The sequence below is a fragment of the Pogona vitticeps genome, chromosome 3, assembly GCF_051106095.1.
Source record: "Pogona vitticeps strain Pit_001003342236 chromosome 3, PviZW2.1, whole genome shotgun sequence".
Lineage (NCBI taxonomy): Eukaryota > Metazoa > Chordata > Lepidosauria > Squamata > Agamidae > Pogona > Pogona vitticeps.
Genome location: NC_135785.1, coordinates 113332245 through 113403228, shown reverse-complemented (window position 1 = coordinate 113403228; position 70984 = coordinate 113332245). Strand labels below are relative to the sequence as shown.

General features: G+C 45.8%; 1 protein-coding gene and 5 long non-coding RNA genes across 7 annotated transcripts; 3 read left to right on the top strand and 3 right to left on the bottom strand.

Moving 5' to 3' along the window:
- Positions 1-16353: 16353 nt before the first annotated feature.
- On the top strand, positions 16354-23671 carry LOC110080345 (uncharacterized). The gene is made up of 3 exons (XR_002300768.3): positions 16354-17020; positions 23071-23206; positions 23510-23671. It is a non-coding gene; the product is annotated as an uncharacterized LOC110080345 (long non-coding RNA).
- Positions 23672-28624: 4953 nt separating this feature from the next.
- Positions 28625-36599, bottom strand: LOC110080327 (uncharacterized). Its single transcript, XR_002300764.3, has 2 exons — positions 36147-36599; positions 28625-28675 (listed from the first exon to the last, which is right to left on the bottom strand). It is a non-coding gene; the product is annotated as an uncharacterized LOC110080327 (long non-coding RNA).
- An 8303-nt stretch (positions 36600-44902) lies between these two features.
- LOC144588365 (uncharacterized) lies at positions 44903-47790 on the bottom strand. Its single transcript, XR_013543885.1, has 3 exons — positions 47614-47790; positions 46345-46439; positions 44903-45651 (listed from the first exon to the last, which is right to left on the bottom strand). It is a non-coding gene; the product is annotated as an uncharacterized LOC144588365 (long non-coding RNA).
- LOC140705862 (uncharacterized) lies at positions 47790-52029 on the top strand. 2 transcript variants are annotated; one of them, XR_012085440.2, is made up of 2 exons: positions 47790-49282; positions 51501-52029. It is a non-coding gene; the product is annotated as an uncharacterized LOC140705862 (long non-coding RNA). The 2 variants fall into 2 exon arrangements; XR_012085442.2 differs by lacking the exon at positions 47790-49282 and adding an exon at positions 49317-49397.
- Positions 52030-58618: 6589 nt separating this feature from the next.
- Positions 58619-63974, bottom strand: ZNF503 (zinc finger protein 503). The gene is made up of 2 exons (XM_072995003.2): positions 62350-63974; positions 58619-61119 (listed from the first exon to the last, which is right to left on the bottom strand). The coding sequence occupies exons 1-2, from the start codon at positions 62704-62706 to the stop codon at positions 59479-59481; spliced, it is 1998 nt and encodes a 665-aa protein (XP_072851104.2). The 5' UTR covers positions 62707-63974; the 3' UTR covers positions 58619-59478.
- LOC144588364 (uncharacterized) lies at positions 63615-67786 on the top strand. The gene is made up of 2 exons (XR_013543884.1): positions 63615-63756; positions 63970-67786. It is a non-coding gene; the product is annotated as an uncharacterized LOC144588364 (long non-coding RNA).
- The last annotated feature ends 3198 nt before the right edge of the window (positions 67787-70984 follow it).

The following is a 70984-nucleotide window of genomic DNA, read 5'->3' as shown; positions in this document are numbered from 1 at the left end:
AGAAAGAAAAAGGTGGACTGAATGTTTGTTACAAGTTGCTTCCAATTTATGGAAAGTCTATGAATTGACTTCCAAAATGTTCCCTCAAAGGACTTGGTTTCCTTTATTGACTCCATGCTGCACTAAGCCATCTTCTTTTCACTTTTCCTAACATTTTTATCCTTTCCAGTGAGTCCTGTCTTCTCACAATATGCCCCAAAGACAACAGCCTCAGTTTAGTAATTTTGGCTTCAAATGAGAGTTCAGGTTTTAGCCTCTATTTATTTTGTCTTTCTAGCAGTCTGTGGTATCCACAAAGCTCTCCTCCAACACCACATTTTGACATCCATTTTATTCCTGTCAGCTTTCTTCACTGTCTGCTTGTCACATCTGCACAGAGTATCTAGGAATAAAATAGTCTGAATTATCTGAATGATCAGAGTTGAACTAAAACCACCATTTTAAGCACCTCTGAGAAACTACTGAAGAACTTTTCCTGTCACTGGAGAATTTTGGTGAAAATGCCTGCGAAATTCTCCTCCTATAAACGAGAATGAGGTGGAGAACTTCAGAAGGTAATATGCTGTTTTGAAAGGGTCACTTCCATCATCTCTAACATATGTTGGAAGCCAGTTTCTATAATCAGCAGAATTAAGTGGTTTGTTACTGGATTATACCACCGTAGGCTACATGAGGAGAAGTTGTAGAGTGGAATGCTTAGAACCTACAAGAAAAATCATTCCCTGTGCACAGAAAGCTACCACATCAAGAAGAAAAATTTCTCCTGTCCATTTTTCTGTGTGCAGTGGTTGTTTATGTGCGAAAGAAGCTTAAACATGTAGTTTCAGTTCCCACTGGGAAGTGGCAAAGCCCATGAATAATTTTAACATGATAGGGCTGATTGTGTAAACTGGCTCTAATTTAAATAAACAGGCCCTGAAACCCATTTATCTCATTCTCTCTTTCTCTCCTCCCTCCCCTATCTTGTCCAATACATTCAGAGAGATATTCTGCCAATTCTTATTTCATTTGTTTCTTAACCCTGGTGTTCTTTTCCTCTCCTCCATTATCAAACAGCTTCCAGAGAGAATGACAGGGACACAAAATATTACGTCTTAATATTCACATAATAATCTAAATAAAATGTGCTGAGTCTCAAGGTACAGTACTTTGCCCACTTTAATGGCATACTTCATTTTATGTACGTGAAACAAATTTACAGTAAATGAAAAAGGTTTTATGTAGCATCAATTAAGAGAAAGTACACTCGTTAGAGCATTAGCATTTACTATAAGTGAAAGATACCTTGGACATAAAAATTTAGCCAGAAGTGGGTTTTTTTTTAACTTTTTTCTCTTTTGGATAACTTAACTGCTTGAGATGACACCACTAGCTGAATACAACAGTATGGCAAAGCCTTCTTTTCCCATGAGTTCAGAGAGTATATCCTCCTCTATGCTTCAACTTGATGGAGCCCTCTTTACGGCTCCTTCCAACTTTGCAAAGTTATGATTCTTTGATACATGCCTTAAATAGTGTCCAATCAGAAATCTCTAAAGAAGGGTTAATGGGGAAAGATATGTTTCTTGCAAGAGTGTAAAAACTAACAAATGCCAGAGAAATTAGGGCTGCTACTCAGAAATTAATTACCACCCCAACAAGTATGTTGATCAACAAGTACAACAGAAGAACATTGAGCAAAAGAAAGCAAAAGCTATTCCAGTACAGTCATTATTGCTGTGACTGCCTCGGTTTAATCTTTATTAGACCAGTAAAATATCATAAACAGATGAGTTTTCAAGTCCTGTGTGTGTGTGTCTTCAAGCTGGGCATTGCAAAGCTTTCAGGAAGTGTTGGAAGAGGGGCAGAAAAGTCCCAACATTGCCCAGAACAGAGAGAAAGGCTTTAGGAACTATAAAGTAAAACCCAAGATAGAGGCAGGAAACTTGTAGAACCAACCTGAGGTAATGAGCTTCACTTCAGGGGGTGAAGCTTGAGATGAGGATATTCATATTTATATACAAATACAAATATCCCCAACACAGCTGGATCTAATGAGTGTCCTCCATAGGTCCAGCGGCGTAATGGATTTTCATACTGTATTAGTATATGAATAGGAATATCCCCATTTCTAGTTGAAGTTCATCATCTGACTTGGCTCATTTTTTCACTTTTCTCTTTCTCTTCCTCTCCAGCAAGATCTGCAATGGCCAGCCTGAAAAAGAGTCTTGGAGGTCCCCAAAGCTTGCCTGATTTTAATGTTTTCATGGTCTAATAAAAATAAGAAACTACAAGAGGGGGACTAGATGAGGCACTGAGGCATTTACCTTATGTGCCTTGATAGGGAGGAGTTGGAACTGGCTATGCTTAACCCCGGATTCTCGACAAATAATTTCCTATAAATATTGTCTTAGGACAGGGAGACAGCAAAACTCAAGGTTTGGACTGGAAACAAAAGAAGCACTGTAATGTTGTGATAGAAATCTGTGGTGTGGCTCTATTTGGAAGACGCCGTTTAGTTTAGACTAATCTGTTTTAGACCAGTTTTTACAAAGCTGGGGAAAGTGCATTCGAATGAGACCAAACTGGCACACACGTGGAGGGCCAATTCCCTTTTTATGGATACATTGTCTCCTTCTTTATGAGATAAACGAAAGCCTTAACTTTAAACCAGGGAGTGGAAACCTGCAGAGGTCTGGGACAAAGCTGCATCCCTTCCATAGGCACCGACTCTACCTTTACGCTCTGCCCTAAGACAGGCCTGAATACTCCCTGGCTGGTATTCTGCTGCCTAACTGTGAAGTGTAAGGGGAATCACATTGGCATCTCACCAGCTGCAGCAAATGTCCTTGCATACAACCAGTTGTGCAATCGATCTGTCAATCAGTGCATGAAGGAACATGTTTTGCTGGGGAGGGGGGTACTGTTAACATAATTGCCCTTCCAATCCACACTTTGGCAATACTGTCTACTTTCTCTGATCAATAATCAGAGATGGTGGGGATTCCCTTCCTGGGTTTGCTCTTCTACCCTGTTCCCAGACAGGGGAATAGCCAAAAATACACTCTCCAGAAAAAAGACATACTGAATCTGTAGTGACTCCTGTCATAGCTAGAGATGGGGACGAATATAAAAATGGATCAGTTTTTCTGACAAATATAGCTGATTCATCATATTTTCGTCAATCCGTATTTGTAAAATTTTAAATCAGGATGAATATGGCTTGATGAATATTTCCTCGGTTTTATTCATTAACCCGTTCATATTTGTCTATATTCATTACCCTTTTTGGGGGCCTCTCTCAGCTTGCTGGCGCCAATTCAAAGCCAATCAGGACAAAGATCCTGGATTGGCATGTCTGGCAGCCAATAGCACTGCTGAAAGGTGTATCTACTTTTACCGACGCTTCATATAAGTTTTCCCGTCAGGCCGTTCCCCACTTCTGTTTGTGCTCTCCAGATTGAGAATAGTTCCTGCTCGCTGGCTTGCTGGTTTAGCTTTTGCGGCAGCAAAGCAAAGGCTTATATTTTTCTTTTTCATCATGATTCATCAATCATCATCAACTTTAGTGGGAATTTGGGGAGGGATTTAAGGTAGCGTAGGCTACTTCTGCAGAAGGGCTTAATTTTATTTCAAATTCAAATCAATCAAATCTTCTTCCCCCTGGAGGCTTGTGTGCGTGTGTGTGTGCGTGTGCGTGTGCGTGTGCGTGTGTGTGTGTGTGTGTGTGTGTGTGTGTGTGTGTGTGTGCGTGCGTGTGCATGCACGTGTGTGTGTGTGTATGTGTCTGGTCTGGTCTGGTGGGGGGGAACTGTCATCATGTGACTGTGGAATCTTTTTTCCTTTATATTCAGTTTTCAAAAATTTATTTTAGGAGAATCCTTTTTTCCTTTCCCCAAATTGGTTGTTTGTGCATGTGTGTGTCTACGTGGGAGTATTATTCAGTTTTCAAAAGTTCATTTTAGGGAGGCTTGTGTCTGTCAGGGAATTTGGTGAGTAGCTGGATCCATCATTCCTTTTTCTTCTGTGTGTGTGTGTGTGTGTGTGTGTGTGTGTGTGTGTGTGTGTGTGTGTGTGTGTGTGTTTCTTCAGGGGCAATCCAAGGGGAAGAAGGCTGTGAAGCTACACAGGCTAGGTAGCAGCACCGTCATCATGACCACCACGTGCACAACCACGTCTATGATAACCAGTGCTGCCACTGTCCCTCCTCCAGTGGCTTTGCAGGCAGGCATGGAACCAAAGCTTCCAGAGGTGCCAAAAGAATTGCTGCTCCTCTTCCTAGAGGAATCTGAGAAGTTACTGGTTTCTGATGATCTCCAGTCCAATTTGAAACCAGTAACGGCAGGGCAGGCTTCACAGCCGCCGCCACCACCCCTGTCCTCAGAGCCATCTGTTCCCTCCTCCCAGACCAGCAGCACCCCGGGACACAGAGTTCTTCCCAGGCCAGCAGTCAGGGGCATGCAGTGGGTCCTCGTTTGGACAAACATGGCAGAGGGGCCATGAAGGATCATTTCACGATGCTCAGTGATGACCCACGACTGACACGCTGCAATACCTGCCTTGGGGTGATCCGGAGGGGGTTAGACCCCAGGCATCTGTCTTCCACCACCCTCCACCAACATCTGGAGAGCCACCACCCAAGGCTCCTGTCCAGGGAAGGTACCTCGTCCACGCCATCTGGGAAAAAGAGCAGCTGCAGGGGAGGCAGAAGGGAGGCAGGAGGAGGTGCCTCCTTTCAAAAGGGCAACCACAGGGTTTTCTGTGGCCGGGAGCAGGCCACGTTCCACAAAGTGGCACCCGTTGGGTTTGCCATGACCCTCAGCCGGCAGTCAAGGGGCAAGGCCCAGCAGGCAGCCACTCGTCTCGTCACCGAGTTATTCACCCTGTTCAGACTTCCACTGTCCATCGTGGAATCCCAAACCTTCCATCAGTTACTGCATTTTTTTTTGCCCCCTGGTACAACCTCCCCTCACAGAGAACTCTCAGTTCTAGAGTGCTGCCCTCGCTCAATGACTCTGTGAGGGAGGTGGTCCGTGACCATTTTTCACGGCTACAGGGGCACAAGATGCACTGCACAGTGGACCTGTGGAGCAGAGGTCAGCATGGCTACGTCTTGCTCACAGCTCACTGGTGGCAGCCAGAGGACTTGAGTAGTGGCAGGGCATCGGCCACAGGGGGAGGCCCTTGCCCTGCCCCCAGGCTACAGGTCCATTCTGCTGCAGGCGTGGCACATGGAAGCTTAGGTGACAGGGAGGAACATCATCAATGAGTTCCTGTCTGTGCTGCAGGAGTGGGCACCAGAGGGGGAGGTGACCCATGGCCACATGATCACAGATGCTGGGCGGAACATGTTGGCGGCATTGAACGCGGTGGGCTTTGAGGGTATGATATGCATGGCGCACAAATTACACCTTGTGGTGTGCGATGCCCTCGGCCTGGACAGCTACATCAAGCCCAAGTGGGATGCAGGCACCCAGGAGACACGGGCACTCCTGGAGCAATGCCACCAACTGGTGGGCCACTTCTCCCACAGCCTGAAAGCTGCCCACTGGCTGTGTGAGAGGCAGGAGGAGTTGGGTCAGGAGACCCATGTTTTCCTGACAGGCCTGCCCACCAGGTGGAACTCCACCTACATCATGGTGTCTCGCCTGGTGGAGCAGAAGGCCGTTTTGGGGGACATCATGTCCTTCATGCCCATTCTGCCCAGGGGGAGAGAGGTGGTCATCAGTGCCACAGATTGGCTGGCCCTCTCCCAGATGGTGGAGGTGCTCAAGACCTTCCTGGAAACCACAGACATCTTGTGTGGTTATATGGCAAGCCTGGGGCAGGTCATCCCCCTCATGCCCTTTATCAGTCCCTGGAGACTGCTGTGGTTCTTAACCTTTGGTTACTCAGGTGTTTTTGGACTGCAACTCCCAGAAGCCTTCACCACCAGCTATGCTGGCTGGGGTTTCTGGCAGTTGCAGTTCAAAAACACCTGAGTAACCAAGGTTAAGAACCACTGTTCTAAACAAGCATCTTTGTCGCCCCATCGCCCGGCTTCAGATTGCAGAGCTGATCTGTTTCCGACAGCCCCGTGGCCCTGTGGATTAACCACTGTTAGTAGCACCGACCCTGTTCTGACCTGTTGGTGCTTCTGCTGCTGTTGGAAGTTGCAAGCAACCTCAGTTGCCTCCTGAGGCAAAAACCTTTCCTTTGCAGGCAAATCTGATGTTGCTGAAGAAGACCAGAGTCTGCTCTGCTGCCTTTTGCCTCAGTGCCTTTATGGGGCAAGACATGGTATTTTGCTACTGCCAACTACCTCAATCCCCGATGTGGCCAAAAAAGCCTGCTTTCCTGCTGCCAACTTCCTCAGTGCCTGACGGAGCCAGAAGGCCTGCTGTGCTGCCAAATACCTCCTTGCCTCCAGTCCTCCTGAGGGCAAACTCTACTTCACTGGAAAATGTAATGTTGTGCTGAGTTGAAGACAAACTCAGTGCCTCATGCATGCCTCTGCCAAAGGGACCTCTCATTCTGCTGGGGCTAAATATAACTCCCTCAATGCCATGGGCTTCTGTGTTGTGTGGTAAACTCTCCTGGGGGAACCAATTTGTGGGTGAATAACTCGGATTTCTGATATCAAATCTTCACCAAAGTTGGCAGGCATGTTGGGGAAAGATAGAGACTCCTGAATCACAATGGAGGGTTCTATAAGTACCTAGGGGGAGCTTTCCTGGGGGGTCCTCTTTATGACTATATAACTTGGGGTTCCATGCACCAATGTTCACCAACCTTTCAGACATTGTAGAGCAGCGTCTGCGGAGGCTTCCCTGCAAATGTGGTGTCTCTAGGTCATTGGGGGCCAGTGATATAGCCATTTAAAGTGCAGACAAATCAACAGATCGATCCATCAATTCGTTGAAGAATATTCGTATGTTCTTATTTGTTGATCTGTTAACCTTGACAAATAAAGGATCAAAACAAACCACCTTTTTTTATTTATCTCTAGTCATAGCACATGATGCCAAGCTGGACTGAAGAGCAAAATGTACCTAATCCAGTTTTTTTTATGTTCTGTTTTTAATGGATAAACTGCATTTTTGGACAGTAGAGGACCATCCCCTTTACCCCACCAGTTGTCTGCCCGTCCTTTCTCCACCTCCTCTGATTACCATCCCCCTTGCTCCTTCCTTGACTGCTTTTGTGTCTTACATGTATTTTCCCTCTTTGCCTCCGTGCCCACATGAAAAGGATTGGTTCCTTTTTCAGTCTGTATTTTAAATTGCACATCCAAACATGTGCATAAAAGTCTTTTTAAACTAATGAAGGGGGGCATTTGGGTCCATAGGGGTCTACATGCAGCCCACAGCTGCATGTTACCCACCTCTGACCTAGGGTAATACTGCATACCACTACCCCTCACATCAAAGGGTCAACATACCTACCAATTAACCCTCCCTCTCAAAGTTATCTAATTACTGTGTGCTATGAAACCAATTCTAAATTACAGAGACTCTCCCTGGGTTTTCTAGCTGTAAAGGACTCCAGTGTGGCTTGTTATTTCCACTTTCTGGTGGCACTCTGGGACAATGCAGGTTGCTGGAGGCTGGCTCTTGGTGATTTTGACTGGCCTCACTCCCAGGAAGAACAGCAGGGATTCCAGCTCACAACTTATCGCTCAACAGGCCAGTTACTCCAACCCACTGAGCTATATTGGTTTGTGGAGTGGTATTCTGACAAAACATAAAGCCTGATTCACATGAGCCTGTGTCTATGCAGAAGTCTATCTGGGAACATGTTTGTATTAATACATTTACTGTGGCTGCCATAAAAGGATAATGCCTTGGGGTGGGGTGGGGTGGGAGGCAGAGAAAGACTACATTTCAGGAGAGAAGAATGTGTTGTTAAAGAATTAGTACATTTGTGAGGCAATTTGGATAATGTTTGTACTAAGCTGATAAATGTTGTCTCTATAAATCACTTGGATCTGTCTTTCCTTGTGTCATCTAAGACTGCTCCAGATCAGCAAAGGCTGTAGACAGTTTCAGCACCCACTTAGTCAATGACTGGCAACACAATGTGGCGGTGCAGTCATTTGTGCGGTTGTCATTCAGAAGCCCATGTAATTGTGCTTGCCAATGTAAAACTGTAATGTTATAAACAGGAGAGCCTGGATAGGTCTCTGCCTTCCTCCTCCTCCTCCTCCTCCTCCTCCTCCTCCTCCTCCTGAAACCATTATTATACAGTCCACATTCTGATCATATTTTTTTTTCATTGTGGAAAATCAGAGTGATACACAGGAGCTAAAATTCAAAGATACAGTGGTGCCTCGTATAACGGTTTGCGATGTTTTCCCCATAGGCACCATTTTCCCCCAGCTGAGCGGTGGGAGCCTCCGAAGGAGCGCTCCCGCAGCTCAGCTGGGGGAAAATGCCTGCGGTGGCCTTGGAAGGACCCTTCCGAAGGGTCCTTCTGAGGCCACTGCCAGGATTCCCCTTCCCCGCGGCCGGCTTCCCCGGCCATGGTCGGACTCTCAGGAGTCCGACCATGCCTGGGGGAGCCTGACACGGGTCGGATCCAAGCCGCGTGGGGAGGGTGGTGGGATCCAGATGCCTTTCAGGCATCCCAGGCTTGGATCCCACCCGCCACCGGTTACCCAAGCCATGGGTAACCGGCGGCGGGTGGGATCCAATCCCGGGATGCCTGAAAGGCATCCGGATCCCACCACCCTCCCCCCGTGGCTTGAGGAGGATGGGAGGCATGGCGGGAGTCTTCAGCAGCCACCGCGGCTCGGATCCGAGCCGTGGCAGCTGCCGAAGAGTCGGCCATGCCTCCCACCCCCCCCGCGGCTTGGATCCGAGCCATGGGGGGAGGGTAGTGGGATCCGGATGCCTTTCAGGCATCCCAGGCTTGGATCCCACCCGCCGCCAGTTACGCAAGCCATGGGTAACCGGCGGCGGATGGGATCCAAGCCCGGGATGCGTGAAAGGCATCTGGATCCCACCACCCTCCCCCCGTGGCTTGAGAAGGATGGAAGGCATGGCGGGAGTCTTCGGCATCCGCCGCGGCTCGGATCCGAGCCGTGGCGGCTGCCAAAGAGTCGGCCATGCCTCCCACCACCCCCCGCGGCTTGGATCCGAGCCGCGGGGGGAGGGTGGTGGGATCCAGATGCCTTTCAGGCATCCCAGGCTTGGATCCCACCCGCCACCGGTTACCCAAGCCATGGGTAACGGCGGCGGGTGGGATCCAAGCCCGGGATGCCTGAAAGGCATCCGGATCACCCCTCCCTCCCACCCTCCCCTCGCGGCTTGGATCCAACCCGCAGCAGCAACTCCCAGCCATGTCCGATCTCCCCCCCCCCACCATCGGGAGCAGCGGGAGAAGCCGCCCAGTGTGTGTGTGGGAGATCGGATCAGCTTCTGCCTTTCTTCTCCACAGCCCGGCTGCTCCCAAAGGGCTGCCCCGACTGTACTTTCAGCAGTGGAGGAGGTGCCTGGTGGAGGAGAAGGCAGGAGCCGATCTGTCATTTCTCCTCCACTGGGCACCTCTTCCGCTGCTGCAAGCAACTTTGGGGCAGCCCTTTGGGAGGAGCCAGGCTGCTCCGAAGAAAGGCAGAAGCTGATCTGATCTCCCCTCCCAACCATCGGGAGCAGCGGGAGAAGCCGCCCGGTGTGGAGGGGGGGGGGATCGGATCAGCTTCTGCCTTTCTTCTCCACAGCCCGGCTTCTCCCAAAGGGCTGCCCCGACTGTGCTTACAGCAGCGGAGGAGGTGCCTGGTGGAGGAGAAGGCAGGAGCCAATCTGTCATTTCTCCTCCACCGGGCACCTCTTCCGCTGCTGCAAGCACAGTCGGGGCAGCCCTTTGGGAGAAGCCGGGCTGTGGAGAAGGCTGAAGCCGATCCAATCCTTCCCCCGCACCATCGGGCGCAGCGCTTTCGGAGAAGACTCCCCGTTGGGGGGAAAGACTGGATCGGCTTCAGCCTTCCTTCTCTACAGCCTGGCTTCTCCCAAAGGGCTGCCCCGATTGTGCTTACAGCAGCGGAAGAGGTGCCCGGTGGAGGAGAAGGCAGGAGCCGATCTGTCATTTCTCCTCCACCGGGCACCTCCTCCGCTGCTGCAAGCACAGTCGGGGCAGCCCTTTGGGAGAAGCCGGGTGGTGGGGGAGAAGGCAGGAGCCAATGCCGTCTTCCCCCCTCCCCGAGGCTTCTCCCAAAGGGCTGCGCCCGATAGTGGGGGAGAAAACCAGATAATCCGTTCCTATTGGAAAGGATTATCCGGTTTTCAATGCATCTCTATGGGAAACCCATAACTATGTTTTCCCATAGCGATGGTTTTTTTGGAACCAATTAACCTCGCTGTGCGAGGCACCACTGTATATATATTGAGCATCCAGCCAGTTAAGTTCAGTGGGAAGTCCTCTGCATCAGAAAGTTTTCTTGTATCATAAATGTCCAGCTTATGATCATAAGGCAGAGAATATATGTCTGTTGCTATATACAGTGGTGCCCCGCAAAGCGACGATAATCCATTCCATTTCTCAACCATAGCCACCCATTCCCTAAACTTTTGGAATGCTTCACTTTTATGTTTCAAAATGAAGACATAAGTGTATCTAGTGAAATCGTCTGTTATGGTTAAACAGAACTTATTGCTCCCCAGTGACACTTGAAATGGACCCATAATGTCCATGTGTACAAGCTCAAAGCACTTTTTACTTATTCTACTGCTTTTCATGCTTACAGGGTGCCTCTTTGATTTAGAAGCCTTACAGACATTGCAATCTAGAAATTTATCACAGTTCTTTAAATTTAGATTGCTCACACATTGCTGAGTTTTCCTTAACACTTCAAAATTCACATGTCCTAGTTCCTGTGCAAATTATGTATGCATTTGTAATGTGGCATATTATTATTTAACAAATTTGCAGAACATTTTACTTCTTCTGTTATATCCAAAACAAGAGATTTCCCTTGAAATGCCCCGTAGCAACAAGAACATTTGCTTTCTCTATTTTGCAAACTCCTCCACTGAACTTAACTGAATAACTGGCTTGGTCTAAACATGCTATGCTAATTATATTACAGCTAATCTTTGGTACAAACAAAACATTTTTCAGTTTCTTTTAGGCTTTTAACACACACATTGCCTGTTCCACAAACTTCAATGTTTTTACCATCTGCTAAACTTACAGTACTTGTCTTTTAGCAGAATGTGTTAACTCTCTAAACCACATTTTCTGCCTATAAACATGCTGAGTGGCTCCAGAGTCAATTGACCATATATCAGAGTCATTAGTAGTAATTACTGACACACAGTTCATTTTTTGTTGCTCTGAAGTTCTGTTTACTTTCCCACTGTCCTTCGGCTTATCTCTTCTTTGATGAAAACAGTCTTTAGCCAAATGTCCTTCACTGCCACAAAAGAAACATTTCTTCTTCTTTACAGCTAGGACTTTATAATCAGGGAAAACTTTATCAGCAGACATCCTTCTGTTGCTATCATCCTTGGAATTCCCCCATCTGCGTAGACTTGGCACAGACACATCCTCGGCCATCTCCTGTCTCCTCCGTTCCTCCTCCAATAGCCTCCCCGACATATGCCAGCGTCAGAATTGCTGCTGGCAAATTTTCCATACTTATTACGAGTGTCTCCCATCTCTTATCCAAACTGCTTAATATAATGTAGCACTTATGGGCCTCTGGGAAATCCATCCCACACTCCTGCAGCTGGAGAAATAACTCAGAAAACTCCTGGATATAATTAGTTATGCTTTGTTCAAGGAGTAGCCTCTTTCTATACAGCTCACGTGTGATTAACATCTTCTATCCAGCTGTTTGTCTCACATAGATGGCTTTTAACGATTCCCAAACCTCTTTACTTGAAGATTTTCCTTTCACATAATTTAGTTGAGAATCATTCAGGCATAATATTATTGTAGACAATGCTCTCTCATCATTAACCACATCTTCTTCATCTAGTTGGGCTGGAGGATTACAAACAATCTGCCATATACTCTCTCTTCTTAAATACATTAAAGGCCCATGACATATAATTATGACCATTTAAATGTAATAAAGGATGGTTACTGGCCTGCTGCATTCTGAAGCCTCCTCCTTGGATCTGCTGTCCATCACTTTCAGAATCTGACTCAGCTCCTCCAACTCTTGGCTTCTTCTCCATAAACTTGCAGCCTCAACATGCCTTCTCCTTGGGCCAACAAACATCTCAGTGTCTCCCTGGGCTTTACCACGTCTCCTGGGCACCACGTCTCCCTGGGCCCATAACCCTGTTGGCATGGGGTCAAAACTCCAGAGGCTTAATAAGGCTCTGACCTCAGGAAAACGTCTTAGAGTCTGGTTGAATGTGAAGCTTGGCAAGAGCACTCTGTTTAAAAGACAAGCCTTCAAAACTAAGGACACTAGTTATACAGAGCCTCTTATTAGACAGCTTCCGTTCTTCCCACTTAAATTTAGCAAGGTTAGAGACTTAGAGATTTAGACGTGGGGAGAAAATGACATGAGAGAGTTCTTAGTGATTATAATACAGTATATTAGATATGGCTACACATATATATACAAGGCAATATACATTGGGCATAACAACATTCAGAGCAATAATGACATAGAAGCAAATGACCACCAGACTTACTGCTGAGTGGCAAAAGTCTGTTCTGTCTCTGTTACATTTATACCCAGAACAACCTATCACATTTCACCATTTACAGCTGGTCTTGCTTAACAATCAAGCATTACATCATCTTGTTACACCTGCATGCTGTTAGACATTACATTGGCCTTTTCCTTACATTTGTGACTCTGCACTTTCATTACAATATTAAAATTTAACTCCCTGTTCATTAAAAGAACAAAATCCTGAGAGAAAAAAAGCCATCCCTGGGGGAAAGCAGGAGATCGATTTAGTAACTAAATGCTTTAAAATTGCTTCTCCCAAAAACAGATAGACTGGGTCCCAACCCTGAATCACTTATACTTCATGTACACAAGTGAATACTTTAAAGTCCAAAACCATAAGTGTCACATTCCCGGGGGTTACAACAGCCGAGGTCCGATAAGCCAGTCCAAAGTCAGAAATACTAGGAATGCGAAGCCGAAATCCAGTTACCAAAACAACTCGCAGAACGTAGTCCAAGGTCAAATACACAACGTAGTCCAAAGTCCAAGTCCAGAGTCAGGAGTTCAGGAAACACGGTTCAAGGTTGTAGGAGCATCAATGCAAGCCAGAGGTTTTGACTTGTTGCTTCCATGGAATTCTAGCTGACAAGGAGCTGCTTTTATAGTAAAACAGCCCCTTGAACTGCTGGAAACCTTTCCATCCTGTCAGTACTCAGGGCTAGTTGAACGGATGTTTCTGTGGACAGCCTTCGAGCGATCCTCTGACCTTTTTGCCATAAGTCTTCCCCGAAGCCTGGCCCGAAGCTTGTCTGCCTGGGAAGGAGAATCTGGAGGCGATTCAGGTGTTTCTGATTGCTCAGCATTCTCCTCAGCCTCAGTTAACCCTTCTGGTTCCAGGTCTTCAGCTGCACTCATGACAATAAGGGACCTAAGGCAGAACTTCATTCAACACAAGTGCAGTAACCTCATGTACAGGAATCAACAACTGCCAGCCCAAATCCTGAATCCAGGCCAACAACTCAACATTAGGAACTCAACAACCCAACACTGGGAAGTTTGCTTACAGTATGAGATGTACCCAAAAAAAGTTTTTAAGATCCCCAAAAACAGTTAATATCTTAATACATATTCTTTCCTAAGGTTTCGTGTACCCCATAACTGGGATGTCCTACTGTAGTTTGTAGGTGATTCATTATCAAAAATATATTTCTGGATAAAAAAAATGATGGGGAAATAGAAGGCAATTGGCTTTACCTAAATAGAGAAGTGGAAATCATTGAAGAGTATATCCATCACAAGCATCTGTGTATAGCTGTTTCTTCCACCAGCCTCCTTAACACAATAGCAGCTGACATCAGGTTGTTTCATGGTGAACTGTTATTGAATCATACTGACATCACAAAGAAATGTTGCTGTAGGAGCAAACAGAGGAAGTGCTGGGAGTAAAAAAGTCTACCAGGCAAAGGTTTTAGTGGTCCATGCCATACTGTCCTCAGTCGTGCACAGACTGTTTGATCAAATTTTATCCCAAGTAAGTCAACAAATTAATTCATCATTATTTGGAAAGAGCATATTTGGATTTCTGCAGACAGGTCTCTCATCTCCATCCAGCAACTGCTTTTAGGCTTAACAAATAAGAAAATAAGGCGCATTCGAAGTTCAGCATTTTGATTACTCAACTGTATCATTAGAGAGTTCCTAAAAATAACTGCCCATGCAAGCAAATGAGTACCTGGGGGAGTAGGGGGGTATCTAGGAATGTTATTTTATTTTTATTTAAAATATCTTTACCCTACCTTTCTCATAAAAGAGAACCCAAGATGGCTTGCATAATTTTAAAAAGACAAAATATGAAAGCTTAAAAAGTAAGCTATTTACATTTTTTAAAGAATTAAATAAACATTATATATAAAATGTTAGATAAAAGTATTGATAAAACTGAATTAAAAGCAGCTGACAAAATATGAACCACCCCATTTAAAAAAGCATCTCAGACAACCAGAAATTAAGGGAAAGGTTGACTGATGATAAAGGTCTTTGCTTGCTTGTGGAAGGACAGCAAAACAGGGGCTCACCTGGCCTCCAGTGGGAAGGGCTTTCAGAGTCTGGAAGGAGCAACAGAGAAGGCCCTCTCCCGTGTCCCCACCTTTGCAATAGTGTAATTTAATGGGCACAATGATTCCCAACACGGAGATGGCCATTTGGCAACCACCTGCCTTTCTGCTGATGTATATGGTTCAAGTTACAGCAGTTTTTCTGATCAAGGGATACTCAGACTGGGAGAGATAATAATTTGTCTAATAAACTGAAGAGCTACATTTTCTGAACGCCAACATCAACTCTATGCTGGTCACTGGGCCACTTTGTGCCAAGTTAATATGGGCTTTGGGGTTTTTAACCCCCAGTTCCAGATCCCCCAGAAATTTGTAAGGGGCCAAATTAGCATTCTAGTTCTCTAACCATTTAGGTAAGTGGGAGTCCTGTTTAGGGATCCAGTGGCAAGGGATGAGATTTGCCTATGCAAGCTTCAGTCCTTGGTGTCTGCTGTTTAAAAATTCCTGGTAGACATAGGGGTGGATTTTGTTCCTATTGGTTTTCTGCAAAATTTTTCCAAATTTGCACATTTCTTTTCATTTGCAATAGAAAGAACTTGAGCACAGGAAAGAAAATGAATTTGAGTATGTCATCATCATCATCTTTGAACTGCAGTGCTGGAAGGGACCTTATGCATCTTTATCGAGTCCAGCCCCTGTTAAGGAGACATAGTGAGGAATTGAGTTCCTAACCTCTCGCTCTACAGCCAGAGCCCTAAACTACTGAGCTATGTTTCTATACCCACACTGTTTGGTGACCATGGAGGGGGGGGCATGAAAAAGATCCTGTATAGCTATGTAATATATTTAACTCTTTAAAAAAATCAGAGTTTGAATCCTTGTATATAGCTCAGTGAGTTAGGGGTCTGACTGCGGAGCCAGAGATTGGGAGTTCAATTTCCACGGTGTCTCCAGGGACAGCCTGTGCAACCTCAGACAAGCTGCACAGTCTCAGGCAATCCACGAAAAAAGGAACGGCAAACCTCTGTCAATTACTGTCTACCTAGAAACCCCTGGAAAGGGTCACTATAAGTCAGAACTGACTTGACTGCATGCTATTATTATTATTATTATTATTATTATTATTATTATTATTATTATTATTATTATTATTATTATTATTATTATTATTATTATTATTATTATTATTATTATTATTATTATTATTAATAATAATAATAATAGTAATAGTAATAGTAATAGTAATAGTAATAGTAATAGTAATAATAGTATTAGTATTAGTATTAGTATTAGTATTAGTATTAGTATTAGTATTAGTATTAGTATTAGTATTAGTATATTCAACTATTTTAGTGCTGAATTAAGTTTTCCTCCTCCTCCTCCTCCTCCTCTTCTTCTTCTTCTTCTTCATCTTCATCTTCTGTTACATGCCATGAAATCACTTTTGACACTCCTTTCTTCTGAAAGTTTTAATGCCGGATTGATAGATATAACGCTTATTCCATGCCGAGAATGACTGCGGCAGTCAGGTGGGTGGAAAAAAAATTCATTTCAGTTTTGTTTTTGCTTTTAGAAAATTTACCAAAATTCACAAAATGAGATGGTTTTAGAAAGACTGTATGGGAGAAAAATGAGATGAAAAAAAAATATTCTCCTTCCAGGATTTTAGAATTGGGAAAAGACCTTTGCTTCTGCTCTTGGGGAGTAATTGCTTAAGTCAAAATAAACAATCTCTGTCATTTTTTAAAAAAAACTTTTATTGACAATCCTTTGAAAAAGCAAAAACAATACAAGAAATTATAGCATAAGATCTACGCCCCCAATTACCCAGACAATGTGTACACATATGCAACAATAAATTTATCTCTATAAATAATACAATCCATTTGAAGTGTTCAAAGTCAAAGTAAACATTTTTGGACGAGGTGGTCCAACAGAGGAAGTCAGTACAAGGTGCAAGCAGAAGCCAGGTCCCTGCCTATTGATATTCCAACCCACTTTGGGCCAAATGGTAGAGCTAGAGCAATCAAGCATGCCTGCCTTCCTATTCCGAAATTCTATTGAACTCAAACACCTCCTGGAGCAGCTCTCTGTCTTTCCAGGTTCTGCAGAGTTTGTCTCTGTGTTCCATGAATGCTCCAGGCCCTCTCCTGAAAGTGCCCGACTGGCTCACAGTCACAGCTTGACTAGAAGAGGACAGCAGGGGGCGTTGGGGTCCCACGCAACTCAAGCTCACCCATGGCTTCCAGCTTTCAGAAAACATGTGTCACGCTCCCGGCACATTTCCTCCACCCTCACAAACCACAAATAAATGTGTGATGCTAACCTGGCTGACTCAGAATTAAGTCCCACTGAAGCCAATGTGACTATCCTCCAGGTAAGATGTAGGGCTGGCTGCATTTGGGATCAATAAAAAGCAGGCGTGTACTTTGATAGCACTGGAAAATGGTGTGCCCAAAATGGTTCTTTTCATCATTTTCAGCTCGACAGCATGGCAGACCAAAGGCAGATACAACAGAAATCGAAACAGGAAGTTCTTTGACAGAAGCCAGTGTGGCATAGTGGTTAGAGCACTGGGCTACAAAATTGGGGGAAATTGATTTTCAGTCCCCAATCAGCCATAATGCTCACTGGATAACCTTACAACTGCTGTGTCTTTTAGACTAACTTCCTGCTAGGCTTAGTATGGGGGGGGGGGATGAAAAGCCGGGGGGGGGGACTTCTACTGTACGCTGCTTGGAAGTGCTAGAAGTGTGGGCTTTTTATAATAATTTATTTACTTGTTATATTTATATCTCTCCTATCCTCCAATGTATTCAAGTCACCACTTGGGGCTGCTTCCCCTCCACACTTTATCTTGACAACAGCCTTGTGAGGTAGGTCAGCCCGCCTGTCAGTTTCCTGGTTCACTGGGGGGCGGGGAGAGAATATCACAACTCCCTCTATCTCCCTTTAGCCACTGCAGAACAAGGGCACTGGGCAGAAGTGCAGAAATGTATCTTGTAAGAGGAGCCATGTTTTGAAACTCCCAGTGAAGTGAATGGAAGCCATTCCGGTGCTGCGTTTACTAGGCCTCTGTTCATTTCAATGGGGATTGTGGAGGATGTCTTCCTGCTGGGTGGCAAGAAAAGTGTTCTTGCTTTCCATTTCTGTGAATGCAGAGGAAGGCAGGGAGGGAGAAGTATGCAATAGTGACAGGATTTTTAATGGCACCTCACCTTAAATGCATTTTAAAATATGTAAATCAATAAAAAAATTATTTGTAATAGCTGTGCTAAGAGTACTGGTTAGCCTTGCCGTGGAATGAATTGCAGGCTCTGGGCTTGATTACCATACATCGTGGGAGCTGTAGTTAGGATTAATCTGTCAAAAGGGATGGTTTAGTGTTGATGAATATGACATGTGACCATTAATGATGTTGATTTTATCTCCTGAGATTAGCAAGATTTACTTCAGATGGATAATAATGTCATTTGCTTGATGCGGTAGATCTGTTTACGAGCTGATTAAATTGTGAGGCCTTGCTTCATTTCATGCTATTTGCTTTACAGCTTCATCACAGCAATCACAAAAAGCCGTGGAAATGTCCCCCATCCCATGTCACAATAAATCATTGTTTAAGATTGCAGCTATGTATTTTAGCAGTTCAGTTTTCCATGGGCTGCACATTCCTTAATGAATATGTAATTGGGAAGACATTAAAAAAAGATTTTGGGGGAGCGTATGGCTTTAGAAAGGTAGCAGCATTGCGCGGGTAGGGGGTGGGGGTGAAAATCAGTTCTCTATCTTTTAATTGAGATTAAGGAAGCATTTGAGTAATTAGCTGTAACAAATTGCCTTATTATTTAGACAGCAAAATAAACGGGTTTTTGTTTTGTTTTGTTTTTTAGTTCCATGTGTGGCAAGAATTATCATCATAAATCTATGCAAAAGTGGCAGTCAAACTACCATAAAGGAGGCATATAAGCAAACTACTTTGGGGTTGTTGGGGGTGTTTTTTTTTTTTTTGCCTTTTAACCTTTTATAGTTATTAGATGTGTACTTTAAAGAATATATTCATTACTTATTCAATGAAATATTAAAGTTCTGGGCACTGCCATTGGTGAGACCCCTCTGAAAGCCCCTAAGAGAGGCACATGGATTATGAATCCCATCTCTTGTTTGCCCTGATCAACTGATGTTCAGAACTGAACATGGAAATATTACTCTTTTTTTTTGCTTCAGTTCCTAGAACCCCTCAATAGCCATGATAGCTGGGAGATTCTAGGAACTGTAATCAAAAAAATTAAATAAAAATAAAAATAAAAAAAATCTCTGATTTAGAGGTATATTTCCCTTCTAACTGGGGGACTCCATTTTGTTGTAACAGCTAAAAGACCAATTGCCCATAACTTTGTGTAATCCCTTTCAAAGCTACTAGGGGGCAATCAATAAAATGGTACACATGTATACACACGCACCACTGCATGCACATTCCATATTCAGAAGCTGACTGGACTGTCAGTTGAATCTCATTTCAGCACTGGCAGCAGGAGTTCAACCTTCACCACACCTCAGAGCAGAGAGATAACTTGAAGAGTGTTGGAGAATACCCAGAAAATTTTAGGAAGAATGGCTAAGGTGGCAGGAGCTGTCCTTACACCACCCTTCCCAGACAGAAAGGCCTGTTGCTTCTGAGAATCATAGTTCAAAGTATGTACTAACTTTTCCAGGATCCCCACCTGCCTCCTTTTACTTCATGGTAAGGAAGACCTGTTCAGTGATGATGCATTGTAGCACTAGATGTTATTCTTGTCTATCAAGTTCTGCCGCTCCTCCAAAATCTTTAGGCACATCTTACCCATGTGGTGACATCACCACTCTGTGTAGTTTTCTATCCCTGCTGGTGACATCAAGTAATGTAGAACACAAGCAGGGAAGTATGTGCTATGATGTCATCACAACACAGGGAATGGTATCTGAATACTATGAGAATGGCCAAAGTCCTATTGCACAACTGCATGTGTGCAACATGAGGGTGCACCCATGGTAGTTGTGCTAGCACTGAGAGGGAAGGCTGCACAATTGGTCAGGCCGGGGATATACAACTGATTGTGCATTTGCAGAGTGCAATTCCATAATGCCCAGCACATTCATGCTGGTGTGACTTTACTTTTTGCCAGTGTGAACAGGAAAATGGCCTATGGAAGGGGCAACATCACACATGGCTGCTATTTCCAGATGCAGTCTGCATCAAATGCAACATCTAATGCTGCCCTGTGCTAATGACCCTTACCGCATGTAGCCATACATATAAAATCTAATGTGTGTAAATCACAAGGAGTCTGGCAATTACTCCATGACACTGCAAATTAAGATCATATTTTCATGAAATCTCTTCCCTCATTTTTGGAAATAAAAGGCTGGAGATAAAAATTGGTTGTCTTTGTTGCTGTTGACATAGTGAAAATCTGCCTGCCAAATACCTTGCCTGTTTCAATCTGCTTTATTGCAGTAATTGAAATCAATGATAAAAACAGAAGCAAGCAAAATGTTCTCATCTGAGGCTTTATTTGAACTAAATTTTTAATGTGGATTTCTATATAACTGGAAGAAGGAGTTGGCAAAGCATGAGTTGCTATCTGTCCTTCTTTCCCAGGTGAAAATTGTGCAAAAGACTGAAAGTGACATATTTATTTATTTATTTATTTTATTTATATCCCGCCTATCTGGTCGTGTCAGGACCACTCTAGGCGGCTAACAACATTAAAAGATAATACAAAAAAATATACGTATAAAGACAATTTTACATACCATAAATACTGAACAGAATGGGAAAGCTGAAGGAGGGAGGGGGGTAAGATACACATCTTTGAAGGTGTGTACCTTAAGCTACATGTGTACTTCTTTTAAAAAAGAAGAATATAAAGTCCGAATATGTTGGGAACACATGCATTACACATGGCACTGCTCTTCAAGGAGCTGCTATTGGCTGCACTCCCCTGCTGAGTGTCTGTTGTTTTTATGTGTCCTCAAGTAGCCTCACTGTGATCCTATGAATGAGCATTCTCCAAAATGTCCTCTCCTCAACAGCTGTGTTTCGCTCTTGCAAATCCAAGACTGTGGTTTCCTTTGTGGGGGGGGGGGGAGTCAATCCATCTCATATTTGGTCTTCCTCTTTTCCTGCTACCTTCTACCTTTCCCAGAATTATTGTCTTTTTTCAGAGAATCCTACCTTCTCATGATGTGCTCAAAGTAGGATAGCCTCAATTTCAAAATTTTTGCCTTCAGAGGTAGTTCAGGCTTGATTTGATCAAAGCCCCACTTGTTCATTTTTCTGGCAGTTCAGAGTTTCCGTAAAGCTGTCTTCCAGCATCACATTTCAAATGAATATTTTTTTTTCCTCTGTCAACTTTCTTTATTTTCTGGCTTTCACATCCAAATATGGTCAAGAATACAAAAGTGTAAATTATCTTGGTCTTGGTCTCCAGTGAAATATTCTTACACTTGATTATCTTTTCTGGTTCCTTCATTGCTGCCCTTCCAAGTCTCAGTCTTCTAGCCTGCTTCCTTCCAGTGGGCATAGGAAGATAAGGAAATATGGGCAAGAAAAGTGAAAGTGAAGGAATTACATTCAAATGCACCCAAAATACACATTTATATTACAAGGTGGCCGATCACTTTGCACAGGCGTAAGCATATTACACCTACTTACACCCACCTATGGTACTACACTTGCCTGCTAACACTCTCAGCTCACTCTACTATGGCCATTCCCACCACCACCACCACCACCACCAGCCTGCCACTCCACCCTTTTCCTTCTTGCTCTCTGATGAGGACAGCTCCTAATAAGACAGATCGTATCAGGTTCTCACTGCTAGCCATGCCACAAAGCAAGCCTTATTGCTGACCCAGGCTGTCCTAACCTTTCCATGCAACTACACTCACTGGACTTGAAAGTATGGTGAGAAGCATCATTGTCTCTGGGTGCTCAGTAGGGATGCCAATTTCCAGAGTGAAAAGCTGGGTGCTAAGGAAGTGTGGGAGAGCCAGACTGGCACCGTACTTGTTAGTAAGGAAGAGCAGGCATACTGTCTCCTGACCTAATTGCCATCTGTAAACATTCTGGGGATAAATGAATCCAAGAACTGAACCTCTGGGGACCACCTGGGTCATCCCTGGATAACTGGGGACTTACAGGGCTACCTTTGTTTTCGGGGCACTTTTGTGTGCACAGATGCCATGGACCACATGGACAATAACCAAATCTTACAGGCACCCATCTGACTCATTGTGATGGAAACCTGGCCTGAAGAAAATGAACAGCTATGAGATAGACATGAGCAAGGTGGATTCTGGCTAAGACAGGTTGCTAACACAGCTCTGTCCTCTTCTTACGCACGTGAATGGGATTTCCTTCTGCACTCTTGCCTCCTATTCCTTATCAGAGGGCGGTTCCAGGATATGTTTTATATTAGAACAAGGCACAATGGGCCGCTTACATAATATATGATTGTCCATTTGCAGTGCTGAAGATGTGTTTCAGATGCCTGACTCACATGGGCACTTTCTTGAGGATACTGGATAATGTGTCCAGAGTCAAGCATGCATGGCTGTACAACATGGCCTTCAGACAAAGGATTCCCTGACGTTCAATGGTGCTGGGCAAAATACTGTCAAACAGCTGTTGGAAGGGAGGAGGAAAGGAGGTCCACCAGGCCAGGATCTTAGTGGCTTATCCACACACCTGATTGAGACATTTTTTTTTTTGCCCAATTGCAGCCTTGCGAGCCACCCCCCCCCATCCTGTCCCCATAGGAGGTGTGACACATAAGTGCCCCATATCACCTGATAGATGACTTATCACTTGTGCCTCTTTAACCTGAAAACTGATGGCACAGCAGCCAAGCTTGAGAGAGGACCTTGACAGATCCACTTGGATGCTATGTCAACCTGATGGACAAGCCTCTGCTTTCTGCACTCTAGCAATGTGGAGTTCATCTGTCTCTTAAGTCATCGTTTTTGGAGACATGAGGGAGACAAGAGGTGACGTGAGGAGGGCTGTGCAGCATCATAGGCAACATACTGTGAGACAAGTCATGGCCTTGGGTAGTATTTGGGTTGAGGAGCCATTGTGTTGGGACTGAGGGCATATGAATACTGCAGACGTTGTTCCTGCATGACCTTCCCCATGATGTCAGAGTGGGAGGGAAGGAGGCAATGCCTCATACCTTGCAACCAATCATCTGTGGTAGGATTTTCTCTATCCACAGTAGTACTATGACTGGCTGGTGAGTAAGATCACATCCAAAGCTCTGCCATTTGGTGTGGTGACTTTAATTACACACACCTGCAGCCAATGTTCTGCACAGACCTTTCCCTGGAACGGAAGGGGGCTCTGAAACTGAGTGTGTGCTCTCTGACCCTGCCCCACTTCCCTTTCAGTTCTTCCTCTGGTGTGGCCACCACAGCAGATACATGAGATGGTGGGTGGAAGGTGAACTGACAGCAGAACCCAGCCCAGGGCATTTTCCACTGGGAAATGGGCTCCACCTCATCCTGGTCCCCTGCCTCCCAGCAAGTAAGTATTGTAAACACTTGGTTTTCGGACAAAGAATCTTAAATAACAGGCTGTTTCTCCCTTTCACAACTAGGAATTCATAGAAGCTTCTGCTGGATATTTTTCTTTGAAGTATATAGATGTGTGTTTAGATCATCACCTTGGTTTTTGTTTTTACAAATTCCAAAGTCTGCAGCTGTTAAGGGTTATGTTTGTTAGCCCACAAGTTTCCCAAAGGCATGTTCTACTGGATGGTGACTATGCCCTGTTCATTAGCCATTTTTTCTCTCCCTCTTTCTAACTTTTTCTCCTTCTGTCTTTTAGTTTTCCACATCAGAGGTTTGAGACCGAAGAACTGAAATCTGCGGAGAGCCTTTGTTCTGTCTTTTATCTTGTGAATTGTTGGTCCAGCTCACAAAGGTGTTTTGAAGTCTTTTAAACAGCTAATTGACATATAAATGGTTTTCTTGAAACATAGAACCTGTCAAGCACTTGGTTCTTCAGAACGAAGGATAGATTTGAACTGACTTCCGATGTGCCAGGGTCTCCGCACTCTACGAGGACGCTCTCCAGCATGAATCAGACTGCTCTCAGAGAAGATATCTTTTAAATCCCAATTGCCTAAAAAGCTTCATTTTGTATTTTAAGCCCCTCCTTGAATACAAGCATTCCTTGGGGACACTGCCAGGAGCCTGGACTGCATTCATCCTTTGATTTCCTTAAACCTTTGTGTATTTACGCTTAATAACCGACATTAGTGACATTAAAATTCTACTCACTGCAAGCAGCAAATAATCCATTCTTGCCTCCTTTTTTCTTTGATAACTGACCTTTAATATAGATCCAAGCTTAAACTCTCCAAACAGTCATTTGCACACTCTCGCAGTAACATTCATCACTATTTTCAGATAATTGCCTGGACACATCAGTCAGGAGCTGGATCCCATATGAAAGAAATGCAGAGATCCAGAGTGAAAGATTAGAGCTTGAATAATTTTTAAGGGAATTTCAACTAAGGACAAACATTCCCTTGATATTGCGTGGAGGTCGGTCTTTAGACTAGATGGATATGATTAAAGGCACACAACTATTAGGCCTTTGCTGATAACTTATCAATCTTTATTTTGGGTCAACAATAGTACTTCTTTTCCACATCATCTTGATCATGTGAATATTCACCTTCATTTTAAATCCTGCCCAGTATTATGACTTCCTTTCCTGAGGCTGCTCCTTTTATGCTAATTTCCCCCTCTCTCTGATGTTGCTTTCCAGATTATGGATCACTTAGAGGACATCAAAATATATTGATGTCATTGAGACTGGAGAAGTGTCGAACAGTTCAGTGGAATACATGAAGTATTGCACGTGAGTAAACAGGTTAAGGCTCAGTCTAGGCAAGATACTATCTCCACTGCTCACTTGACAAACCAACATCAGATTCAGGGCACATCCCAATCTTGGTGAGATTAGATTCCCTCTGAGGGACTAAGGCTGCAGCTTGTGGTGTAGGGAGTGGGGGGTACTCTTAAATCTGGCATTGTTTCTGGAAACCAGATGGCAGCAGTGGCCAGGAAGGGCCTTTGCTCAGTGACAGCTTTGTCCCTTCCTGAAGAAAGGATATCTGGCCACAATGATCAATGCTTTCTGTACCTATCAGTGACATTACTGTAATGCACCTATAATGTGCTTCCCTTAAAAAGACTCAGAAGCTGCTGCTAGCTAGAATATTGCATAAATTAAATGAATTAGTTTATTTTAGAGGGTTTTTCCTCTATAAAGCCTTACATGGCTTAGGACCAGCGATAGATAAAATACTGCCTCCTACTTTATGGGTTTCCTCCTGGGCTGTGATTTCACAGGAGGTAGTATTGTGCATGAGGGACGTGGTGGCACTGTGGGCTAAACCGCAGAAGCCTGTGCTGCAGGGTCAGAAGACCAAGCAGTCGTAAGATCGAATCCACGCAACGGAGTGAGCACCCGTCACTTGTCCCAGCTCCCGCCAACCTAGCGGTTCGAAAGCATGCAAATGCGAGTAGATAAATAGGTACCATCTCGGTGGGAAGGTAAACAGCGTTCCGTGTCTAAATCACACTGGCCATGTGACCACGGAAAGATTGTCTTCGGACAAACGCTGGCTCTATGGCTTGAAGAGCGGGATGAGCGCCGCCCCCTAGAGTCGGACACGACTGGACAAAAATTGTCAAGGGGAACCTTTACCTTTACCTTTACTTTAGTATTGTGCATCCCACCACCCAAGCAGGCTGGTCTGGTGGGTACTGTACACAACATGGCCTTTTCTGTAACAGCTCCCCAACTAGAAACTTCCTCCTCCAGAAGGAGGTTCAACTGACTCCAGCCTCAACAAGTATTAGATGGGTTGTAACAAATCACATTGCTTCATGAGTGTTGATTAATTTAAATCTTCTGACTTGTGCTTCATGATGCTTTGTTGCTGCCTCAGTTCTGTTATCACGGTGCTATTGTGTTAAATGGGCATCTCTTTGAGAGGCAGGTGTGTGTCTGTGTGTCTGTGTCTGTGTGTGGCTGAAAAGCATTATTATTTTAATTAAATGCATAAAGTAACTGAGGGTAATTGAATTAAAAGCTATTTTGTAAGACATGCCATCTTTCCCCAAAACATCTAGAAGAGGAAAGAGCTACCACAAAAGCTAAGACATCTAGCCTAGGCCTAGGGAGCTGAGTTCAAGAGTGCACTGAAATGAAAAACCTGAATCTTCAGAGAACGTATAACTAGCAGAGGTCAAATCCCTGTTCCCTGATCTGCCTCCAACTGACCAGAAGCACCCCAGTCTTGTTTGAATTAAGTTTCAATTTGTTTATGCTCATCCAGTCCATTACTGATAACACCGTGCTAGAACTGAAAACTAGATTCACATGGAAAGGAAAAACAGAGCTGGGTATCATCAATGCAGTGGTGGCCCTGGACCTCAAAACTTGGACCAACCCTGAAAAATCCCTAGTAACATTTCATGTATACATTAAACAGCATGGGAGACAAGAGATGCCTGCAAGGGACCCTAAGTGTCTTTTGACTATTGCAAGGATGAATAAGGAATTAAGAATCTGGATTCCTGAATTTTACTACATAGTAACAGCTCCCCAACTAGAAACTGAGCAGTTCTAAGTCTATGACATTAGGGAGATCCTAGCTACATAGGTCATAGGTAGCCTTGAGCAAGTCATTGATGTGGTTTGGCCTACCTTAGAAGGATGTTGTGAAAATGAAATAAGGAAATGCCGCAGAAGCTCCTTAAGCTCCTTGGAAAGAAGGATGCAATTTACAAAAATACAAGTAAATTATTTTATGTTGCCAGAGAGCTTCTCTGTAGCAGATCAGCAAGAAAATGAACTCCCTAGACCTGGCGGCATTTCAGGAAAACATTTTTTTTTTGTGCTTGTATTTTGGAATTTGAAAGCAGTTGATTAGATGAATATTTGTTACTGCCACACATTATGACAATATGTAGAGAGGGATAAATTTTTGCCCTACTTTATGATGTTAAAAGTCTATTTACAGTAATCAATATAAACTAATGATTAAAAGAAATACCAGTAAGCAATCAATTGTTGGCATTCCAAGATGCTCAATAGATTACTTATGCCCAATCTGCTAATTGGAATGTGTTAGTCAAGCAGCGTTCTTATAATATGCAGCAATAATGTGGAGTTCTTTAAACAAACATGTTTAGCATTATGGATTCTCTGTTAAGCCGAGTGTTTTCTGGAGAACTGAAGTAGTTTTTCAAATATATATTTAAAAAGCCTGGTTTGAAATCCTGGTATATATTACAAGGCACCGGTTGAAGCTGGGGCAGTTCCTCCTCTAGCAGAATGGAGGACTCAGTCCACCAGGAGGTTTCTCATTTTTCTCACAAGCAAGCCTTACTAAAATGAAAGCCAGCTGTGTAAGAGCACCATGGTTAAAATCCTACTTTCTGAGCCACCTACATCCATTTAGTTTTCTAAATCACAGCATAATCTTATGACAACACTGGCACTCCCTAGATCTTTAGATCTCTATGTACAAGCAATTTCTTTAACCTTCCCTCGCTCGTGTCATCTTGTTCACTTTATTGCCACTACAGCCAACAGTTACTCCATGATAGTTTCTAATGGATCTTGGAAAAGTTACGTTTTGAAACCAGAGCTCCCAAAATCTCCTCTCTCCCAAATCAGACTTGGCCATGCTGCCTTTTTACAACCTTTGCTCCAGAACCGTTTAAGTTCCTTGGACAAGAGACTCCCACAGCAGACTATATGTCAGAGGGTGGAAGACAGAAGTGTAATGTGAGGAGTGCACAAACTAAGAGATGTGAGCAGAGACTTTTATACATTCACAAGAGACTGCAGAATGTGTTCTGGTGCACAATCCAGACAAACTAGAGGGCTCTATATCACAATGAGAAGATGGCTGTGCTCTCTTAGTAGGTAGGCTGCTTAACACGTGAGTACAGTAGTTACTACTCACTTGAGGGCCTATGGCTGTGCTGATTGTGGAAACATTTCTGGAGCACAGCAAATTGGAAAAGGCTACACTAGGATCTTAGACACAGGACCAAATTTCATGTTGAGAGAAATGTATTTTTCCTGTTATTCCAACATTTTCCCTCCAGCTGCACAATTCTTTCAAAGCTCCATGCCTGAGTGATTAGATTTGCAATCAGAATCAATGTGAATTCTCAGTGACAAACTGCAAGGCAAAAGCAAGCTAATTTGTGACACAAGGGGCTGAGGAAAAAATTATTAGCAAAAACATGTGTCTTTTGCCTCTTACAGAACCTCTGCTTCTAATGATGGGCTAACTGTTTCATCTCGTTTATCCCTTAAAATGGCAGGACCTGGGCTCAGCTATGAAGTTCAGTGGGTGGCTCTTATCTGCCCACTACAAATTACCCTAACAAACCTTGCAGGGTTGCTGCATGGATCAAATGTGGGAGAAGCATGTATGCCACCCTTCACAGGAGAAAGAATGGGATAAAAATGAAAGCAGTATAAAGATTCCCTCCCACACTATTTGACTTCTTAGCATGCCTGCAACTCATGTTCGCAATGCATGTCTTTTCAGGAGGGCCATTGCTTGACAAGTTAAAATTGTGCCAAGAAACTAGATCACATGGACAGACATCCATGCATATGTGTGTGAAGAAATAGGCCAGTTCTCTTCCAGTTGGACTGAAGTTTTCTGGTGTGATGATCCAGAGGAGAGTCTTCCCAAATGAGGTCAATCAGACATGATTCGTGAAGCCAGAAGCCCAAGCAAACCTTTCTCCTAGATGTTCTGTCCTTGGAAGGAAACTAACCCTGGATGCATTCCGCTGAGCTTTCTGCCACTTGATGAAGAATGAGGCACACCAATGTTGTGGGTTCAGGATCCCAGGCAGCCTCAATATTTGATAGAGGAAAAGCAACAAACAGACCAGACAGATAGTTGTGTGGTTTCTCAGCTCTCCATCAAGCAAGTACCACAGTCTGCAAAAGAAAAAAGAAACAAAAAGAGCAGCTTACTAGAGAAAAAGCTGCCTTTTTCTAATGAAAGCATGAAAAGAAAAATGTCTTCATAATGCTTCAATTTTTCACAAAAGAGAGACAATATGGAGGCACTTAAAATGTGTGTCTGTGTCAGAATTTAAGCAGCTGTATCTGTCAATTGTATCGTATCCCTGGCTGTTTCCTGAGCTGTGCCCGAAAAACATGAACAAACCATTTGCTTCTGAGGCCTGAGATTTTCACAGGAACATTTCTGTCACAGGTGTCCCATTTGCCAGTTTCTGACCTTGCCATTCCTCCTCCCCCATCCCCCTCTTTCAAATCTGTTTTATTACTTAATCTATTCAATATTGTACATTTAATTTTTCCTTCCACAATTCGCAACTTTGATTTATCCTTCTTCATATCTATTACCATGTTAAAATCTCCTGCTAATATCACAAAACCTTTCCTCAATTTCTCCAACCTTCTCTTCAAAAAATTCCTCCTGTCTCTCATTGAGTGCATAAACATTTACAAGTGTAATGTCTTCTCCTTTTATTTTACCTTGCAATATCAAATATCTGCCTTGAGTATCCTTTTCCATTTTTTCAATTTTAAATTCACAGTTTTTGGATATTAATATTGCTACTCCCTGAGATTTTGAAGTCCTGAACGATTTTTCATAAATTTGAATTCATTTGCCCTTCAATTCATTAAAACCCTCCTTTTTGATGAGTTTCTTGCAAGAATACAATACCCATATTACTTTTATTCAATACATTTTGTATCCTAGCCCTCTTCATGTTAGAACCCAGGCCTTTCACATTCCATGTTGAAAACCTTGTTTAACCATTCTCTAGTTGTTGTTTTTAAAATAATACTAGTCCTGATTTGTGATTGCCAGCTATAGTCCTCACCAAATTAAAAAAAATTAAAACCCTTTAAATTCCTATTGAATTCTTCTACCACCCCCTCCCACACTACTACTTTTCTTCCCCCCCCCTATCTTCCATCAGATTCTTCTGGTCTCTTCTACAGACCCTGTGGGGGGAAAATGTGTCTGGTCCTACCATCCACCACCCTCCCTGTCTCACTCTATTATATTATATGAACCTCATTTTACCACAAGTATATCCATAACTACTTTATATATATATATATGAATGAGGTTCATATATATCTGTGTTTAAATATTCAAATATAAATTTCTTCATATCAGGTATATAAATATCTATAATATCTTTGTTTTTTATGTTTTTCTTCCCAGACTTCTCCCATTTTTCCCATTAGAAACCTTATTTATTCTTCTGTTACTGGTCTCCTCATTTTAAAATCCCTTTATCTCGTTTTCCCCCTGATTTTTTCTCCTTATATATATATATATATATATATATATATATATATATTTCTCCTCCAAATGTATAATTAACCATTACTGGGTACCTCCTTAGATATCTCCTTAGATATCTTCTTCCAATATTACTATACCATTTTCACTTTTTTCTGGATTCACCCCTTATTATTTTATCCCATTATATTATACAATACAATTACCAGAACATATCCTTTTACATCAAATGAAATTTTACATTAAAATTATTATCTCTTATTCTCTTGATTTTCCTTTTCTTTTCCCCTTACTCAGTTGTTTTGGTTTTGCTCCTTGTTTTTCTTGTTCTTCTTTTTCCTTATTGCCATTAGTCAAGTCTCTCTCCATCCCTTCCTCTTCATCTGACTCCTAACTTTGCCGTAGGCCCTCCACCGTCTTCATTTGCTCCTCCCACTCTTCTTTTGTTAAAATTCCAGAGTCCTTTAAAGCAGTGGTCCCCAACCTTGGGCCTCCAGATGTTCCTGGACTACAACTCCCAGAAGCCTTCGCCACCACCTTTGCTGACCAGGATTTCTGGGAGTTGAAGTCCAAGAACATCTGGAGGCCCAAGGTTGGGGACCACTGCTTTAAAAGATCCCAAACCATTGGGACTGATGCAACCTTATGAAATTTTCCATTGTAATGCACCTTTAAAAACACTGGGTAACCCCAACTATATTTGATACTTTTTTTTAAAGGATAGAAGTAATAACCCGCACTTGTCTTCTAAATACCATAGTTTCATGACAATAATCATTAAACACTTGAATTGGGTTCCCCTCAAATACCAAATTCCCTGGATTCTCTCTTAAAATTTTCATCAGTTCCTCTTTTTTTCTAAGGCTTGAAAATCTAATCAGAATATGGCAAGGCTGTCCTTTGTATCTGGAACCGACTTATGTATTTTATCCAAATCATAAACAATCCAGTCTATTTTGGTGCCGTCTTTTTCAGCCAGGCTAGGGCTAGTTCAGTTAAGTCCTTTTCTTTGGAGCCCAAATCCAGAATTCCTTTCAATTTAATATTATTACGACAATTGTAATCCTGTAATATAATCATCTGCTGCTGTAAATCTGTAATAGCAATTTCATTGTCCAATAATCTAACAAAATTTTGTTTAATTGGAGATTGTAATCCCTCAATGTTTTTACTCATTTTTTAAAAAATGAGAATCAATTTTTATTTAATTTTTTTATAATTCTCTTGATTGGTCTTAACATCCTTTCCAGCATCTTGTAATTCTTTCCCCATTTCTTGACCCATATTTCCCACTTTTTTACCCATCTTTTCCAATTTTTGGTTCATATTTTCCACTTTTGACCCATATTTGACATTGTTTCATTTCCATGATGTTTTCATTCACCTTTGCAAATACATCAACATTAACTTCATCTCAGATTTATCAGCTTTTCGGGCCATTTCTACTTCTGTTTCTACTTCCAATCCCACTTTTGACAATCTCATCAGATGGGAATCTGAAGGTTTAATTCTTGATTGTGCTGAATAATCTCTTTTCCATACACCTTTACTCTCCTTCTGTTCAGACCGAGCTTTCCTCATAAATTTCAATAATTTCCTTGAACTATTATGTTAGCTATTACCCGCAGATGGAGCCTATTAACTGACATATATGTTTGAAGGTTAAGGAATGTTAAGTTTTGTTTCTCCATGTCTGGATATGTTGCAGCCTAAAGTGAAACCTAATGGAAATTTTTCATGCCCTCGGTCTCTAATTCAGGATACCAAAATTATATCATAGATTGTTAGGTTCGTTCGTTCGTTCGTTCGTTCGTTCGTTCGTTCGTTCGTTCGTTCTTTCTTTCTTTCTTTCTTTCTTTCTTTCTTTCTTTCTTTCTTTCTTTCTTTCTTTCATATTTTTTACTCCAAACAGCTCTTTAAAAGCAAAATCCAGCTTCAGTTCATGGATAAATATTTTCTCCGGCAACTAAGAGATAAAAATTTTTTGACTGGTCCTTTTACAAACACAGTCAGTTCATTAATAAGCAGTTTTAAAAGTTTTTATTGGCTAGCCATGATGGGACTCTCCCCTCCTGCAGGAATCCCCACTGGGCGTAGCTCTTACTCCTCACACACCAGCTGCCGCTAATTGTTTTTGTTTTTAAGAAAAACAAACTGCTTTTATAGTCCACTCCTGTTGCCTCAAGGATATTTTAAAAATTTTAAAGTCACATACAGATCCATGAGCCCACCCCTTTTTTTGCTGCTTCATGTAGATTTCAAAGTGAGAGCTCCGAGAATTTCAAGCTGCAGCCATTAAGGTCCAGGACACGCCCCAAGTAGGCAACTTTCAAAGGTCAGAGGGCAACCCTGGACACTTCTCTTGAAACCCATAGTGGCTACCAGTGTTGTAGCCAATCAGGCAACTAAATGCACTAGGAGTGCAACAGAAGTAGCTCAATTTGATGCTCCACCCCAAGACATGAAACATTTCCCTTTCGAAGGGACTACGGAAAGTTGCCCATGCTGGCTGATTGATTCCATACTGGCTGAAATAGTTATTGTTGTTTAGTTCTTAAGTCGTGTTCAACTCTTCATGATCCCGTAGACCAAAGCATGCCAGGCCGTCCTGTCTTCCACTCTCTCCTGGAGTTGGGTCAAATTCATGTTGGTAGCTTCGATGACACTGTCCAATCATCTCGTCCTCTGTCGTCCCCTTCTCCTCTTGCCTTCACACTTTCCTAACATCAGGGTCTTTTCCAGGGTGTCTTTTCTTCTCATGAAATGGTCAAAGTATTGGAGCCTCAGCTTCAGGATCTGTTCTTCCAGTGAGCACTCAAGGTTGATTTCCTTCAAAATGGATAGTTTTTTTCTTTTTGCAGTCCAGGGGACTCTCAAGAGTCTCCTCCAGCACCACAATTCAAAACCACTAATTCTTCGGCGGTCAGCCTTCTTTATGGTCCAGCTCTCACTTCATACATCGCTACTAGAAAAACCAAAGCTTTGGTTATGCGGGCCTTTGTCGGCAAGGTGATGTCTCTGCTTTTTAAGATACTGTCTAGGTTTGTCATCGCTTTCCTCCCAAGAAGCAGTCGTCATTAAATTTCGCGGCTGCTGTCCCCATCTGCAGTGATCATGGAACCCAAGAAAGTAAAGTCTGTCACTGCTTCCATATCTTCCCCTTCTATTTGACAGGAGGTGATGGGACCAGTGGCCATGATCTTAGTTTTTTTTATATTGAGCTTCAGACCATTTTTGCGCTCTCCTGCTTCTCCCTCATTAAGAGGTTCTTTAATTCCTCCTCACTTTCTGCCATCAGAGTGGTATCATTTGTATATCTGAGGTTGTTGATATTTCTTCCGGCAATCTTAATTCCAGCTTGGGATTCAACCAGTCCTGCCTTTCCCATGATGTATTCTGAATATAATTTAAATAAGCAGGGGGACAATATACAGCCTTGTCGTACTCCTTTCCCAATTTTGAACCAGTCAGTTGTTCCATATCCAGTTCTAACTGTTGATTCCTGTCCCACATATAGATTTCTCGGGAGACAGATAAGGTGGTCAGGCACTCCCATTTCTTGAAGAACTTGCCATAGTTTGTTGTGGTCCACACTGTCAAAGGGTTTTGCTTGGTCAATGAAGCAGAAATAGCTGTTTTTCTGGAACTCTCTGGCTTTCTCCATAATGCAGCGTATGTTAGCAATTTGGTCCCTAGTTCCTCTGCCCCTTTGAAATTCAGCTTGTACTTCTGAGAGTTCTCGGTACACATACTGCTGAAGCCTACCTTGGAGGATTTTGAGGATTTTGCTGAAATAGTAGGTGCTGCTTATAGGATTCTGGGACTTCTGGTTTTAAAAGTAACTTTTCTCAACTCTGGCCTTACCAGTGTGCAGAGCACAGCATCTCCATTCCAAGAGGAAAGAGGAGGGAAAGAAGCAGCCTATGTTGCGCATACCCATTGAATGATGGCTCTATTCAGTATCATGGATTCCCTGTTGCTCACATGGTGAGATGAAGCACATGCTCAGGTTTTGCAGAACTGGAAACAGAGTGTTGTTCAGAACTTGGTAGGGCCTTCAGAAGTAAAGATACTGATTCAAAATGGTGTGAATTATATCCATGGTTTCCCATGATAAAATTAAACTCAAGACTATATATTGGGCGGGATGTGTCACTACCATCCGTCTCTCTTGTAATGGTTAACAAAACATAAGTACCTGACATGACATCACATTTAAAAATTGAACTGACAGTGAACTCATCAACCTGGGATAAATCACAATTCCAGGCTCCATTCATACTGCCTCCAGAACTTTGGGTGGAGATGGCAAAACCAGCAGTGGTCAGTCAGCAACAAAGGAGAATTTCTAGTTACTGTGGTCCATTGGACCCCTGGTTGTCCTCAGCTGTTGTTACATGCCCAAAGTAGTTTTCCACTGCTGTTAGCTGAGCATGGCCTCCTTCCTTTTAAATTCCTCTATGCCCCTTCTCTAACTCTTATTTACTGTTGCTGGGACTTATAGAAGTTTCACCACCAGCCCGCAGGAGATATTTTTTCAGTACCTAAAACACTGCTGCCAAGGCTTAAGCAACAAGAAGGCTCAAGAGTCACAGTGAAGACTCTCCATGTCCTGCCTTTCTCCAAATGGCACGACAGACCCACATTTATTGTCTCTTAAATGGACCCAGTCACTGTTTGAACTTTTTCCCTGGTCTGCTTGGAGTTCTTTCTGTGACAAGAACAGGCCACCTGCTTTGCCCAGAATTGCCCCTTAAAGCCTTCCTTGTTGCTTCTCTTCTTACAACAAACTCTGCATCAGGGCTATTTAGTCTGGGCCCATCTTCAGCCCACCTAATCTATCTTATTGCTGTTGCTGCCTGGACATAAAAATTTGTTTTTATCTAACTGTGATGGATTTAGGCTCCTTAGGCCTGCAGCTCCTTGTCTCTCCCTTTCCTACAGGTTACATTTCACAGCCAGATTCATTTTGACTCCCTTCTCAGGGAAGCTTAGGACCACCCTCAGTTGGGAGAGGCGGGGGGGCGCAAGGGAAGGAAAGAGGGAGAGAGAATTAATACCCACTTCACTTTTCCTCCAGGCTCTCTCTGCCTTTTCTGGCTCTGCTCACCATTGTTTCCTGTGCCATCTACCCCACCAAGCAGAATGAGTACCAGCAGCCACTTCTCCATTCCTGTCTTTCTGCTTGGACCCAAAAGCATGGCTTAAAGAGAATGTGATTTGCCAGTACAGTACGTTCTCCTGTACAAACACATGCAAAGCCCTATTGGAATTACTAGGGCAATCTTATGTTGCACCCACCCATTTCGGCATAGCTTGTACTTAAATACAGTTTGAATGCACCTCCCGATCATTTCAGTGCAATGATTTCAATGCAGCCACATTCTCTTATAAGAAAGTATGTTTTCCCCCTTCCTTCCTTCCTTCCTTCCTTCCCACTTTTTAAGAAACATCCTAGCCATTTACTGCCACTGTCTCCTCCCTTCTGGCTTGTGAATGTAACATACAGCAACAAGAAGAAATATCAGTGGAATCTGCATTTGAAAAGGAAATAAAAGTCCATCATCTTTGATGTGTGCTACAATAAGGCTTGGATGCTGTTGGATAAATGACTACACCATTTAAGAGACAATAAAACAATAGACTTTTGTGTTATCATGCAGTAATTGTTTTCCACCTTGTGAGTGGCATTGTTTCCTCTTTTCATGCATTGCTTTTATTACAGGAACTTCTGGGAAGAAGTGTACTTTATCTTGCAATGGTGACCGAGTTTTGAGCAGTGGCTCCCAACCTTGGGCAACTCAAGTGTTCTTGGATAGCAACTCCCCAAAACTTTGGCCAACACAGCTGGTGGTCAAGGCTTCTGGGACCTGCAGTCCAAGAACACCTGGATTATCCACTAAGCTATGGTGATGGCCACTGGCTGCACTAGCTGGGGTTTCTTGGGAGTTCTGATACAAAAAAGTACCTCTGCTTATGTGGGAGAAAACAAAGAGGCTGCTTGGATGATGGACTGATCATGCCCACCCACCCCATTGTTTCCTCTAAAGGACAGGGTCTTCTCTACATCAATCCAGACAGGATCTGGATTGCAACCCACATATTTTGCCTCATGGAACTTACGGGATAATTGAGGCACATCATCTCTGCATGGCACTGCCCTTCTATCTGCATTTCCCCACTGTCATTTGAAATGCCACTTCAGTGCTGTTCGTAGTCCTTTCGATGCAATCCTTTCTAGGCATTTTCTCTTCTTCCCCAATGCTGGTGACCTTTGTCTCTGAGATGTCAGCTGGTTCCTCTCTGCATCCTAGAGCCAAGTTAAACAAGACATTATATATACAAAAGTGCAATTTAAGAAAAACCTCCCAATGCTTAAAAAAAAGAACTTTGTGAAAAATTCCTTTCTCATCACCCTATTTTATTTATTTTTTGCTTAAAAGCACCCAAACTGCTTTTTTGCTCACAAAGGAAAAGGGATGTCCTCAACAGCCCTGCTCATCTCTTGCAAACTCAATGCCGTAGCTTCCTTTAGAGCAGTGGTGTCGAACTGTGGCCCTCCAGATGTTCTTGGCCTTCAACTCCCAGAAATCCTGGACAGCAGAGGTGGTGGTGAAGGCTTCTGGGAGTTGAAGTCCAAGAACATCTGGAGGGCCACAGTTCGACACCACTGCTTTAGAGAGTCAGTCCATTTTGCATTTGTTCTTCCTCTTTTTCTCCTGTCTTCCATCTTTCCCAGCATTATTGTCTTCTCCAGAGAATCCTGCCTTCTCATGATGTGCCCAAAGTAGGACAGCCTCTGCTTCAACAGGTTTGCTTCCAGGGACAGTTCAGGCTTGCTTTGATCTAGGACCCACTTGTTCGTCTTTCTGGCAGTCTAGGGTATCCACAAAGCTCTTCTGCAGCACCATATTTCAAAAGAACCCATTTTTTTCCTGTCAGCTTTCTTTACAGTCCAGCTTTCACAACCATAAATCGTGATTGGGAGTAGAAGAGTGTGTATGAGCTTGGTCTAGGTTCCACCAATTTTCACTCTTCGTTCATCTGAATCTATCTTAGATTTCTATATGATATGTTCTGTGTACAGATTGAACTGACAAGGGGATAAAAAGCACCTTTGTCTGACATCTTTGCCTATAGGAAACCAACTCTCCATATTCTCCTAATGATAGTTTCCTTTTCCACAATACAAGTCAAACCAATCAAGCACTGAGGTACACCCATTTCTTTCCACATGCCTCCTGCTTTTTGCCAGATTTGGCCCATCATTGGCTTGGCTCCATCCTATTACTTTGTACAACATGACTAAATAAAGATAAGAGCCTCATGAACTAGTTTTTAAATATATTGCCAATGGGACGTTTTACCCAAATGGATTGGTATTTGATATAGGAAATGTTTATATTCACTCGTTCTTTGTTTTGCTTGCATAGTTCCAAGTTAGATGGTTTTGTATCCTCCTCTCATCCATCTTCACGGTGACTTTCTAAATGACAGTTTCTACCCATGATAAATCACTCAGCTGTGCTCTAAGTGCCTGGATACTTTACTCTTACACAAAACTATGTATGAATCATTTGACTCACTACAGAAAAGCACCTACTGTAACAGTGGAAGGAAAGAAGTGAGGCAGAAAAGAGAACTGTCTCCGGATGTTCTTAGCAAGATTTTCAAAAGGGCCAGGATCCAAGAGTTCACAGTCTTTCTAGATGATCGGAGAACAGAGATTGCCCTTTTGAAACATGGCAACCAGTTTCTACCTGAATGACAGAAAAACAGAATAAGGTGTGAGGGGGAAATAACTCCAGAGAATATGAAAGAAAATGGAAGTGGTCTATGTGCTTCTTCTCAAACCTTTTAATATTGATTTATTTCAAATATTTTTACCCCACCTTTCTCCCTAAAAGGAGCCAATGAAATAAAGTCCAAAACCTAAAAACTTGGCTCTTCAGGCAGGCCTTCCCTCCAGTCAATTAATCGATCCTCATTTTTCTTCCTTGAGTTATGTCATCTTGGAAATATGCTGTTTAGAAAAAAGTGATAAAACTGTGTCTTAGATGATTTTTATATTTGTCATATTGTTGTGTTTTTTATCCATGTAAGCCACCCCGAGTAGACATTGTCTAGGGGGGCAGGGTAAAAGTCTAATAATAAAATAAATAAATAAACGAACAAACAAACTCCACTGTGGATACAATACCTTTAATCAGCTAGCCTGGGGTGGGGTGGAGAACAGACACAAAAATTCTGTAGAAGATTTCAGAGTTGCTTAGACCCCTTCAGTCAGAAAATGGGATCCAGTGGAGGATGGGAAATAGGAAGAGGGACCAAAAAAACAAAAAAGCAAAAAAAAAAAAAAAACCAAAACTAAAGCTAAAAGCCTACATGGCACCATCCTGTCCCAGCTAGGGTAGAGGGAGGGGCAACAACAGATACTCAAATTGGGTTGGCTGCCAAGATTTGGTATCTTCCAAGTGGTACAGAATGCAGACGCAGGCGTTTTGACTGTCAGACTAAGACTAAACCCCAGACTCTGTATAAAGCTGTTTTAATAGTCAACAAGGTTGACCCGATATTGTATATTAAATAAAACAGTTACACGCTCCTCTTGTTAACTTGTTGCACTGCAAAAGGTTGCACCCGACTGTTACATACAGCACTGATGTTACCTGTCTGTCATGGGTTTGGAGGGAAAGTTCCATCCTATGGGGAGTGGAAGGCGGGACATCAGGAGGAGGGGCTGTACTGTATAAATATGAGATGCTGAGAGACACTGGGATGTGACGAAGCAGCAGCTGGGAAGAAGAAGCTGTTGTGGGAGTCTGTGTGTCAGACAGGGTACTACTGTGTGTCAGAGTACCAACCTGATAGGTTCAGGTGTCTGTTGGTTAGCCAGAACTGATAGGTTCAGGGTCTGTGCTTCAAGTTAAGGGTTCTGTGTGAACCAAACTGTGTGCCTGTATGAGTGAGAATAGCCACGTTACTATATTTTATACATCTGATCATTTTATTTTGCCTGTGTGTGTATTTAAATAAACCTTATTCTTTTTATTGTTTAAAAATCCATCCCTGGTCTGTGTGACTTCTTATAGGGAATGGTTGGTGGCAGCTTAGTGTAACTGTGTGACATATCCCAGTAGGTCTGGGTTTGTCACATTGATTGGTGTCCAGCGTGTGGGATACGACTGGTCCAGTTGTCCAGCGGTCCAGCAAAGCCTTGGCAAGTGTGCCCAGAGCAAGGGGGGTCTAGTCAGGGACAGTCTGAGGCGCGTAGGTAATCTTCTAGGTGTACCTCACGGGGAGGTGCGCTAGTAGAAGAACGTGCCAACTGGGGAGACTTAGATTAAGGTGCTCTGAGGCAGCCTAGTTTTGGCGGGAAAAAGCTGAGGCAAAACTGCGTAGTAACAGTGAGCTAGCTTGCCAGCTGAGAGGCCCAGCAGAGGGGGGTAGGCCCTGACTCGCTACTGTTGCAAGTTAGTGCTGAAGAACAGCAGCAATCTCTAGGGAGAGCTGGTTCTGAGGCAAAAAGGAAAAAAGTGGTCGTTTTATTCTGAGGCTTGACTTTTAAAGCAGCCTGTTCTGAGGGGGGATTATGCCCTTGACTCGAAGCCAGATGGCCGAAATGAGTGAAGTGAAAGACCCCCAGATTGACCAAGGTTCTGAGGATGAATTTGGCTCAGTGCAGGGTGACAGCACAGTAGAGCAGAACCCAGAACTTAGAAAATTGCTCATAGCCCAACAGCATGAACTGAGGATGAGGCAATTTGAAATGGAGGAAAGGGAAAGAGAAGAAAGGGAAAGGGAGAAACAGCGGCAATTTGAAATACAGAGAATTGAATTGGAATTGCAGAGAGAGAAAATGGCGTTTGAATTAAAAAAATTGGAACTGATGAATCAGAACAATAATAATAATAGGGATTCTGAGGGAGGCCAACTGTCTAAGGCTGACCTGAAGAAATTCCCTGTGTACCACAAGGGAGATTGTCCTGAGGTGTTCTTTTCCTTAGTGGAAAGAGCGTTTGTGGACTTCTCAGTGAGGGAAACTGAGAAGATGACCATCATGCGATCTTTAATCAGTGGTAGCCTGGCTGAGGTTTATGCCGAGATGCCTGAGGAACTGATGAAAGATTTTGCAGAGTTTAAAAAACTGGTGTTTGCCAGACATGGGATAAATGCAGAGCAGCTGAGACAAAGATTCAGGTCCCTCACCAAAAAACCAGAACAGACTTTTACCCAAGTGGGGGCCCAATTGGTGAGGCTGCTTGAGAAATGGCTATCGCAGGAGGGAACAGAGACCTATGAGCAGCTTAAAGACTTGATAGCGCTGGAACAGTTCTATTCAGTCCTGCATGGGGAATTGAAATTCCAGGTGAGGGAAAGGAAACCGAGGTCTGTGGCAGCAGCCGCAGAGATCGCAGATTTTATTTCCCAAATAAGAAAGCCCTTGGGTGAGGGGAAATCTGTAGGTAAACCCAAAGAAACCTACAGCAAGTACTCTCAGGGACCAGGGAAAAGCCAGCAAGGGGGAGGGGCCCATGGTGAAGGGAAGCCCTCAGACATGAAACTAAGACCTCAGATTTTGGAGGGAAAACCAAAACAAGATGAGAGAGAATCAAAATACACCAGAAAATGTTATTTCTGTCAGGGAAAGGGTCATCTAATCTCAGAGTGTGAGAAATTAAAGCAGCTAAAAGGAATGGTGCCTCAGAATTCTAGTGGGACCAAGCCAAAAGCTGTGTTCTGTGTCCAGAAAGAGCAAGGCTCAGTGTCACTGAGGGAGCCTGTTGCCATGGCTACTCAGTCTGGGACAGCTACCTCTGCTGATCAGGCTGAGGAAAGTGGTCCTCTTGTGGAGGTAAAGCGCTGCTTGCTGATAAAAACAGATTCTCAGTTGTTTGAGACAGCCGGGGTGGACGTAGGAATACTTGACCGTCAGTATAGGGGGCTGCGGGACACTTGTTCCCAGGTAACCCTGTGCCATCCAGATATTATTCCTAGGGAGTTTATAATCCCAAATGAGAGCATGAAGGTGGCAGGGATTGAGGGGCAGGTAATCTCTCTGCCAGTAGCAGAGGTACCTGTCAACTTTCGAGGCTGGAGGGGAGATTGGCGGCTAGCGATTTCATCGACTCTGCCAGCAGCCGTGCTCGTGGGAAATGACCTGGCTGAACATGTGAAACGGGTGCTAGTGATTACACGCTCACAAGCCACCACAGGGACAGTTCAGGGGGGTAATGATGAGCCAGAGACGGAAGCAGAGGGGAGTTCAGAAGCTGTGGTGGAAACCTTAACCACAGACAGCAGATTTGGACAGGAGCAAAAGGCAGACGCCACTCTCCAGAAGTGTTTTGAACAGGTGACTGACGCCCAGCTAACACCTGAAACCCCAGTGAGATTTCTGGAGAAAAAGGGGATTTTATATAGAGAAACCCTGAGGAATATCTCAAAAGGGGGAGATGGGATCAGAAGTCAGCTGGTGGTACCTGAAAAGTATCGCCCCATGATCTTACAAAGGGGTCACTCTGACATGTTTGCTGCGCACTTAGGAGTGAACAAAACACAGCAGAGAATTACACAGAATTTCTACTGGCCTGACATAGGGAAGCAGATCAGGGAGTTCTGTAAACAATGTGATGTGTGTCAAAGGCAGGGGAATAACCGCGACAGGACCAAAGCAAAGTTGTGCCCTTTGCCTGTGATTGACACTCCGTTCAAATGCATAGGGGTGGATATTGTGGGACCTTTGCCCAAGGCCACAAAGAGGGGGAACAGGTTCATTCTAACAATTGTGGACCATGCCACAAGGTATCCTGAAGCCATACCCTTGACTAACATTGAAACTAACACAGTGGCCGATGCGTTGGTGGGGTATATGTCCAGGATGGGATTTGCCTCAGAGATAATCACAGATTTGGGCGCATCGTTCACATCAAAGCTCATGAAACGCTTATGGCAAATCTGTGGAATTAAGCACAAGGAGACCACTGCCTATCATCCGGAAAGTAATGGGTTAACTGAGAAGTTCAATGGGACTCTAATGCGCATGATTAGGGCTTACTTGGCAGAGAATCCAAACAATTGGGACCAGAAGCTGCAATCCCTTTTGTTTGCTTATCGATCAGTGCCACAAGCCAGTACCGGGTTCAGTCCATTTGAACTTTTATTTGGGAGAAGGGTGAAAGGGCCCCTTGATTTGATCAAACAAAATTGGGAGCAGATCACCCAGGATGACCCACAAGACGTTGTGACTTACATAGACACCTTGATGAATGACCTAAGGAGAAATCTAGAGCTGGCAGCAGAAAACCTGCAAGCTCAGAAGGTCAGACAGAAAACATGGTATGACCACAAAGCTAGAGAGAGGCACTTTGACCCAGGGGAGGAAGTGCTTTGGCTTAGGCCCTGCAGGGAGAATAAACTGCAGCTCAAATGGGCAGGACCATATAGGGTCATTTCCAAGATGTCAGACCTGAACTACCTAATAGAGCAGGAGGAGAACCAAGCAAGGAGGGTGGTTCATGTGAATGCCCTAAAACCCTACTACAGAGGGGAACAGAGGGTTTTATTCGCGATAAAAGCAGCTGAGAGTGAGGAAGCGGAATTACCCTTCTGGGAGGGTAGAGGGGAAGTAAAATACAACCCAGAGGAGGTAAAGATCAGTCCTGCACTCACCCAAGACCAGCAGCAAGAACTAAAAATGCTGCTTAGTAAATATCAACAGGTGTTTTCCAACAAGCCGGGGATAGTGAAGGGAGTGATGCATCGGATCCACACAGGGGATGCACCCCCGCAGGCAGTATCCCCATACCGAGTAACGGGACCCTATAGGGACAAGGTGCGGAAGGAGCTGGATGAGATGCTTAGGGAGAACATAATCGTCCCCTCTTCTAGTCCTTGGTCCTCTCCGATAGTCCTTGTGGACAAGCCTGATGGGAGCATTAGGTTTTGTGTCGATTACAGGAAATTAAACCGTGTAACCACTCCTGATGCCTACCCAATGCCCAGGCTAGACAACCTGATTGAAACCATAGGGGGTTGTCGGTTCATCTCATCATTGGACCTGGTAAAGGGATATTGGCAATTAAGAATTGATCCCAGGGATCAAGAAAAGACTGCCTTTTGCAGCCCTTTTGGTCTCTATGAGTTTCGAGTCCTGAGCTTTGGTCTCAGAAATGCACCAGCCACATTCCAAAGGCTGATGGACCAGACCTTAGCAGGGCTCAGTGACTTTACAGTGGCCTACATTGACGACATAGGGATCTTCAGTAATACCTGGGAAGATCACCTGATACACCTGGAGTTAGTGCTGCAGAGGTTAAGTGCAGCAGGGCTAACAGTAAAGGCCAGCAAGTGTCAGCTGGGTAGCCCAGAAATAACATACTTGGGTCACATGGTAGGGGGAGGAATGATAAAACCCCTGGAGGCCAAAATAGAAGCTGTTCGTGATTGGCCTAGACCCAACACCAAGAAAAAGGTCAAATCATTTCTTGGGTTGGTGGGCTACTACAGAAAGTTCATCCCGAGGTTTAGCGAGATTGCGGCTCCGCTGACCGATCTGACGAGGAAGACGGCTGATGACCGCATCCCGTGGACCAGCGACTGTGAGGCGGTGTTCCAGAGGTTGAAGGAGGCGTTAATCAACTATCCTGTGCTGCGTGCTCCAGACTTCGACCGGGAGTTCATCATCTACACCGATGCGTCTAACAGCGGGGTAGGAGCAGTTCTGTGCCAGGAGGATGAGAATGGTGACCAGCATCCAGTGTCCTACCTGAGTAGGAAACTTCAAAAGGGTGAGAGACATTTGGCAACCGTGGAGAAGGAGTGTTTGGCCATAGTCTACGCGATCCAGAAGGCCAAGCCTTACATCTGGGGAAGACATTTTATTCTGTGTACTGACCATTCACCATTGCAATGGTTAAAGACAATGAAAACCCACAATAGCAAACTTATGAGGTGGGCTTTAAACCTACAGGACTATGACTTTGAAGTGAAGGTGGTCAGAGGGTCAGTGAACTGTGTTGCTGACGCCTTATCAAGAAGACCTGAAGAATGAAGACGGCGAAAGAACATGGACTATGTGTATATAATGATGACAAAAAGTAAAATGTACCTATTTTTTGAATTTGGTTTGTATGAATAAAGGTAAATTGATGTAATATATATGGTAAATGTTTAAATGCCTAAATGGTAAATGTTTAACTTAGAATGTAAGTATAAGTAAGTATGATATGGTATGTATAACTGTTGTTATGTATCTTATACAGGTTGTTTTTTGGTGAAAAGCACCTTAGCTTTCCCCCTACAAAACAACTTATAAAGAGGGGAGGTGTTACATACAGCACTGATGTTACCTGTCTGTCATGGGTTTGGAGGGAAAGTTCCATCCTATGGGGAGTGGAAGGCGGGACATCAGGAGGAGGGGCTGTACTGTATAAATATGTGATGCCTGTGTGGTGAGATGCTGTGAGACACTGTGAGACACTGGGATGTGACGAAGCAGCAGCTGGGAAGAAGAAGCTGTTGTGGGAGTCTGTGTGTCAGACAGGGTACTACTGTGTGTCAGAGTACCAACCTGATAGGTTCAGGTGTCTGTTGGTTAGCCAGAACTGATAGGTTCAGGGTCTGTGCTTTAAGTTAAGGGTTCTGGGTGAACCAAACTGTATGCTTGTATGAGTGAGAATAAGCCACGTTACTTTATTTTATTCACCTGATTGTTTATTTTGCCTGTGTGTGTATTTAAAATAAACCTTATTCTTTTTATTGTTTAAAAATCCATCCCTGGTCTGTGTGACTTCTTATAGGGAATGGTTGGTGGCAGCTTAGTGTAACTGTGTGACATATCCCAGTAGGTCTGGGTTTGTCACATTGATTGGTGACAATCTGTATAAAGCTGTTTTAATAGTCAACAAGGTTGACCCGATATTGTATATTAAATAAAACAGTTACACGCTCCTCTTGTTAACTTGTTGCACTGCAAAAGGTTGCACCCGACATCTCTAGGGCAGAGTGTTTTTCAGACTGTAGGACAGGGCTTCCCAGTATATCCCTTGTCCATTTTCAGGAGGCACTTAATACTGCAACCTGCCCAGGTCCTCTTCGCTTGAACTTCCTTGCCAAGGTGGTCTCTTTTGTTGGATGGACGCCAGGATCAGCTTCACACACTGCAGAGGGCTAGACAGGTATGTACAGGATCAGGGTGATTACAGAGCAAGGCTCTAACACTCAATGTTGGAGGGAAGGAACCGAAGAAAGAGAGAAAATGAGAGAGTGGAGGGCAGAGTAGGTGCCCACATGGGTGGAAAGAAAGAGACGGTCAAGAAAGAAACAGAAAAAAAACTCTAGTTACAGACTGCACTTTATCTTTTATAGCTTTATGCTTCCATTATATAAACTGCCGTGAGCACTTGGGACTATGGGTAGTGGAGAAGAAGGCCCTGTTGAACTAGTGTGGTGGAATGATTAGAAAGTTTGACTAGGAATCGGGAGAAGTGGGTTCAAATCCCAACTTGGCCATGAAACTCACAGGTGACATTAGGCCATTTCCATCCCCTCAGCCTGACCTACCTGATTCAGAAGTTGTGTGGGTGAAATGGAGAGGGGAAGAACCAAGTGCATTGCCTGGAGCCCACTGCAGAAAAAGCAAGACATAAATTTAACAACTATCTAAATACATCTCCCCAGTCCCAGATTTATTACTTTAATGTACACAGTCGCATTGTATTGTACACACTGTAGTATCTTGTATACACCGCAGTATATGGGAGTTGTGTAAACAAATCACTCTGCAGCCCTCAGTCTCTCCCTTTGTATCCCTACTGCCCAGAAGGATTGTTAGGGACAGTCTCAGCCTTGAGGAAGAGTTGCATTAAAAAGTAAGATTAAAATATCTTTAGTGCAGTATAAAGATATAGTTAATATGCCGAATGAGTTAATATGCTCACTCTATCTCTGGACCCACCATTTCATCTGCCTGCAGGTCAGATAGAGCCTGTAGTCCAGGGAATCCCCCTCTCCTGGTCTGGGGGATTCTTCTATACAACATCTTTCCACTGTTTATCCCGAGTGAAGATCTATATGGTTCACAAGATGTCTTTTCGAGATACTTATACACCATTATCCATTTCACCACTGATAAAGATTGGTGATTAGGATGCAATCCTAAGTAGGTGTATGAGGCTAAGTCCCTTTGACCTCAGTGAGCCTCATTTCTCAGTTAATATGTAGATTATAGAAACACCAATTAAAACCAACCAATTTATCAAAGGAATTGTCCAGACCTCATCTTCCTTTAAGCCACTTTTCTTGGTCCTGGAAGACTCACCCTTAGCAACACTGGTCCATAGATTCACTGTGATGATGGGTCCAGCACTGTGGATGCCTCTGGGCCACTCTTTCGCACATTCCAGTTTAAGCTTGCTAGAGAAAGCCAATTTAGATGTTGGAATATGCAGTCACGGAACCCCAAATCATACCTTGTGAAAAGTCACCACAGTCAATTCCATGGAAAACTTGTTTAAGAAATTGTGTGGGTGTAATGGCACCATCAGATCAGAATCAGGGACAGGAGATTTGAACAATGCAGTCTTCTTGGCAGACAGAATTAGAGAAAAGCATTTCTGGTTATCATCAAAATCTTGGGCTCTGGGGACAGAATGATCAAAAAGCTAGGAGCCTGCGTAGGCAGAATTTCAAGCTGAGGTAGACCTTCCAGCTGCACACTACTAAATATACTTATGACTGCAACTTACAGATGCAATTCAAGGACTAAAGCCATGGAGGTGGGTGCACGGGGGGCCCCTGCCATCTGACACATGCATCTTATCTCTATTTTCAGAGGAAAGGCTAGACAGGCCCCTGATGTCAGCAGGCTGCATTTCCCCATCTGCTTGCATACTGTATTTGTTTTCTGCTGTAAGATATGGAGCCTGGTGAATAACATTTTTGTCCATATTGCATCTCACCAGCTTTTTACTGAACTCTGCTGGCTGCCATCATTATAGTCATGCCACCCAGTTCAAAATTTCTGTCTGTGTGCCTGGGAATTTTCCTGTTTATTGGTGTTTTTATTTTTGCTTTTAAGTGATGAGATTCTTTTCTAGGATCTGCCTGACACTGGGTGCCCACAAATGTTTCTAGGCTTCCATGACCTGGCCAGCATCAATGCTGTCTTTGACCCATGCCAGTGGCCACATGCCTCAGTCTGGGTTACCAATCAAATGGGAAAGAGCGCAGGTGAAAGAGTCCTGCCTGATCCACCACCATCCCAGCCCTCACTGGACACCAACCATGCTGTAACGTTTTGGATTTCTGTTGCAGTTGTAGTTAATGTAATAACTGGGAGAAAGACTGTATTGTCTGAGCATAGCACAGACATTGTGAAGGCCACATACAGTGCGACCTTACATGATTTGATAGGGACAGCTTAATTAGGAAGCCAGTTACTGAAGCCATGAAAGCACTGCCCACTGAACAAGGAAGGGCAGAGGCCTAAATCTAATTGTTAATACCAACTAGAGTAGATCTACTGAATGAAGGGGAATTACATGTGTTGAGACTTGATGAGACATAACCATTACATTTATTGACTTACCTTTCCACAATGGTCCTTCGTGGTCAAATGGGTCTACTCTAGTTGTGACAAACACATGAATTTAGGCCAGAATGCCAAGATGTGGGTTTTTTGAAAAACTGAATTATAGCCTAATCAAATATTCACCAACACACACACACACACACACACACACACACACACACACACACACAGACAGAGAGAGAGAGAGATTTCAATTTATTAATCCTTCGCAGTTATGCTATTTTGTGATACAGTGGGATATCTATCCCATTCTGCAGAAAACATTCTACACAAACCTATTCCTTTCTGGGCTTCTGCAAGGTTGGTTGCAGAGAAATTCTGGGGTGAGCAAGGCCTGTGGGGAAAGATAGAGCCAAAAAGGGCAGCAGATTTCAGCATAAGGCTCTTACGAATGCCAACAAAGCCTCAGACGAGGCATTTCAGAAATGAGGAGAAGGGGAGGAGAAAAGCTAAGGCAACACTAACCAGAAGTGTCATAGGGAAGGCGGTATGGCCATCTGAGAAACCCTAGTGGGGTGGACTGGCCGGATTTCAGCCCCAGGGCTTAAGGTCCCAACACATGCACCCTAACCGAAGGCCTGACCACAGAGGTTGTCCACAGGAGATGAGAAAACTGGGCCACCTCCGCTTCAGCCCCTGAGCTGTCTAGCTCCCAGGGCGGAATTCCCAACAAGCAGATTTCCTACTTCTAAAACAACTTATCCAAATCCTACTGAAATGGCATCTCCCGGACCCTTCAGCTACGATGAACAAATGGGTAAGTAAGTAAGTAAGTAAGTAAGTAAGTAAGTAAGTAAGTAAGTAAGTAAGTAAGTAAGTAAGTAAGTACTGGGACACTCCTTCCACGGCCCAAGGCACTCGCTGCAAAGGGAAACCTCGCCTTCTCCAGCGCGAAATAGTACCGCTCCCAGGACGAGAAGATGGGATACGTGGAAATGGAACCGCTCCTTGAGAGAAGCGTGGGCCGCAGGAGAGTAACCCTCGGGGCTGAAGAGGTATTAACATCGCGTCTTTAGGCATTTCTTTCACTTTTTTTTAAACCAGACCCGCCCGTTGCTCAGACCCTGTCCTCTACTCCGACGCCTCGGGCATCTCTGCTCACGAAGCTGGAGCACCAAACGGAGCGGGACGTTGTCCTGCGCACGTCCCGAGGCAAGGAACGGGCGTTGCGCGGGTGGAGGCGCGGGCTCTCGCCCGGCTGGCCCTCGGCGTCAAGGCGGCGGGAGCTTCCCGGTGCGACGGGTCGGGCCTTTCTTTCGACCTTTCAGGACAAGACGAGCCTCGCCGATGGCCAAGCCTGCGCCTCCCGATCGGCGCGCACTGGCCGAAAATACCTTCCTTGGATTCCTTGTCCCAAGGCTCCCTCGTAGCTTCCAGGATTCCGATTTTTCCCTCATTGTGAAATATACAGGCAGGGTTAGACTTGTGCTGAAAGCCCGGGACGTTTGCCTTACGGGACTACAACTCCCAGAATCCTCTAGCCAGAAAGGGGACGTTTCCGAGTTCTGGCTATGAGTTGGGCCTGAAATGTAAATCCGGTCGTATTTTAATAGCGCTGACAGCCCCCCTCCCAACAGCTGCCATCCTTTCCATGGAGGGCGGGAGCGAGGAGGAAGGAGGAAATATCCAAGGGACCCACCCGCGACGGCGGGATATTGCTTGCGTGGTGAGGTCTTATTTTTCATTTGCCCCTTTTCGGACCCGCCTTTCTCTCAACGAGTTCCAAGGCGGAGTCCATGGCTCCCCTCTACCCCATTCCCACATTACAATCACCCTGGGAGGTAGGCCAGGCCTTCCTTTGCTATGGGCTTCTGGGCTTTGTAGGAGGGGAACAGAATTCTTGACTAATTTTGAGTCTGCCTTAGTTGTTTTCGTGCGTGGGCATTGGGCTCCCCCCTCCCAAAAAGCAGGCCTGTTTGACATCAGAGAGGCTGGATGTCAAACTAAGTGTACCACCAAAACCTTCTCAGCAGCGAAAGCAGAGCACCGAACATAAATTAACTCAGTAAAGGAAGGAGGGCCAGGGGTTTGCAACACCTGATCGGGTGGTGGGTTAAGGATCGTACCTTCTGGAGGTCGCTAACTCATAGGGCTATTTGGGAATTTGACCCAACTCCGGGAGGGAGTGGAAGATAGGAGGGCCTGGCGTGCTCTGGTCCATGGGGTCACGAAGAGTCGGACACGACTTAACGACGACGACGAACTCATAGGGTGGTCATATGCAAAGAAGCGAGTTGAGCGCCCACGAAGGTCAAGGGATCATCAGAGTTCACTGAAACGCAACCCAGTCCTGTGCGTTTGAGGGGAGAGTTAACCTGGGACTTACCACCTTCCCGATGGGATTTAAAAGTACTGTAGCTTTGTTTGACCAGGTCTTACCACCACCGCCAACAACACATCCGTTCAATTGATCTTCATCTTAATTAAGCAGCAGATTCCATTCCTGTTTTTCCGCCTCCCACCCCTAGACAAAATCCACGAATATTAAGCAGCCGATAAGCAAATGTTCCGTGAAAATCGAAATAACTAGTGTCCCCATTTTTATTATACGGGTGACAGGTTACGGCAACATGGGAAGGGTTTTTTCTGTCACATTTTTCACACATGGCTTAACTTCTTTAAGGAAGACGCCCAAAGCAGGGAATATAGATCCGGTGAAACGTGATCCATTTGTTGGTGGGCGGAGATGGGAGAGATGCAGCCGAGGAAAGCTTGTGCCCCACGAAATGTACAGTGTAGGCCTTTAACTGGCCGTGGGAAGCTTTACTAGAACGCTGCGCCAAATCGGGAGGGTTCATCCAGAATCGAAACGGGGGGAAACCCTGTGGCGAAATTTCGACGGGAACAAGGCAGGCGCCCGATGTCGGTTGCTTCGGTTTCGCCTCGCGTCGAAGTCTGGCAGATTTCTTTACCGTCGAAACCAACGTCCCACGGGGCCAGGCCTCCAGAAGGCCCGTCGGATTCAAGCAGGACTGCCTTAAAAGGGGGAGGCTGTTCCGCGGGAATGCCCTGATTTCGCATTCACTTCCCCTGAACATCTATCTGATGGAACCGTTTAGGGTGGGGGTAGCTGAAACCTAGAATAGATCAGCCCCCTCAGGGTCTGGATCATTTATTGTTAGAGGTTTAATTTTTCCATCATTTACTTTATCGTTCTAATTAATGGCTTTGAAACACAGTCGCGTTAATTTAACCCCGGACTTCCCCATTGGCCTAGAGAAATTTTCATCCTTTTTAGGGCGTGGATTATAATGACCAGTTTATCTTTCTTCCCTTTTGGAAGTTTTACTCAAGTTTGCTTAAATAGAGGTAAGCAGTTGTGAATAATGCGTCAAGTGTTTGGGGTCGGGGAGAGGATTAAACACTTTTACATCACACGTGCGCCCACGCTCAAGCGCTTTGGCTTCTGGAAACCACTTGCACCTCGGAAGGCTGAATTTTTAGGCTTGCGGAAGTTTTGTGCTTTCCTAAAACTTTTTTATCTTCCTGTGAAAAACCGAGACAAAAACTACTGTACTATAAACGTTGGGGAAAAGGAAATCTATTACAAGCAATCTCTGATAAGATGCCATCAGCCCTGGGGACGTGTGACCCCAAATTGTTTCGGAGAGGAAATACCGTTTTCTCAGCCTCCTCCCCCACCCCCCAAATTTCGGAATGGGATTACAAAGGCGATTGCTGGGAGGGGAGGGGAAGCAAACCAACAAGAAAGCAGAGGAGGTCTGCCTCTTTTCCTCCCTATCCAAATCTTATCTCCTGTTATCTTGCTTCCATCCATTTATACTGCAGTTGTTTTCTTCCGATTACATCAAAGCCTCTTTTTTCCCCCTATTCCCACCCTCCTTTTAAATAAGTTCAAAATGTGGTTTCTTTCTCCCCGCCAGAGAGGTCTTGCGCTCCTCTCGTCTCCGCAGCAGCAGGCCGCGTCCTCGTGTTCTCTCTTTAACCAGCTACGCCAACGTTAAGCACGCGTGGAGAGAGATCCAAGTGGACGAAGACGCACGTTGGGGCCGGCACGGAGCAGCGACCCTCAACCCTCGCACCACATCCACAACTCTGACGACGGCCGCGGTTCCAGGTTTTTGATCTCGCTGCCTGGCCCGAAGGGTCTGGACAGCGCCGCCTGGCCGGGCTCAGCGGCGCGAAACCTGCAGGGCGGGAAGGGGGGGGGCAGGGAAACAAAGAGGCAGGAAGTGAAGACGAGATGGAGTCAGGAAGAGGCCGGTGTGGCCCTCAGGATGGCGCGGAAGGACCGGGAGAAAGAAAGTGGCCCCCGTGGTTTTTCTACGCCAGATCTCCCCTCTTAGGTCACCGCGCGGCGAGTGTAAGAAAAACAGAAGGGATCGCCGCGCGCGGGAGATGGACCTATTCGACTTTCACTGACAATAATAAAACAATCATTGATTTGCAGTATTGCCGTCGTCGTCGTCATCCAAACAGTTGGTCCCTTTTTTCGTCCTAGAGGACTTTTTGGGTAAGGGAGGGGGGAAACAGTTGAGGTGTAATCCAGGCAGAAGTTCTTAAATGGGAAAGGAAGAGGTGGTCAGCACCTCACCCCAAACGTCGGCCCAGTGACCTATGGTCCTCTGAACTGAGAGGAAGTGTTGAGGGGAACTTCCTTCTGAATACAGATGGACAGGATCGGGCTGTTGGTGGATGCTCGTAAGTCGTGGCCTAAAGCAGGTGGAGCACCTCACCCCAAAAGGCTGGAGCCTTTCCTGCTCACGAGCTGCCTAATTCAAACAATTTCAAAGGGTTTTTGTCTCCCCCACCCCACCCCCCTTTGCCATCTTCCAGGTTTCAGTGGGCGTCTTTCTGCTGCTCTGTTATCATTACTCCTTTCCTCGATGTGACGTTGAAGGGAGATGACAGCATTGTCTGGTTGTCTTTAATTCATTTGAAGATGAAGGCGGGGGGGGGAATGCACACCAGGTTTTCAGGGTACTCCCCCACCCCCACCCAAAATGGATTTAGCCTTCCATTCCTACCCCACCCCACCATCCTTTTTTTTTTTTTTTTTTTTTGCCCAAGGAAGACAAATAGTTTCTGATATGTTTGAAGGCTCGAAGAGAGAACACATTTTAAGCAACCAGCAGTAGGCACACACGCAAAGTCCACGCAGATTAACTCCTCCAATTTAAGACTTCTCCCTGTCTCTTCTTGAAAAGTTGTATGTCTGACACGGGAAATTCTTAAAGGCATTTTAGGTTCTGTGATAATATTCCGAACTACCTACGTATCACTAAACACACAATTTTCTGTTGAACCGGTGGACTGTAAACGGGGTGTGGGGGGGGGGGAAGACAGGGAGGCAGCTATCACGCATGATTTTGCCCCCTTCCTTGATTTAGCATATAATAAGAAATACATTGTTTCTCCTGGACCATCTAAGCTTAACTTTCTGGGACATAAACCGCAAATACCTGATTTCACAGGGACTAGATAACTCCCCATCAGAGCCAGTTGTCTCTTTACCCATCAAAATGCGCTGAAGAAGGAGAACGGGGATCAAACCGGAGGGAGACCCTGGGGAGATAACACTATAAAACCGGCAATCCTAATCTGATAGTTAAGGACCATTTAAAGAGATTCGGACGGGGCTGGGGCGCGAGCGGGTGGAACGCAAGAAACGCGGCACATCCTTGTTACAAAGTTAATAGGCTCCGAGACCAAAATAGAGGGATCCGCTCCCCAGTCTCTTTTCGTGGCTGCCCCTCGAGAGAGAGTTAAGACTACTGGATCCGTCTTTCCGCCTTTGCTGAGAGATGGATTCGGGTGTTAAGCCCTGGATGCAACATTAACGACGGAGAACACGAAAACAAATTCCTTTTTTCCTCTTAATTATGGAATCTTAAGAGAAACGTCAAAGGCCGCTTTTGTAAGAAGTGGCACGGGCGCGCACACAGGTCACGGCGAATCTGCAGCTCATAAACACCCGCTTTGCCAAGCCTTCTCCTGCCCCCCGCCCGGCAACACACCTTTTCCCGAGCCCCCCTTGCAACAATGCTGTGGGGACGCGCAGCCCGATCCCGCGGGTATTTACTCAGACTCAAGCCCCAGGGCGTTGATCCCAAGCAGGTATGCTCAGGAGAGCCGCTTTCGACGGGCCGGCATGTACGACTCTGTCCTCTAGAAATACAGCCCAAGAACATCTCAAGACCAAGACGTCCCCCTCCCCTCGCCTCGTTTAGGGTGAAGTAAAACAAACAAAACCGAAACCCCGAATGGTTTTCCGGATGCGTCGGAGGTTGCGAGGGGGGTCTGTCTCCGGATTCAGCGCCTTGCTTTCCACAGAGTTTGGGCCAGTCTTTCAACATCCGAGCGGGCAGTTCAGCCGCCGCCCAAGCCGCGAGCGGGAAGGGAAAGAGAAAGGAAGCCTTTAGCGGGCATTCTGCGCCCAGCTGTCCGCGAAAGAACAAACTCCTTCCAACTCTACCCTTCTTGGGGGAAGCCTCCACCTCGCCCCAGTGCACAGCGCGAGATTTTCCCTCCCAAAAATCTTTCCACGGCTGGACTAGAAATCAGGCGCGTTGTACTCTTCGGGCAGAAAACTAGTTTAAAGAGCAATGCTTGCTGACTTAACTAGCACACTGGTCCGTCTGTCAGTTGCTCCGGAGTCTAGTTGAGATGACCTTTCCTGATTGATACGATAAACAGATATCTCCACACAGAGAGACTTTCTCGCAAGTACCCCATTTATCAAGATTCACCTTACTAATTCATTAATTATTTCTTACCTCTAGGGAGCCTATCTGACAGCTTATTAGATTTTTTTTTAAAAAAATAAATCATCATGAAGTCAACTTTTCCTCTCCCCTTTCAATTAGCATCCTATCAGATAAAGAGTTCTGTGTAACTGGAAAGCTTACTCACAATTTCGGTGACCTTTTGTTTGATCCTAAATAAAGGAATTGCTCCATTGTGCATTTTAGAATCTAGCTATCGATCTTGCATTATTTTACTCGGGTCTATTTTAGAGAAAAATGCCACCAAAAAAGTGTCTCGAATAAATACTTTGAAAGGGTGGGACTTTCCATACATGGACGTGTAGGATCCCCTTAGCTTAGAATTAACTGAACCAAAGAAAATCGAAGAAGGGGGCGAACACCGGTTAACTGAACCGCTTGGATGTCTGATTCGGATCAGGCGGATGCGAGAGGCTGGATTCTCGTTTTGGGGTAGCAGGGACCGGATGCCTATCTGTTGCTCGTCTTCTTGATGCTGAATTTTGGAGCTGGCTAACTTCGACGTGCCTAACAAGGGCCGGCGGCTGGCTGTCAGCTTCGCAATACATTCAGTTGTAACAAGACACAAAGGGAGGGGGAAGGTCGAAACCCATCTTGCCTTTAAATAAAGAAATAAAAGTATAACTTTTTGGAAAACTCCGGCCTCCCACCCCAATCCGATCTCCTCTCCCCCCCCCCCCCCCACGTTCCTTGCCTTTCAGCATAAACAGCTAGGCAATCTTTCGCGGGATCAAATATTTGAACAACCAAGGCAAGTTAGAAAACTCACATAAATACCAACAGAAAGTTTTTAATGGTGCATTAACTGTTAGTCACTTGTTCCAAACGGCGCCCCATCTACAACTCAGCTAAGCCGCTATGCTTGGATTTAGAGGAGGATTAAAGGGCTATTTGGCTTCAAAGGGCTGCATGGGGGTGGGGGGTGGGATGAAAGTCCGGTTTACTTGGTTTGAAGTAAGTATCGGGGGTTAACTGACTTGTGATGCGGATCATTGAACTCCAGCATCTCGCCGCCACCACCACCATTTCCAAGCTTACTCCCCGGGATTTCACTGGGACTTACTTCTGAGTAAACATGCTTAGCATATGACTACAAAAGAACGCTCAGTTGAATTCAAAGGGACTTGGGCCAGGTAAGTGCCTATACTAGTGACCTCAGCTGACCCATTACAGCCAGAACAGAGAACCCACTCGGAAGGAACATTCCCCTGAGCAAAGGCAATTGAAACGGACGGGCTGGATCCCAAATTACCCATGCTTCGAGTAGACGTACAGAAATCAACGATACTGCCACTGGTCACGATTAACCTAACCCTTTGATTTCCACGAGTCTACTCTGCTCGTGACTAAGTTTAGATCCAGCTCAGGGAGGGAGGGAGGGTTACGCAAGAGGGTAGCTCCTATTCATTTCACTTTCATTTGTGCAAGGGAAATGCACCCAGAGACGTTGCCCCTTTTGGGAACCCCCATCTCAGATAGCCCATTTTGCTCTCAGAAAGAGGCACCCTTAATTAGACACGCCAGACCTTTAAAATAACCCTCAGTTTATAATTTTTTCTGCAGGATGAAAAGAGGCTTCTGCCTTATCAAGGAGATTTTGGTTAGCTGTTTTAAAACAAAGATTGCCGGCAAGGAGTTAAAATAATACACAACCTCCAGTGAACTTAAGATATGGCTGTAGCCTAGCCAAGCTTGTGACAAATAAAAAGCTACAGTCTTTAAGCAGTCACAAGTTTCTGCTACCTCCCGAGTCACATCACATCCAGAGCGGTTGGAATTTGTGCCCTTCCTAGGCATAGGAACACAGCTTTTTGCCTCCAAACCAGTTACTTGCCTCGGTTTCGTTCTCCCTCCCCCACTTCACTGCCACTTGATTTGTTAATAACCCTTGGCTTGAAAAAGTCACCCCAGCTAAAATTCCTTGAAAATCATAATGCTAACAGCAAATAACAACACCACGTGGAGGGAAAGGGAAAAACCCCTTTCCGCCCTTCTGGTCGTCTGAACCACAGGCTAAGGCGATCCTGAGATTCCGGTCCAGGGACAGCCCCAGCCAAAGGAGCCTGACATTCACAAAGCAGGAAAAGCCACCATCCAGGGGCCTTCTTCCCTCGTTTAAGGTGGTTAGTTACTTGGTAGAAATATCTAGGCAAGATATTTCGGCCATTATTTATCACAGGGCCTTTCCCCTGTTTTTCCTCCTCTCTTTCCCTGTCCTTACGGAGTGTACGAAGCTACCAGCATGAATTTGACCCAACTCCGGGAGACACTGGAAGACCCGAGGGCCTGGCGTGCTCTGGTCCATGGGGTCACGAAGGGTCCGACACGACTTAAGGACTAAACAACAACAGTAAGGAGTGTCATCTATGTTTCATCTCCGTCACAGTGTGTTGCTAACCTACAAACTAGTGAGAGGAAGAGGGAGCCTACACACAGACCAAGAAAACATCCACACAACCCAGACCAAGCGGGTAACCCAACCAACCTCCTTTGGAGGAGGGCGGACGTACACACGTGCTTGATGGCACAGTTCTGGGCTCTGATTTTAAAACGGAAGAGGGGAAAGCGGTGCTGTTGCTGATCCTTTCGGGAAACGTACCATTTGTTAGCGACCGGTTTTTCCATTCGGCAGCTGAGGTGCTTCCTGGCTTTGCCTACGCGGCCGCTACCCATTTTGGCTCCTTGGAAGAACAAGGCGCCTAAAGGAAAGTCAACGGAACGTAAAGGCGAAGGGCTTTCGCGTGTCTCCCCCTCCCCTGCAATAAATGGCGCTTACATCCTGTGTTCCCTTCACACCGCTAAATTCTAGAGCTTTCCGTCGGATTTTTAATCTCCACACAAGCCTCCTAAGAATGGTGTTCTTAAACTCTTAGCAAACCTAAAAATGCAGTTTTTCTGCATCGCTGCCTTGGCAGTCATGTGGAAGAGATTGCAGGGCCTGGGACGAACCCCTGAGCAACGCCGAGGGCTAAACCCCCCCCTAGGCAGAGACACCCGGAAGGGCCACCACGAATTCCGGGGGGCTCCTTGAAATCATCTCCTTTGGGGATCCGGAACACAGCGGCGGGACCCTCGCCTTCAGAGCCCAGCGGGTCCTCACAGTGCCCGGTGGACTGGCGGCCTTTCAGCGGCAGGCCATTTTCTCAACCTCCCTCAACAAATTCCTCTGTCGCTTGATCAAGATCTCGTAAGAATCTGTGAGAGGCGGCTCAAGAGTGAGGTCCACAATGCGGGTCAAGAGGGCGCATCCCTGAGAAACAGAAATGCTCGGATTTCACCCTACCAGTAACACCCTCCTCGCCTGAAATCCGCTGGGCTTCCCCGGTAATACGAGGTTTACAAGTGAGGAAAGATCTTCTGGAGGGTAACTCATACAGTATTTTCAATTCTGGACGCTCCCGACTCGCTTTCAGAAGCTTTGTTCGTTCCCAAAGCGAGATCAAACCGTATAATAAACACCTCCACCATTTAAAAAGAATGATTTAAAAGATGCGTGCCTCTTGTCTCACTCGAAACAACGGGAACAGAGAATCTTCAATTCAAAATTGCGCAAGTTTTAAGAAACCCGGAGTTGAATTAAGAACAAGGAAGGACAACAACCCAGCAGGACGGCGTCCTCGGTGCCTCCCCGGCTTGAGCTGTGCAAGAACTCCGCAGCTGTTACACAACTCCTGTTAATTTCCTTCGGCTTCCGCAAGAAACTTTCTCGCTCAGTCAGGCCCGACGTTTTCTTCTATTTTGGCTTATTTATTCATTTTTTTTATTTTGTAAAAGACGCAAAACGGTATGTGTCGACGATGGACTCCATGATATCTATGCTGCCCCCATGGCCCGCTGAGTCCCAATCACAGAAGCTTTACTATTTTCTGCGTCACTATATCCATCATCCTTTACCAAAGCCGGCTACTATTAGCCATAATAAAAAGCTTTGGTTTTCCTTGGAAACAAGCGGGAGTAATTTAAACTATTTTCTTTGTTTTTGCATTCAGATTCTTAGTTTGTTAATAATAATAATAATAATAATAATAATAATAATAATAATAATAATAATAATAATAATAATAATAATAATAATAATAATAATAATAATAATAATAATAATAATGAAGCAGGGATATCTTATTTTCAGGCATAGGACTGAAAAGTTGGGTATTAATAAACTTTATAGTATTACTATTATTACTGGAGCACCTAGGTCTCCCTTCCCCTTGTTACTTTTCATCCACGTCCACATTTATAACAAACGCCAAAGATGCTTTCGAAACAAAAGTAAAACTTTTTAATACATCAAATATACGGAATTTTAATCTTTTAAAGTGATACATTGTCTATTGTTTTAAATACATGACGTCATCCTTGTTTCTCCCCCTCCTACAGGGTGGACTTAAAAAATAAAAAATAGTTAAGTGTTCCTTTTAAAGAACAAAAATAAGGCAAATGGAGGTTTTTGGAATAGAGTTGTTGTCGGGTTCTGTTTTCTTCCAGAATATATACAAAAAAATACCCATTTTCCTTCTGCCATGGCATACATTTTAAAAAATAATTGCAATTTGAAATTCGAGGTGACAAATTGCAAGTTAAGTGGTGTTGTTGGTTTGATTTTTTTGTAAAAAAAGAGCATGCATTTAGGGTTTTTCCCCACCCACCCCCATTGAGACATTAAATAAGAACGTACAATACAATCATATCAATTTTAAAGTAACATTAAAGAGAAGACCTCTATTTTTTTGTTTCCTTTTTATTTATTTATATTCTACAACGGGTGTTTCCACTTTTAATTTTTTTCTTCCTTTTTTAAGCCTATTGAGCTGAAGTTAGGTAATGCACTTTTATTGATTCATCGTCCCGCTTGAAGCTAACATAAATAAATACAGTGCCCATGGATCCAGTCCTCAAGATGAACACTATCTTTATATATATATATATATATATAAAAAGAAGTCAAATTTCAATTTTCTGTTTGCGGTTTTTTTTAAAAGAAAGTTTTGAAGGATTGCTTTATGTTCTTTTCCCCCAGAAGTGTTGCTTTAAATTTCGCTCTCACCCCAATCCCCCTTGACCAAAAAGAAAGAAAAAAAGAAGCCCCCATCAAAATCAAAGGAACCCCCCAAAAAACTCACTGGTATCCCAAAGCGGACGCTGTCGTCAGTCTTTGCCCATAGAGTGCGTAAGGGGAGTAATAGGGTCCCGTGGCCGCGGGGACAGGCACTGGGGCTCCGGGGGTGGGCAAGGGGCTCTTGGAATAAGGGTGGTAGCGGCTGCTGAGTCCCAAGGCGTGGTGCGGGCTGCGCAAAGCCAGCGTGCCGGGACTGCCGGGGGCCCCCGTGGTCGGGATGTGCATGTGGCAAGCCATGGCCGCCGCCGCCGCGCTGGCTAAGGAGGTGGAGCTGGGGTAGCTGGAGAGCAGCTTGTCCGTCCCCGGGAAGGCCGTGTGAGTCCGCAAGTGGCTGAGGAGCTCCTCGGAGGTGGCGAAGCGCTTGTCGCAGGGTCCGTTGGCCGACACCCAGTTGCAGATGTGGGGCTGCGGGTCGTTGGGGAGCATGAAGCCGTAGGGGTACAAGGGGTGGCCGGCCAGCGAGGGCGGGGTGGTGCCGCTCAGCGAGGAGTGGACCGTGTGGAGCGGGTGCGTCGGGTAGACCAGCGGGTAGCCGGACTTGAGCGCCTGGTCGTGGGCGCAGGAGGCGCTGGCGGCGGCGGCGGCGCCGGCGGCCAGGTGGCTGGCGCAGTGGTAGCTGAGGCAATAGGGGTCTCGGCACAGGCTGGCCGTCATGACGGAGGGCGGCGAGGCGCCGGCCAGCGGGCTCGAGCCGGCCCCGGCCTTGCTGCAGCCCAGGCTGCCGGCCAGCTGCGCGCCCACCAGGCTGCCCGACTTGGTGGGGTCCAGGGCCACGCCGTGAGGGAGGAACTGCGGCGGGTAGCCCGCGTAGGCGCCGGCCAGCGTCCCCGGGTAGCTCATGCCGGCCGGCGGCAGCGGGAAGACCGTCTGGCCGGGCTTGTAGGGCGACACCGGGGCCACCAAGCCGGAGCCCAGCACCGAGGCGGCGGCGGCGGCGGCGGCGGCGGCCGACGAGGTGACCGCGTTGCTGCCGCCGCCGCCGCAGGAAGAGTCCGAGGAGGCGGACGACGAGGAGGACGACGAGGAGGAGTTGGAGGAGGACGAGCCGGCCAGGAGGCCCTTGGCGCTCTCGTGGGCCTGGCTCAGCTCCGCCGTAATCCCGCCACAGCCCGCGCCCAGCCGGCCGTGGGCGCCGCCGCTCGACTCCGCGCTCCCCTTGCCGCCGCAGCCGCCCTCCGAGGAGGCGTCCTTCTTGTCCCCATCGCCGCCGCCGCCGCCGCCGCCGCCGCCCTTGCCCTCGCCGCCGGACAGCAAGCCGGGCGAGCAGGCCGAGGCGCTGGAGGTGGGGCTGCCTGTCCTTGGCGTGAACGGCTGGCAGGTGGCGCTCGGCACCCGGAAGCCCGACTTCTCGCCGCCGCCGCCGCCGCCGCCCGAGCCTCCCCCCGAGGCCGCCGCCGAGCCGCCGAGGCCCGCCGAGGGCTCCTTCTTGTCGGCGCCGGGCTTGGAGTAAGGCTTGAAGCTCGACTTGTCCTCCACGCCGATGTCGCTGAGCTTCAGCGGGCCCGACTTGGACCCCTCCTTGTCGCCGCCGCCGCCGTTGGACGTGACCGAAGAGAGTTTGGAAGAGGGCGACGGGTCGGGCTTGCCGATCTGCGAGCAAGTCTGGGCCAGGAGGGCCAGCGGGCTCTTCTTCGCATCTAGCTGCAGAAATCCGGGCGGGAAGGAGGAGAAAGAGAAGGAGAAATGCAGACGTTTAGTGAGAAGGCCTCGCTAGGCGGAGATATGGTGGGGGGGGGGGGGAGAGAGAGAGAGGCAGAGGGCCGGAGAAAAGTCCCGAAGGAAAGGCGAGCCCCGTTGCCGCAGCTGAGAGGCGAAAGCCGCCTCTCCGACGCCTTTCCTGCGCCCACATAGGCACCCGGGAAATTCGGGACTCTCTAGTAATTGTGCATTTCAAAACCTGAAAGGTTGTTTGCTTTGAAGTCGGTCACAAGATTATAACTTGTTTCACACGCACACACACACGCACACACCAGCACCGCATCCCCGGCCAGCCGTTCTTTGAGTCCAGCTTAAGTGAGTGGACCCTCCCTGACAAGACGGGCCCTTGCTTGGGGCGAACCCCCCCCCAGCTGAAAAGCCCACTCCTTTCCTCACATTCCCCTTCCCCGATACCGCCCCCCCCATTGCAGTACGCCTAAAGACCAGTTTGCAGCGTTATCGTTGCCAAGATCAAGAACACTCTCCCACAGGCAGTTCCCCACCCAACCTACTAGAGTCACGGGAGCGGTGGGTTGTTTTATTTAAAAAAAAATTTACACAGCATAAGAGATCAAAGAAGTCCTTCGAAAAGGAGCCTGCCGAAGGCTGACGAGGCCCGTACTACACATAATATTGTGCTCTTTTACTCCATTGCTCCACGCGAAATAAAGGCTAGGACGTGTTTGGGGCGGGGGGGGGGAAACACTCGTGTGTATTGCAAGAGATAAGTGGGCCCCCGTGTTAAGTAGTCTTAATGCAAAACCATGAGGATTGGAAAGTGGAAGTCAGTCTCATTTAAGCCAAAGGGAGTTACTGTACTCCCCGACAGAGATACTGTAATTCAAAGCACTGTATAAAGTCTACGCGGACGGAGAGGCCGCAACTTCGTCCAAATACATATCTAGCAATAAACTCCCACATACACAAGAAGGCTGACTTCCGAGTAAACATGATGCCATCGCGCTCCTCGGGAAATGCCGGTATTGCATTGGGTATGTGTTTTAAGGACGGGGAGACGGTTTAAAAGTCTGGAAACCGGAGCGCGGCTTACAAAGGATTCCCGTGTGTGTTAAGGGGATCGCCCGAGCCGGCAGGACTGACTTGACTGCTCGCTCACTCACTCACTCGCCCGCGCTCACAACACACACCCCAAGAAGACTGCGGTGCTCTTACCTCGATGGGGCTGACGGGCGTGGAAGGCAAAGGCTGAAGGTATTCAGGGTGCAAAATGTGTCCAGTCCGAGCCGTGAGCATTTTCAAGACTTTGATGGGGAGGCGGTTTGCCTGTCGTAAAGGATCCGAGGGTGGGACGGAGTGAAAGAAAGGCTTGGTGGCGGCGCCGCTGCCGCTGCCGCTGCTGCTGCTTGTAGGATTCCCAGTGAGTCCGCTTTGCCAGGGAAGATCAGAGCTGCTGCTGCTGCTGCTGCTGTTTCCGAGGTCTCTCGCGCCTCCTCCTCCTGCTCCTCCACCACCTCCTCCTCCTCCGTGCTGACTACTTCTTACGGCAGAAAGCAAGGGGGATGTAATCATGACCCAAAGCCTCGCATGAAAACTGGCGGGGTGGGGGAGCGCCGGCCACGCTGATCAAGAGCCGAAACGGGGCGTCTGCTTTCAATTCTTAAAGAAGGGGGTGGGGTGGGGGGGAGAGAAGAGATTCACATACACACGTGTTGGTCAGTTGATGGTGGCTGTTTTTAAAATAGGCTTCTTTCAAAAAATATATGTTTTTTTGAAAAAAAAATTGTCCTTGTTGGGAGAGGGTGGATGATCCAAGATAAAAAAAGAATCAGAAAGGTGGCTCGGGATCTGGTTAAAGGAAGGATACTAGAAAGGAGAAATAATCCCGTGTTTTGTTTTGGGTTTTTTTGGTTGCTGTTCAGGTGGGAGGGGAAGGGAGGGTCGTGAGGGAAGATCTGGATTTCTGTTTTCCCCAGTCCCAGTCCCTCTCCTCGCTCTGGCTGGCTGGCTGGCTGGTCTGCTTGCTTGCTTGCTTGCTTGCTCCGGGCTGCCTCCCGACAGCCTCTTTTTTTTTCCTCCGCCTCCCCTGTTCAGCTGTGATGCGAGCCGCTGCCCATCCAGCCTCGGATCTGGCAAAGAAACTCACTTCAAAAGCAGCAGAATTAGTCAGAGATTAAAGCCTTTGCCGCCTTCCAATCAAATGGGACCCCGAGGTGATTGGAGGGTCAAGGGGATGTGACGTCACCTTCCTTCTTCAGGGGCTTTTCCAGCACCAGCAGCCTTCTACGTGGGATTTAATAGTCTCTTTCTTTCTTTCCTCTCCTGTGCCTTGCCCTCTTCTGGTCGGGGCTCCTAAGGCCAGGATGGATGGATGGATGGATGGATGGATGGGCTGATGTCAGTTTTGTGTTTCCCGCTCACCACTCCGCACTATTTTTTCCCCTCGCGAATAATATGATCCCTTGTAAGGATTTTGTTTGTTTGTTTTTACGGGGGGCACTTTAAAGCTCTCTAGAAGAGGAAAAAAGTGCGAAGTTTGAAAGAGATTTATATTCCTGGCTACGCGCAGAGCCTTACATATCTCTGCAGTGCGACCCATAAAAGCGCCATTAGATGCGGAAGGTACGGAAAAATACACGGATTTGTTTGGTTTTGTTTTTTCTCCTTAATCAACGCTGCCGATGCGGGGTGTTTTGGGTTGTATCCTCTTTCAGAACGCCAGCAAATTGTCAAGTGATTTGTTCTCTCTCTCTCATTTTTTTAAATTCGGGTGATTGGGGGGGTAAATCTTGCCGATCGCGTAACATTTTTTTTACAGTAATTATTTTTCTACAGCGCGAAACGGAAGAGCTGGAAGCCCTCCTTTCCTCCCGAAGTACGAATCAAGAACCCTCCAATCAGGACTGTGGTGACACTCGGAGGTTCTGGGCAGAGATTGGGAGAGACGCGTGTCACATGTTGCCGAGGCTCCGCTCCTCCTTCGCCCTCCTCTCTTCCCCTCCCCTCCCCTCGCCCGCCTCTCCTCCTCCTCCTCCTCCTCCTCTTCTTCTGCCGCCCCTTTTTTGGGGTGGGGTGGGGAGCCTTTCTCCTCGCCTCTCCTTCATCAGTTGTCAATGCTCCCCAACCGCAATCAATCAGTTATTTGTCAGCCCCTGTCAATCCTCCCTTGATTTATGTCAGGTTTTGTTGCTGATTACAAGCCTAGTGCGACTTGAAGGAAGAAGCGGGGCTGGGGGGGGGGCTGGGAAAGGGAGACAGAGACAGGCAGACAGGCAGGCAGACAGACAGACAGACAGACGACTTCCCCTGAAAAGAGAGCCGTTCAATTGAAAGAGTAAATCGCTCTCCCAGCGAATGCAATTTGTCTGCCAACCAAAACACGGAGCGACTCGGGCAGCGTGTTCCGTGACCCACCGCGATCCCAGGACTATGGGGGGGGGAGGGCGGGCGGGAGGGAGAGCATTCCTCGTCGGTCCCGAGTCTTGCGTAATTAAGAATCGAGCCCTCCTCCTCACAGTGTGGCCTGGCAGAGGCCTGGTTTTACCCAGTAGAAGCGACTGCCGAGCAAACAGGCGTAGGGCGTCCTTCGCCGGAATGCCGCCGCAATCCGCTTCGGCGAGGGCGCCCGGTCTTGGCGAGAGCAGGGCGGTCGGTCACCCGAGTTCCGCGTCCTTCAGAAGAAGCCCCTCTGGACGCCCTCTGGGACCGACTTCCGAGTAGACACAATTGCCGTAGCAAGACGTGGGCCGGAAGACTGGTGCCCCGGGTTTAGGAGGGGCGTTCTACCGAGTGCAGCTGGACTTACTCCCGAGTAAACGGGAAAGGCTCGGGAAGGTGACTTTGCCTGACCCGGGCGCCTTGCAGGGAGGGAGAGGCGAGCTGGTGGCCCAGCGATCGCGCCTCGGGAGCCGGGCGAGTGGAGAAATGAAAGAGGGAAGGGAGTGAGTGGGAGGGAGAGAGAGAGAGAGAGAGAGAGAGAGAGAGAGACAAAGGAGGCAGGAACATTATTGACATTTTATCGCCAATCCGTCTCTCCATCGGCTGGCACAGCGGAATGTTTAAAACGAGATTAAGATTGACATCTTGAACAGCCCGCGAAATGCCAATACTGACAGCACGGAGCAGGGAGGAGACGACAGCGAGGAAGGAGCGGCAGAAGGCGGGGGGGGCAGGCTGGATCGCGAAGGGCCTGGGATCAAAGGCGATTCATTGCAGCCTTTCAAGTATTTGTCCACAATTGCTGCCTCCACCCACTCCTCTATATTCCCCCACCTCGCCCTGCACGGTTTCCTTCCAGTTTGTCCTATGGATCTCCTCTCTGTCGCGATGTCTCCCCCTTTAACATCTTGCCCGCAAAGATGGGTTTTCGGTCTAAATACCTAGCACAGTCCCGCGGGAAGTTCTCCTGCGGCAAACGCTGTGGAAGCCTGCTTGCAGGAGCACTTTCTCATGGGCTGAGCTTGAACGGTGCAGTCCCGAGAAGTACTTGCTTACGAGTAAGCCCTATGGAATAGAAAGCTCGCTTAAGGCCCGAATGAACGATGTTGGGACCGGGCGGCGAGACGTACATTCGGGGCAATACGGGTTGCGTGTTTTGTTTTCAACGCCCCGTCCTTTAGAAAGCAGTTTCCCCTCGGCTTGTTTCAAAAAGGGGCGGGGGAAGCAAAGAACAGTAAAACATTCTCCCCAGTCTCGGTCTGTCCTCGAAGATTTCCGTATCGACTCTTTTTTCTTAAACGCCTTCCCAACTCGCATTTGCGTTTGTGTGTGTGTTTTTACAAAAAGAGACCTCTGTTGCTTGTCTTCTCAAACTTCAGTCATCTTAACTTGTCCTTTAAAGGAACAATGTAAATGTATTCCATTTACGTATGTTCTTTGTTTACTATATTATATATAATATATATATTCGAAAGTTTTTCCTTTTTGTTTCTAGATCGGACATGACGGGCCCGCATATATACTACAGTATTACAAAAAGGTCAGTAGGAGATATAAAACACGCTCGACGAGCGAAGAATAAGGCGGGGGGGGGGGCTTCCAGGGGTCGTGGCCGATTTCGGAGCAGGAATCCTCGCAGAGCTAGACGCCGAGGCGGCAAAAGACCTTTCTCCCAACACCCCCCCCCTACACACACACCTGCTCCCTCCACGCCACCTCCATCCCCCCCCCTCCAGCAAAGTAGCAGTAAAGACGCTGAATCCTAGAAGCGGTGCGGACTCTGCGCCCCAGTCTAAGGGCTTTGACCTCTTCGACTTTGGAACAGGGCCCGTGTTAATTTCAGAGCCCATCCTGCGGCTAGCTCGAGGGGCTGGGGAACACAAACAGCCCGCTTGGCTTTTTACGAATGGACGGCGATCCACAGCAGTATCAAAAATAGGTGGCTTGTTATTATTCCAAGTGGGTCGTTGGACTCTTAACAGCAACCACGGGCGATCATTACCCCTTAGTAGTGGGCCTCAAAGATAAGAGAAAGGGCCACACCTAGACCAAGGCTGGGATATCGAACAGAGGACGTTGGACGTTTAACTTGGCAATAAGGCCACTTTATTCAATTGCGTAGGCTTCTAACTCAGCATTGTTAAGATTTTAGGGGTAGTATTTCAAACACCTAAGGGCACAGAGCCTTCCCTGGCCCTATACTGTTCGCGAGGCCTGCGCAGCAAAGCGCTTGGTTCAGGATCCTGAACTTCTGTCCACGATTAGACAGGAAAATAGATATTCCTCTTCCAACCTTCCCGCTGTATTCTGGGAAGTAAATTCTTGCCCCGTGACTTCCTGGTCTTCAGTACTGTACTTATGTATCTTTCCGCTCTAACTCTTAAAGTACGACATCACCGTTTTGATCTGCTGGTAGATCTACCTGGGGGGTTGGGGTTAGGGGAACGTGGATGCCTTTGAAACTGCTGAACAAACCCAAGAGAACATTCATTACCTAGCCCAACAAGAGATACAGAGAGTCAGGGAAGACTCCGGCGTTCCCTATGGATATTCCTGCCTGTGAATCCTGTAGGAATAATTCGAAAACACGTCCCAGAATGGGCCCCTCCCGTTGTGCTCTTTTGTTGTCAAGCCCCACTGATAAACAGAAAGGCAGTAAAACTCAGGAAGAAAGAAAGCCCAGCCCGACCCCATTCTTCATTCGTGTTCATTTGCATTAAAGTGCTTGGAACAGCTGTTTTCCTTACAAAACCGGAGAGACTTCTATCTGTTTTCCCGTTGTATTTGTCCTGCCTCCCAGGGTGAAAGGACTCAAAGATTAATTGTCTTAAGGTAGAGTTAGATGTGGGAAAGGCCTTTTTTCCGCGAGCGCGACGAGGGGGGGGGAGGGTCGAGAAGAGGCCTCGTTACAGTTCTAAACCGGGGGAATCAAAGGTGATCCACAGGACATGTGTAAAACAAGCGGCGTATTGACGTGAGGGAGGGAGGGAGGGAGGGAGGAGGCAGCAGTGGGTGCGGGGCGGGGTGAGGAGGACGATTTTCATCTCCACAAGGAGCTGCAGCAGGTAGGACAATTAGCAACTTCAGAAGGATAGCACTTACATCCTGCCGAGGAGCCTTTGATGTGTGATTTCAACCCCACACCGATCTGTAAAAAATCAGCTTAAAAAAACGGAATGAATGAATGAATGAATAAAAAAGGTGCCTAAAATCAGCTTCCGATTGTGCCTTTTTTTTGAGGGGGGCGGGAAAGGTTCTCTTCTGGTCTTCACAGCGGTTTATTGGGATGTGGTTTAAGTTAGGGTGCCTGCGGAGAAGTCCTTCCACATTTTCCCTCCTGGAACTCCGGTTCCCTCCCGCACCGCGAAGGAACGGGCGAAGCGCGGACGAATGAAAGATCTGTTTTGCTCCTTGCAAAGAAGGGCTCGTGCAGTTTTTGTTGCGACTTAAGATTTCCTTTGGTTCCTCTTAGTTGTGGGGTGGTTAGGCTGAGATCTGGTTTCGTCTTTGTTCTTTTTCCCGGCGGGGGAGGGATTGGCCTCACCCTTGTACCCATCCCAAATTTAAGAAGGCTTTTTTTTTGTGGAGGGTCGGAGCAATTCCTTGACTGGCTCATCCTCTGACAAAGGGGGAGAGAGCGAGCGGCAGTTCTTTTGTGTGTGTGTGGGGGGGGGTTGGGGGGGTTGAGGGGGGAGAGAAGAGTGAGGGGATTAATTAGCAAGTGCCAGTCCACACTTTCGTTTACCTACCAGCTATTGGCAAAGATGTCAAGTCGATTTTATTTGCACACAATGGAAATGATTTATTTTCACCGAAGAAGAAGCAGAAGCAGAAGAGAAGAAAAAAGAAATGGGCTGGCAGATATTTGAGGAGGGGGGGAGAGGGAGAGGAGGAGGAGCAGAAGGAGGTGGTGGTGGTGGTGGTGGAAAAGTTTGAAAATGCCTTGAACTATTCACTGTCGAGATGGCTAATCAGTATTGAGGCTGGAGGGCAATCGGGCAGCTTTTCAATGCGGTTTTCCTTTCATCTCAAGCTGGATGGAGGCGCTCAATTAAAACCCTATCAGTTTGTAAGTAAATCAACGCCTATCAAAGTTGTCACATCAAACAAAACGATTATTATTGCGGCCCGCCTCCCCTATTAATCTCTTTCTAAAATAATCCGCTTGACAGGTCAGACTGGTGAGCTGCAAAACCTGGCCAGGATCAACCTCCTCCCCACCCCAAACAAACCCAACCCAAGGACTTCGGCTCCCCCCCCCCTTTTCCGGGAAAAGATCCTTCGGGTACAGCGGCTTTCTCCACCCCCATTTCTCAAAATCACCTTTCTTCCTATTCTGACAATTGTCCGCTTTTGTAGGTGTTCTTTAGGTTTAAAAAAAAAGGCCGGGAATATTTTAAATCAGAAAGAAAGCGCAAGAAGACACTGGGCCACTGGGTCTTTCTTTGTTTTCGTCCTTTCCAACGCAGAGAAAGAGAGATGGCTCTTTATTGGGGTCTCCAGAAGTAACAAACATGCCTTATACCTGCTTGGGTCTCAGGGCGTTTATTAGGGTTACCTCTTCTTTTCTCTGTGTCTCTCTCCACCACCACCCTCTTTCTCCAAAGAGTCAAACATATTTGCATTGACGTGACTTTCAGAAAGATTCTCCAATACACGTCGGAACATATCTTTTGGCTCGGTGTGTGTATGTGTGTTAAACTTCAGAATCTCAGTAATCCTGACAGAAGGGAAGATCCTCTTGCTCTCGCTCTCTCTCTCTCACACACAAACATTTATGACTTCTGCATAGATTTCGCTTTCTTTTGCTTTTCTGGTTTTAAAACGATCGCGTTAATCGGAAAATCATGTGGACGGTACTTGAAACTACAGATGCAGCCTCGTTTCAGCCACGGGCAAAAAGAAAAGAAAAGAAAAAAGAAAAAGCACACCGCTTGCAGGGGAGGCATTTAAAATACACGGAGAAGTAGCGACCTAAAGGAAAAATACGGCCTTTCTTTTGCATGGAAGTGCAGGGAGTTCGTTTGTTTCTTTTTAATAGAGCGAGGGGCGTTTTAAATTCTCGTTGGTACGATCCTGCAGGAGCAGGGCAAATGCTCTCGGCGCTGGTCATTTGAACCGAACAACTGGAAATTACATATTCGCTTTCCCTCTTTTAAAAGGGCGCCCCGGTTCTTTCAAAATCTTTTCCCAAGATGGTTTGCTTAATCTCCTTTCTCTTTGTTTCTCGGGAGGTGGGTAGGTGGAACAAGAAAGGCCCTTAACAGCGCTGAACAAAATGAAACTTTTATGTTTAGAAGCCTCTCCACCAACTGCCTATTCAGCTAATATCCGTCTCTTTTATCCGGTGGTCTGAGTGCGGTGTTTATGCACAATGTTTTGGAAACCTTTCACTAAGCGGACGTGTGTGTGTTCTACCCCGAGAGCATCCCGTTCTATAGGTGGTGAATATTGGGGTGGTGTGGGTGTGGGTGAGAGATAATCCAGTTTGCCTCTCTGGAAAAAAAATCAGCTAAATAGTTAACGGGAGGAGAAAATTGAGTTTAAACTCTGCTCTGAAAAATATTCATGGAGAAAATAATTTCCAATTAAAACATACCCCCACCCCCACTAGCAGCAGCTGTTTCTGGCCGAACAAATTAATGTATTTCCCCAAACTAGCTCAAGAGACAGAATAGACTACTCAAACTGTGTGAAAGTTTGAGTTAAAATAGGCAAGTCTTAAAAAGAACGTTCTCTGCTGAAAGTTCGGCTCTAACCTTAAGGGCAGAGAGAAGGCGGGCGGAATAGATGGCAGACAATATCTGCAGAGCTTTGGATACAGATCCACACAAAAGTTACAATCCAGCGAGAAGTTATCCGGAAAAAGTCCTGTTTATGGACAGGGACAGGAGAAGGGGGGCCTCTGCACAGTTCCCGCAGTGGCAACAGGAGAGGTGGTGATGGGGAATGAGAAAACCTTTCGGAGTTTATTGATATATTTTCTCTGGACACTCCTCGCTCAGATCCACCCGAACCTTGAAACGTGCAAGATAGGTCAGATTTCCCCCCCTCTTAATTTTATAATTAAAGAAAAGCTACTTTTAAAAGCCAGAGGCGATCTTTCCAAGAATAAATTGCCAAAAAGAGGTGGTGGTGGTGGGGTCCAGTGAGGTTTTTTTTTTTTAAAGCATGAACATTAGCGCTGGTGTGTGAGGTTGCTAAACATATTTTTGATCTGATCTCGCTAAAATGATTTAAGTTTGGAAATTTAGTCGGTTTGTCATCTGTTCCTCAGATGATACATCTACCTGGATCTTCCCACCTCTCCCGTTATACCCTCAATCCGATGCACCCTAAAATTTAATTCCGCCTAAGCTACATTTTTCACTTGGGACTGTACTATAATGACGAGCAAAATAATTTACATCCG

Coding starts and splice junctions, on each gene's coding strand:
- ZNF503 (XM_072995003.2), bottom strand. CDS start 62,706: ATGATTACATCCCCCTTGCTTTCTGCCGTAAGAAGTAGTCAGCACGGA. Junction 61,120..62,349: donor CGCCCGTCAGCCCCATCGAG/GTAAGAGCACCG, acceptor GGATTTCTGCAG/CTAGATGCGAAGAAGAGCCC.